Source organism: Colias croceus, chromosome 3 (assembly GCF_905220415.1).
Source record: "Colias croceus chromosome 3, ilColCroc2.1".
Lineage (NCBI taxonomy): Eukaryota > Metazoa > Arthropoda > Insecta > Lepidoptera > Pieridae > Colias > Colias croceus.
Genome location: NC_059539.1, coordinates 12464453 through 12536541, shown reverse-complemented (window position 1 = coordinate 12536541; position 72089 = coordinate 12464453). Strand labels below are relative to the sequence as shown.

Below are 72089 nucleotides of genomic sequence, written 5' to 3'. Positions count from 1 at the left end.
ATCTTTGTAGAGCTAGGAATGTGTAGATATACGCTTTAATTTAATCTTTTGTCATTTTTATGAAATATTAAATATTTTTTGGATTTAAAAGAAAATATTATAATAGTTTTATGGTATAAAGTCTTGTAAAGTTTACTATTCATGTGCGTACAAACATTAAAAAAAAGTTTACATTTCGACAATGGGAATCTGAAAAATTTAAAAAAACTAGGTACGGGAAATGTATATTATAATATTCGTACAGATTTTTTTTTTTGTTATTTGAAGAAACATTCTCATTTGTGTTTGCGTTGCTACTAAAAATGGCGGGTCTATACCTATTAACTCTTCACCATCTTCAGTCCATATCTTTACACGATCTCAGAATAGATTCCCTACACAGTGCGGTGCTCACGCTACACTTCAAGTGCAAGCTTCAGCCGCCATGCTTCATGTACGTGTGGATGCCGCTTTATTTTCATTTTCGTTTTTGCGCGGGAATTAGTTATCTGAGGTGAGATTTTTAGCGAGAATGCTTTTTTATTGTGAACAGTGAAATATGAACTGAACAAAATTACTTCAAAATATTATATGGTAATAAAATCGAAATTACTATCCTGAAAAACTTTATCTTTGAAACTGACCGAGCAACATATAATATCACATAATATATGTATAACACCTACACACATACAGACATTCTTAAAGAACGTCCTTCTGGTGGTATATCATAAAAATATTTGTAAATGAAACTTTTCAGATACGTACCTACTTAATATTTAACCGAGCTGAAACATAAATAAATAAATTGAAACCGGCATTTTGAATTTTTAAGCTATTGCATAGCTTCTATCGCGGGCCTTGAGCGCGGGGATCGAATCGAGAAATTCCGTAACGAAAAAACCTCACGCTCCCCACTCCGACGGGCGGAGGTGTGGCTTGAAGGCATAGCATGCAATAGCTTTACCGCGGCAGTCCTCGAGTGCCACACGTCGTTTTGTATTTTTTTTTTTTATTTATTTAAAACCTCTCAACCCATTTTTATGAAATTTGGCACAGACAATCCTGAGAAAGAACATAGGCTACCTTTTATTGCAAAATATGTACCACGGGCGAAGCCGGGGCGGACCGCTAGTAAAGAATATTACACATTATTTAATCCGTGTGATTGAAAGGTTTTATCACAGTCTTTTATTTTAAAAAGCTTTTCATATCCATACAAATTGCGGCCTTAAATTATAGAGATAGTAAAATAGGACAAAGAGAGAACTCAAGATATCGTGCGAGCAATATTTTATTTCTTACGTGATCCCGGGAAATTCTCTTACTATTTTATATCTCCGAGTTTAAAATTTAATTTTTATTGTACCATTTTAACCTTTATGTCGATAATTATATGGTCAGTAATTATTTGGGGATGAAAGAAACGTGTAAATACTTGTAATTATAACTATTTGTATTTTGTAGTTGTGCTGGTTTCACCAGCGGACATAACCACGGATACAAGCTAGTATTTCTCTATATTATTTCTATGCTATAACAAAAGTCAATACCAAATTTTATAAGTCAGTTTAGTTCTTCAGTAACATCAATGAACGAATGAACTTTCATATTACATAGGTACATATATTATCATTTTAGTTAATAAGTAAAAAGTTTGAACTTTTAATTGACTTATTAATTAACATGCAAAGAACAAGCAAAGAACTATTGAATACAGAAATAAATCTTAAAAGAATAGCGTTATACATAATTGGATATAAAATTCATATCTCATAACCTAGCATCAACAAAAAGCCAATATTTCTCTTTAAAAATTCATTAAATTATTCCAACCCCTCGGTAATGGAGAAATGAGTCTGATAATCGATGAAATTGTAAATTTAATTTAAATGTAATAAGAGCTTGTAATAATGAATCGGATTTGTTTCGAAATGAACGGGGTGTAATTTCATAATTGACATACAGGTGGTTTCTTTTATCACAAAGGTGTTTATTAAAGGTGAGAGTCAAAATGGCTGAATCAATTGTCTATAAAAATGGTAGTTAACTGTGTTTTGTAGAAATGAGATTTAATTTCTGAAAATTGATCAGATCTCCAAATGAATTGGTTTCTTTATAATTTTAGATTTTTTTGAATATTTTATCAAATTGTACTGTTTCTTACATGTTTTAGTATATCTTTAATTATATAAAATAACTAATACAATTAATAGGCTACTTTAAACCTAACATATCGTGCGTGCTATGGTAACTATCATGGGGCCAATACAGCCCACGAATAAAATTTTCTAATATTCATATCGTTTTTATGAATATTAGAAAATTTTATTCGTGGGCTGTAGTAGTTGTGTGTGTGTAGGATATTCAACAATTATCCAATCACACTATAATTTCATTGGCTAGACTATTCTGAGGTCAGTGTAACCTCATAGTACCAGTTACGAACTATTTTAGTTCTAAACATGTAAATATAGTTGTAGAGTCAAATTGACAACCACATCAATGTGTTAAAAGTTCAAAGGTCATATAAAAAAGAGTTTGGATAACAGTGTTTTTTTTAAACACGATTATATGAATATTATAATGTACTCCTAGCTTTTGATATAAATGCTACCACATTAAAACGAAATTAAATGCGAAATTTGGTCTATATTTTGTATATTTTGTCTTTAAAAGTAAAAGAAACTACATTAATTAATCACGGAGTAATCGTAAATATTTATTTTATTAAAATTCCAATTAACAACATATTTAACCCTATTCACTGCATCACTCTAAAATATTATTAATTGCAGTTCAAAATTCCATCTCGTTAGAAGATCTAGATAAAACGGAATGGATCGTGACGTCACGTATTACACACATAAATCATGGCGGACGCCTGCCGCGAATTATTTAAAATGATATTGTGACTCAGTAAGGGTGTGTAGGCTGAGAGACGACGGGGATTTATTTTAAATAATCTGTTTTTATTCGGCTGGTAAAGTAGAAATGTTAGCTTATAATTTTTGTATCGCACAGTGCATATTTGCTATTCCTATGTGTGATTGTCTTAATTTTTTGTAATTTTTATGATATTCTCTTAGACTCTTAGTAGTTATTTGTAAATGTTATGTAAGATTATGGTCAAGCGCTTCCCTATCGACAATAAAAAAAGTTATCCACGTCGGAAGAGATGTTAAAAAAATCTTTATTTTGTTGTATTTCACTCGTATTATTCTACTTTTAAGCCCATTACTAGTATCAGCCCTTTGCTTAACATAAATTGCAAACTTCCCAGCGTTCTTTAATATTTAGCTAGGGCCTTCAATAAAATACGAGTAAACACAAAAACGTCAGCCGCCTCTTATCCTACAAGGGCACGCAAGTATTTATCACGGCGGACAAACGGATTACGGGTCCGGGTTAATAAATGTCGCGCGGGGGGCAACCATTTTGTTTTTATCGGCGCGGGCGTTCCAAATTCGAATTATGACGGTTATCCGTCTTCGAGGTACGCTTTTTTAGATTGAGGGATTGTTTGACGTTTGGTTATGTGTGTGTGTGTTAATCGTTTCATTTTTTTTGTTTGTGTTTGTTTTTTAAGCAATACGTATGAGAAAAGACACTGCGTAATAATTTAATACATTTAACTATCATTTCGACAAACTGTAATAAAATCAGTAGTTATGAATATAGATTTTAATTCCGTTTATTGTGGTGTATTTGGAAAGGTTTTGTGGCAGTATTTAAACAGCTTGATACCAACCTTCCGTGGGAGGTCGGTACTTGGTTCCCTGGAGTGAGGAGTAAAAAATTTGATGTTTTTTAGATTATTATATTAAAGCAGAATTCTGGTACAATAAAAGTGTGATAGGTAGTTACTAGTTATATATACATACATTGTAGTTTGACTGTCATTTAGATTAATCAAGGTTAATTTTATTTCATGGTGGTTTAATTAAAATTTAAAATATGATTGTGATAATAATAATTATAAGGACTCTTGGTTGTTGTCTATAACCAAAAATTCAAGAGTGGTCTCGATATAGTTCTGTGAGAGTGGTAACAGATATACGGCTAACATACAGTCCACGCGGACGAAGTCGCGAGCATTAGCTAGTGACGAATATAAATAAAAAAAAATATACTGAGGAATAGTTTAAAAATAGGGAATAATAAAATATACTTTAGACGTGTTATTATTGAATCGTCGCAGATCCTTGATAAGTGTACAAATTATATTGAATTAAATCTGGATGAAAATCGAGCCCAAAGAACTAGGAAGTTATAGTTACATACAAACACAGGTGAAGCAAATAAAAGCGTGTTAATAATCGAACCCGTAACCCAACATACTAACTACTAAACCACGAGTCACACAAGTAATATCTTAATTACATCTACATACATAATGAAATTATCATAAATTGGAATGAAGTTACTTTAATAATATCCATATTTCACAATTATAATTACTTAATTAATGTATTCTTATTTGATCGTTAAATTGTATGATAATTGGACAATTACTGTTGATTAGAGAAAGTTGCTTTATAATATTACTAGCTTTCCGCCCGCGGCTTCGCCCGCGTTTTCAAAGAAAAACCCGTTCCCGTAAGATTTCCGGGATAAAACCAATCCTATGTCCTTTCTCGGGTATCAAAATATCTCTATACCAAATTTCATGCAAATTGGTTCAGTAGTTAAGGCGTGATTGAGTAACAGACAGACAGAAAGAGCTACTTTCGCATTTATAATATCAGTATGGATGAAATGTCTGCGTCTTCTTGGTGTTAATAATTTGTAAGCTGTGGTTTATGACGAACACGTACACTAATAAAAGTCAAATCAATTCGTAACACACATCATTTTTTTCTATCTGTGAAAAAGATGTAACCTTGAATGATAATTTATTAATTACTAGGTTTCCGCCCGCGGCTTCGCCCGCGCAGTCAAAGAAAGACCCGCATAGTTCCCGTTCCCGTGGGATTTCCGGGATTGCGTCATTTTCACGGGATAAAAAGTAGCCTATGTCATTTTTCGGGTGTCAAAATACATATCTCCATACCAAATTTCATGAAAATTGGTTCAGTAGTTAAGGCGTGATTGAGTAACAGACAGACAGACAGAATTACTTTCGCATTTATAATATTATATATTAAGTATGGATTTACTGATTAAAGAAAGGAGGTTTATGATTTTAAATGTATGAGGGACACCATCAGACTGCCATAAATTGGCAATATTTATATAGACATATTATAGTTACAGCGAAACCTTAAAAACAGAATATGTATAATTGTAGAGTCTAAATCAGTTGCCTTTACATTCGTAGATGTAACTGTTTTATATATCTACGAATGTAGAGGTAAGAGTTCTAACAGACGAACGGCAAGTTGTGAATGGCAGAGGCTACTTCAGCCGTCGCCATCTGTCGATGGCAGCCGTCGATATATTGACTGCTGCCGCCGACTCTTCGATGACTGCCGTCGACATATTGTGGCCACGGCTGAAGTAGCCTCTGCCGTTCGCAACTTGCCGTTCGTCTGTTAGAACTCTAAGTAGATAAATAATTTATATATCTCCATAGATATATCGGCTAAATATACCCGCATTGTAAATTGCTCCCTGGGCCCCGCCTGACCTTGGCTGGCACACGGATTCGCTCCCGTTTCAACTAAATGCGGTTTTGTGTTGTTGTGTCTGGTTGAATTTGACGTTTACTGTAACGTCTAGTTTACCGCCCATTTTACATTTTCAGCAGAACTACTTTAACGCTCAGTTTATGTAAATGCTACTGTAATAATATGTAATTTTATGTAAATAAAAAGTACCATTACAATTTGAAGTAAATACTTATGAATAGTCTGTTAAAAACGTTTTGAAAATAAGTAGTCTTTGGCGCGTTAAAGCTCGTATCTATGGCTTTCAATTGTTAACTCGATCTAGAATTTTTAAATACTGAAATGATTTTGTGAGCTATTAATATAAAATATTAAATGTTCAATGTGAACATTTACTAAGGCGAAAATTGGAAACCATTCATGGAATCATTCTTGAATGAGTAGGTAATAGTGAAAAAAGAACGAATAGGTGATATCAAGATATCCCAAATTCATAGTTCACTTGCAACATCGAATTATGTGTACATCTAGATTAACATTGTCTAGATAGTCTAAAACAAACGTAGGCTCTGTGGTTAGTAATATACATGTGGTACATAATAACAGTTATACCTTCATTACTACAATTTACAGAAGTTTGTAGAAGGTCACTTTAAAGTTATTGTTTACTTCTTAATTAAGAGAAGAATTAATGACTTTATAATTATACAGATCTAGGTAATATTGTGTTTGAAAATTGTGTATCGTTTGAGTTATTCAAATATACGACACGTTTAATAATTACTACGTACGTATTTTAACTTAATTTAAGTCCACTTAAGAATATTAAGAATATTAGGTATGGCTTGCGCTTATAAAAATTTAAGAGCTAAAATTTAAAAATTCAAATCATTATAAAATATAGGGAAACGTATAAAAATGCGAAAAGCGCTGGCAAAGCGCTTTTTGTGAACAACAGCTGTGAGACGAAATTAAAGCGATCGCATGTGGCGCGCTTTACGGGAATATTCTTATTATGTGTGAAGGAAATTAATTATGGAAAATGATATTTTTTATTTTTTCTTTTATTTATTGGGTTTTGGAGAATGGAAAAATGAATGTTTAATTGAGGTGTGTGTAGAGATAATGTGGAATATTAATATTTTTTTTATTAACTCCATAGAGTGTTTGTCATTGGCAGTTAGTTAACTTGTATCGATGATTAATTTAATAAATAAATTGTATTTGAGTATAGTGTGTGAAGTCCCATGTCCCCGTAGTGGGGTAAGGGGCAGATGCATTATGCATACATCTGTTTCACTGATCGATTTTTCTTTAGGGACAAGTGGGTGATCAGCCTTCTGTGTCCTACCAGACCGAGACATTTTTTTTTCTTCGTCTCCACCGGGAATCGAACCCAGGACCCCTCGGTTCTACGCTCACGCGTCAACCACTGTACCAAGGAGGCGGCGGTATTTGAGTACGATTTGAGTTAATTTCAATTTTTAATCAGTTTAGCCCAAGGTTTTAGTTTCTTGCTTTGAGTTAAAAAAAGATTTTATTTTTGCATTTTTATTACAGACTAGTCATATGGTAATAAACTAATTTGGATAAATACTATAATCATTCAACAATATGACGCTTACAAAAGTTTATTTTTAAACATTATCTATACATAAAATATAGTATACTTACATTATTATTATTATACATATTATATAATAATAAATATAATAAATCTGTAGAAGGGTCAATTTTGTACATTGAAAATATTGAAAAAATAAATAGCAGGGGGTGTAATACTGGATCGATACCAAACCCAAATATGTGATTAAAAAAAATTTTGTCTGTCTGTCTGTCTGTCTGTATGTGAAGGCATCACGTGAAAACTAATGGTTCGATTTCAATGAAACATGGTATAATTATACCTTATTATCCTGGGCATAAAATAGAATACTTTTTATCCCGGAAAAATGCGTAGAAAAAATTTTTTTCCTTAATTTTTCCGCGCGGACGGAGTCGCGGGCGGAAGCTAGTTAATAATACAAATCTGTTCTACCATTGATCTGTATGTCATATCAACCGTAAAATTACTCACTTGAATAGTTGGCAGGTGCGCAGGCGCAGATGTTTCATAACATGAATGCTTTAACCGCAAATTGGATAATTTCGATACCTTGTAATTGTTGTAGGGCAAGTGATGAATGCAGGAATTACGTAATATTTCTAGTTATTACAAGTGTAATAGTTTTTGGTTATGGCGAATGCAGGGATAACGTTATATTCCTAGTTGTTGCAAAAAAAAAATATAATTGTTGTTAGTTTTTTATGGAAAAAGGACATAAAGTGAAGTTGTTAATTTTTTACCCCATTATAATAATATTACTTAACCTTATACCATTTTAATTGACACTCTTATTTATTACTGGATATTGTAATTTCTTCATTATAATTTTGTCATACAATTTGAAGTAAACCAGTGCTCCGGAACAGCCTGAAAACAAAAACGCTCTCTGTTATTAAATAATTAATTAAAAATGTATATCACCGAGTTGATTATTTCGTTTTTTTAGCAATAAAAAAAACTTCATGTTTACCATCTTGAATGACATATTTACAAATTATATACGAATTTTTAGACATTACGAATTGTGTCCAATTAATCACTTTGAAAGTAGCTTGGTTCTGGGAGCTATATTTAGTGGTTAAATTATATAGCATTATAAAAATAACAATACCTACTTACAACTTATTATTTCTTAAATAGGTAAGTAAAAATTACATATGCTTTTCTTTAATATTTTTCAACTAGCTTACCGCCCGCGGCTTCGCCCGCTTTGTCTAAATCCTAATAAATTATATACTAAAACCTTCCTCTTGAATCATTCTATCTATTAAAAAAAAACCGCATCAAAATCCGTTGCGTAGTTTTAAAGACTTAAGTATACAAAGGGACATAGGGACAGAGAAAGCGACTTTGTTTTAAACTATGTAGTGATTATAAAGGCACAGAAGTTCCGGAGGTCTACAAAAACTCATAAATAAATTAATATAAAACTAATAATTTCATTTAAAATGTCAAATGTATGTGTACTTACTAATAAATAATAACATAGTTATAAGGTAATTGTTAGCAACAACAACACCTATATCGTTCTGAAATACAAGCTTTTTCTTCAAATAAATGTGCCTCTCCCTCTCTACAACTAACTTTTTAAACGATCAGGCGATCACCCTTCAAGACAGACCGAAAAATAGGAAAGCGGACGTAATTAAATAAATTAAAGTGAGCGATCCCGTAATTGCTGGCCGCTGTGACCCTCTGTGAGGTTACTTTACAAATGGTATTTAATGCCACTTTACATTTTACTTTGTCTTTGAGTAAACTAGAATTTTGTATGTGAATTTGTATCAAGTAAAATTTCTGAAACGTGTAAGAATTGAATGTAGAGTCAGCATTAAATAAGACTATTGGTTGATGCCGTGATTGGATTTAGAAATGCTTACAACAGGGATAAGTTTTGCTATTGAGTGTTTAACGATAAAACATATTTTTCACTATGCAATTAAATCGACAATACATATAAAACATACACAACTCTATGTGACTCTATGGTCTCTATATGGTCACAAAGAGCATAAGTTTATCAATAAGAATCATAATTTAAGATGGTATTACGGACACTGTTAAAAAAAATAGTACAGATAAGGTTATTGTACATATTCGTAGATTTAAGCTCATGATCACCATACACGAATGTAACCACGAAGTCCTAAACTGCAGGATAGAACATAGACTATGCAGGATATACTTAAAATATCTAATTGAGCAGATAAAGTAGCCCAAAGATATCTCAACGCATTGCACCCAAGAATTACTTTAACAAATATTTTCATTATTCGAAAACGCTGCAAACGCTGCACATTACTGGAAAAATATTTATCTTCGATAAAATAAACATTTTAAAGACCTTAAAGTACGTTTTAATCTCGCATCGTGTAAATATCTTATTCGGAACAAGAGTTTAATTGGGCCATGTCTCGCACAATAAACTTTTTGTGAAACCGATAGCGTACGTAATGAAATATCACCAAGATTAAATGTTTTACAGTCGGAATGATTAAAACTGTACAATAGTTGTGTTTTTTGCAATTTGCTACACGCTTTTGTTATTCTGTATACAAAATTAATTCCAGCTGCAACATGAATCTTCGTTTTATTTTTACATCGTGTTTGATAAGAATTGTTTTTCGTTGTGCTCTGGAGATATTGCGGAAAATATGTTTGAATATTTTTAATGACTCTAGTAACTAGATGGTAGTATATTATTAGATACATATACAGTCGTTAATTTACAATATTTATATTTGCAATATCTATTGCTTGAAAAAGCTTCTAAACAAAAAATATAATATACATGGGTAATAATAGGTTCCTAATAAATAATATTGACTGAAAAAAGATAGCGTAAACACAATAATATAAGGTATCATCTCACGTCGATACTAATACGAAACTAACCTAATCACATTTTTATATAAATTCCATAGAACAATTGTGAATAACTAATATATCCCCAATACAATAAACGTGGCAACGCAATAGATCATACATAAGTTAATTTAAACGACACCGATGTCTCTGTTGCTGAGAACAGATGTGATTTATCTGACAGACAAACGTACTATCTGGTAGTTATGGAGTATAGTGGAGACACGATGTTATACTAAAATTATGTTAAATGTGGTAAATGTTATAAATATGTAATGACGATTCAAAAGTGCTTTTAGAAGAAGTCTAATTGAATAAATAAATGTTTGGGTTTGAGTTTGAATGAATGCTGTTTTTGAGAACAGTAATTGTTAATATTATTTTGACTGTAGAGAAATTTTGCGATGTTTTTCTAATTAATATGTTCGAATTTTTTCTACGAAAACTTATTGTGATATAAGGAAAGCAAATCTTACCAGCCAGCAGTATTTACTAATTATATACAACTAGCTTTCCACCCGCGGCATCGCCCGCGCAGACAAATAAAAACCCGCATAGTTCCCGTTCCCTTGGGATTTCCGGGATAAAACCTATCCTATGTCCTTTCTCGGGTATCAAAATATCTCTATAACAAATTTCATGCAAATTGGTTCAGTAGTTAAGGCGTGATTGAGATTGACAGACAGAGTTACTTTCGCATTTATAATATTAAGTATGGATTAATAATAATTAATTATGCAGTTTATAAGTTTACCTAAAATTAAGCATAGGTACTTTCGATTTTTTTAAATGATGCACACAATTGAATTGTTATACTTGTATTTACTTTTAGCTAAGACTTTTAGATTTTAATTTGTTTTATTATAAAACCTACGATCGGTAAAATAACACCATCGTCAGAAAATTTATCTAGTTCCGTGACATCATTATCAATATTCGCATTTTTTCTTCATAATTGTATAGGTTATTTCCGCTAACTAAAATAATATGGGATAGAGCAATCAATCTGTTCGTGTGTATGTTTCACGTTAATTAGGCACCCGTTGACTTTTCTATTTGTCGATATCTAATTTGAGATGCCGACAACTGTCAACTTGTATATGACTACTGAAAGTAGAGACTTGAGTTAAAATATATAGGGGTATGCATAACAATATAAATATTGATGATTTTATGTTGTTTATGTATGACTGTATAGTTTAGATAAATATTGTTTAACTTTTCATATGAAAGTGTTAAGTGTCCGTAGACATTTGTATAATAAAGCATTTTCTGTGATTAGAGCATTATGATAAGAATTTCATTACATATTTTTAATGAAAACAACATTAACACAATAAATACAAATAAAAAAAGAAACTACTTAAAATTGTTACAAAAGAAATAAGGTACCTATTCATTTAAAATAAGCTACATTTTCAGGATTTTTTTCTACCCTTAAATAGTTGACAGGAAAAGCTCTTTAAATTAAAAGAATGTAGTTTTCGTAGTCACACTACCGGTTTTTAAGTTTAATTAACACCACGTGTGGACAGATTCACGGGGCGGCCATAACTCATAACATAACACAGGTTATTTTTATTTTATGTACAATTAAACATTTTCTATACGCGCCATGTCTGTTTTCATTATTTATGGATGAAAATCGTTATTTATTATTCAGCAGACACAATTTCAAATAATATAATATTAATTCTTTTTATATTAATTCTAGATTTTGCGTAGATGTATTCATTTTTATTATTGAATTGTTGTTTATTCTGCGACCAACCTGTAATGTTATTAAGTGTAATTTTTTTTTATTGAATTGTTGTTTTTGTATTTAGTGCATTTTTTGTTTCTTTGTTTGCAATGATTTGAATAAAAATTGCTGCATCAATTTTACCATTAGAATGCTACATCATTAACGTGTAACAAATGCTATTTTTTCCGTGTCAACCAGGTTTGAGCGACTAGTTCTTTCTTTTCTTAATAAATCAAATCAACTGATCTTAAAACGTTAAATAAGAGATGAATTAGTCCCAGGAGTAAAGTTTCAAAGAAAACGATAGAAGTACAGAGAAATACGATTTTAACTATCAAATAGTTGAAAGCAAATAAATATGATATAACAGGCAAGATAAGAAACGTGTAAAATAAAAACGCAATTAACACACCTCCACACAAATCTACATTTAAATTAACCTCATTACACACAAACACTCGTCATATCCATTGTATATATATGTCATTACTATAACCAAATTAAATTTCACAGCAGGGTGTGTGCAAGAACAGATCTTTTAATAATAATTGTATATAAAAACATAACCAGCTGAGATCTGAATTGGTTTCGTGTGGCTAATGGTGGCAAGGCGTGGTTCGATTCGATTGAATATTTGTATTTCTTGCTTGATATTTAAATGTACTAGTTCATAATTCAAAGGGCAAGAGGGCAAGCTACGCTTTGTTTTATATTTTGAATTAGTACCTATACATAACATAACATACAAGCGTGAAACTGAAAAGTGGTATTATTTTTTAGCTTAGCTATGTAAGCTGTTATAAAGACGATTTAATTGAATTACTTTTAAATAAATAAATAAATAATTTATTTTTTTGTTAGTCCGTCACCTACCATTAACCAACTACATATACCTGTGTACAGGGGTCACCATAATGTCACCTGACACTTCTAGAAAATTCTGAGCGATTATTTTAATCTCGAAAACGTTCACGTACTATTGTAACATGAACCGGCTGTCGCCAGATGAAGCCGGTGATAACTGGATACGGCCGGTTACGTGCAGTTTAGGGATGCCACTCGACAATTTAAAGTTTATATTTTATGTACATTAGAAACGAAATACTTTGACAGGCTGAAAATGTATTTAAGGCTAGTCGACACTGTTGCTGTAAAATGTTTGAAACATTGAGTTGAATAAAATAATCTAAACAACATGCTATATTTGAACAACTAGGTAGGTGTTAGTAGGTGCCTACAAGATAGAAAGAAAACGAAACTCATCTTTCATCTCACTATATTTTCTCAATCATATTTATATTAATCTGTTGGTATTGCTAAATGATACCTTTTTGTTTTGAATTAAAGAGCTATTGCATTATATATAACATGTTATGGGTTTGTCACTCGTGGCAGCCCTAACTACCGTCCGTATTTTATACGTGCTAAGGAAAGCACGTGATAGTTAAATATGAGCTTTTTGGCGACACCCCTGTTCTCTTGAATTATGTCATACTAGACTTAGTTCGTGACGTTACTTATCATGGAAACAGACACATCTACGATAATAATTAAGGACTATATATGAAAGTAAAACTTAGTAGCAGTGGCTAGTACCGATTATTTCTCCAGTTCGCAGTGCGTGTAGATTCGATCCCAAGAGAGGAAAATATTGTGTGACGAACACTTAAAAATGTCTAATTTTCACGAAATCAATTTCGCTTACTATAAGTTAAAGGCTGCAGGAATATCTAAGTATTTATGTTTTATGACTGTTTATGTTTTTAATAAAGTAAATGTGGATACGATTTTTAATTCAATGATTACAATAGAATTACATACAGAACGATGTTTTTTTTTTTCTTTATTTTGCAGCTCAATAATGGTAATAGATTCCAACTCAAACTTGAACTCAAATATTTATTCATTCAACAAGACTTCTTTAAGAAACACTTTTTAACCGAAAACATACAAGGACAACAAGGACACAGCCCTTCTATTTAGCAACTAAAAAACCGTTTTACTGCTAAGCGTCACCAACAATGGTCAAATTCCGTCTGGGCAGGTCACAGATTTGCGGTTACGGTTATTAAGGACTTAACTAATTAATTAACGACCGTGCCCGCGAACCGGATGACCGCAAGTCCGCAGAGGTATCCGTGGAAAGATTGTCGCGGTCAATATCCTTGTTAAGGCTGTTTCTAACGGTTAGAGAATACTCTGCTTAACAATGCTTTAAAGTACAGGCTGGGGAGTCTCACTTTCGATGCCGCTTTTTTTTAGTTTTTTCTGGTTTTCATATACGACAGAGAATAAATGCTTTCTTTCTTCAGTATCCATTTCTTTGACAATTCGGCATTTTCAGAATCGGAATTCGAATTGGAATATAATTTCGTAATATATAATGTTTGGTGCAAAATAGCTAATAAAATTAACCATATCCTGAATATTTTCTAGTACTTAATTCACCGAATTTTATTCCCTCTTGTACCTACTATTATTTAATTTATATCTGTTACGTAAAGGCTTAACAAAACCGTCTGTGTGTTTGCGTAGTGACCGCGTCCTGTGGCCACAGGCTTAAGTCGGATTTCTATCGTCAAAATCGGTGACTTCTCTTGTGGATTATTATAAAGTAAGATGGATGACCTGATATAACTTTTGAGGGTTAAAGTTTATATAGTATTAATTAAAATAGGTAGTAGAAAACTATTTAAAAACTATGTAAATAACAGGGATAACATGGCCAATGGTCACTTAAGTAAATGCGCACTATGTTTACTATGTAGGTATAATATGAAAACAATCTGTGCTATTCGAATAGGTATTTTATGAAAAAACTTCGGGAATTTTAAACCACAATATTCCTAAAAATGCCTTCATCAATGCCTATTTCTAACCCCAAGTTTTTCTGCTACACTCGATAAGTTTCCACCCTCAGGGCCAGGAAAGCCCTTCCACGAAGTTCTTACGAAATTATTTGAACAAGACACCTAACCCTCCACACGCCGACGGGGTCCGTCAAGCGAAAGAATCCCCTCGGGACCCAAAATACCCGCCTAAAAATATGACGACTTGCTTTACTGTCCATAAAGTCTATTTTTGCGTGCACAATAATGTGAAGGAAATAAAATACTAGGTTAAATTGCCAGTACTTACACAGTGACTGGCGAGACGAGAGACAAGTACGGAATATGAAGCGGTGGAAACTTTGAATTTTTTTATTTGTTTTGCAATAGTCGGTCTTATTGCGAATATAATACGTTTTATATTTTCTTTTTTGTTTACCATATTGACGTCGCTGTGTGTGAATTATTGCGAATCGAATATTGCAAATTTTGTTCTTCAAGACGTGACGTTAGCGATTTTCCGCTTAATTTGTTTTTGATATTTATAGTTTGCTGATGTTAAAGTTTTGCAGTTGAATAACTCAACGTTATTTGAGGAACTTTTTAATCTATATAAAGTTTGATCATAATTTAGAAGAAGTTATGTCTAGCTTTTTCATCTAGATAGAAAATTGAAAGTAAGTAAGTACCTATTACATGATCTTATCACATAATTTATACGCAATATTTTAAATCAAATAAGTCGTATACAAGTTTTTAACAGCTGAAAGATATACTTACTCTAGTTAAAAAAATCTGTAATAGAACTCTGTTTAAAATTATTCATTGACTAGCTGCGCTCCGCGGTTTCACCCGCGTGGTTCCGCTCCTGTTGGTCGTAGCGTGATGATATATTATAGCCTATAGCCTTCCTCGATATATGGGCTATCTAACAACGAAAGAATTTTTAAAATCAGACCATAGATCCTGAGATTAGCGCGTTCAAAGTTCAAACAATCAAACAAACTCTTCAGCTTTGTAATATTACTAAAGGTTAAATAATTAAAAAAAATACCTACATCACAGACCCAGGAAGTAGTGCTTTGTATTTAATTTAAAATCTGAATTATTTATAAATAATGGCGTCATACTTATCGCAGTTTTTTTGTTAAACGAATTAATCAAATATATTAACATTAAATAGAATCACGATGTGGGACACCACCACCATAAATAAACATCAGCAGATTGTCCGATATTATTGTTTACGGTTCGATGCAAATGAATCTTCCTACTCTCATATCCAACGCCAATTACACTACAATTCCTATCACGCAATTATAGCCCTTATACACCGAGCATACTTGACAGAATCGTGTAAAAGAATTGTACAATCGCAGATCATTTACGTACAGCTATGAGAATGAGATCATCGTCGTATTTCCCACGTATTTTGGTTTAACCTGGAGTTAACCCTTTCGCGCGAAAATGCTAACAACGGAACCTTCCGACCTGCGGGTCTTTCAGGCCGGATTTGGAAACGCCGGTTTTGGCAGGGTTAATACGGTTTTGGTTGCGGTTATCATAAGATCTGTTTGTTTTGTAATGCTACCTGCTCCATGATAATATTATAAATGCTAATGTATGTGTACAATGTAACTTCGCTTTTAGTGGCTTACGATAATAAGATCTTGTTTTTTAAAACAAATTTAACTTATTTTGTATGTCAAAATTATAAATTGAAATTTATTATTTTCTGTTTAGTATTACTTAATTGAAAACGATTGATTCCACTGGATTCCACGCAACGCTTTAAAAACCAGCCGCAACAATAATATAAACAATGTATTTCATTTATTTCTTCCTAAAAACCCCTACAGAATAAAATATTTCTTGATTTTCTTAAATACAATTAATAAACGTAACTAGCAACTGTAAGTACACTTGTAAAAGGTACTTAAAAGTGATTAAAATGAATTTATTTATTAATTACTAGCGGTCCGCCCTGGCTTCGCCCGTGGTACAAATTCACTCATCTACATAAGAACCATCCTCGTACCTACTTCAAGGAATATAATAAAAAAAGAATTAAAGAAATCGGTTCAGCTGTTCTAAAGTTATGCGCTTACCAACACATTTTGGGATTCATTTTTATATTATAGATTACAACACTTTTAAAATTTAAAACCATGTGTAATTTATACTTATCTATTATATGTTTATATTTTTTACTGATGATTTCTTGAATAAAAAATATAGTTTAAAACTACTTTCGCCCGCGGCATCACTCGCGTACATTTCTTGTTATCGCATGACAGCCGTTCCCCAAACACATTTCAACCTGTTTGAAATCACAGGTTTTCCTATAAAATAGTGTGCCCGTGTCTCTACGATACAAAACGTAGTAAGTATGTATATCTGTATCGAAAATCAAACCTATATCTTGGCTAAATTTTTCATAATCGGTTCAGTAGTTAAGGTGATCACACCAAGTATAAAATATCACACTATCATGCTATACTTAATGAATTAACAGACCAATAACGCTAAAATTAATCACAATTGGTGCAGCCTATCTATATACTAGAACATACACACTGACAAATTGCTGACAAACACATTAAAGATAACACCGTCAGTTTGGAAACAATCAACATTAAATGTCCACGTAATTTAGCCGCATAGTATACCTAGGTATGCTAGATACAGGGTTGTTTTCAGTTAAAGCCAGCCCGCTGGCGTACATGTCCGGACATGAAGCACCCTGCGAATATCACAGAGAGTACTATTCTGATACGGAATAAAGCATCGATGAGGTTAAAAGTTTATCATGCTGATAATTTATGTCATCTCAAGCTATAGTACACTATTAGTCTATACTAATATTATAAAGAGGAAAGGTTTGTATGTATGTATGTATGTATGGTTTTTACGCATAATACTACTGAACCGATTATAATGAAATTTAGCGCACATATAGAGGGTAACTTGGATTAACACATAGGATAGGTTTTATCCCGGAAATCCCACGAGAACGGGAACTATGCGGGTTTTCCTTTGAAAACGCGGGCAAAGACGCGGGCGAAAATATTATAAAGAGGAAGGAGATTTTTTTGTACTCAGTGAGTTCTAAAGCTACTGCAGCGAAATTGAGAATTCACGAGTAAAAAAGCTAATCCTACAGCCGTAAGTTAAAAATTTCTAATAGATACTTTCATATTAGTAGAAACACAAGTAGAATCAAGAATTGCTTTCTTTCATGTATGTTTATAATGTTGTACATGCTGTTATGGTAACTTAATGACAAAAATTCGATTACTTTACAGATAAACACAACCCTCCGAAATTAAACGAAAATATAAAACATATTGCCACCGTATTTAAATTATTATGTTATAATGTAATCTATTGGCTAAGTATTTATTTATTTAAATGCGTTTTTGAAAAATTTGCTGATAATAATTTAAATAAATTAAAAGCCATGAAGCCATCAGAATAAGGCCGCTACGATGGACGCATCACAACGGATTTCGTCGATCAACAACTATTCTGAGAATGGACGCCATTGTTTTAATCTTGAATAATGTGAACTTGAATGTGAATATATTTATTCATTCGAAGTTAAGATGCGAGCTAATTGAAATAGATATGAAATTAATTCAAGTTACTTTGTATCTTTTCTTGTTTAAGAATTTATATTTGCATTATAATAGGTATGTAGAGATAAATATAAAATTATAATATTAACTACCTACATAGTATGAATTTTTTTTTAATTGAATGTTTTACAGTTTTATGAAAAAAATTGCTGAACTCAATTTTTCAGATTTTTTTATTATGCACATGTATTATCAACGGTTCCAATTAAAGCCTATTTTAAGTAGACATTGTATCAGTATATCGCACACCAAAAAATATATTTTAAGTTAAACTAGAGTACTATTTATTTAATAAAAATAGAAATACAAACAACAAATCCAACGATTGCAAATTATCATCGTAATAGCTATTAAATTGGACGTTATCAAAAGCGGTTGAAAATTATATTTATCAAAACCTCACACCAAAAGATTTGTGACGCTCTTAAGCGGTTTCCCGCCGAATTTCGTCTTCAAAACACAATATTCTTTGAACGTGTGACTTAATCGCTTGAAGCCATTTAATGCCCTCTGAAAGGGGGTCTTAGGTTCTATATTATAATGAGAAATGGGAATAATACTTATTGTATTCAGGTTGACTTAGTTGGTTGTTGACGGAAATTTATGGGGAGAGATTTTATGAAAATTATATTGAGCAAAATAAATTACAGTATTGATCTTCTGCAAGTAAGAACGAATCTAGTTATAATATACAAAATAATTACTTAATAAAACAATTAATAGAGTATGAAAGAGAGCTACTCACAAGAGTTAAAATTATCAAGAGCAAAACTAAAATGTGCGCTTATGTAGAGATGACTAGTTTTCCGACGAAATTCTTAAAGGTATGCGATATTTTACCCTAGTGAAAGTACCCAAAAACGAAAGATAGACAAACAAACAAACAAACTTTCGAATTAATAACAATAGCAAGCAAGTATGACACAACAAATTAAGTAATTACGAAAATCGACGTAATCGTTGAGGTATGAATAGTTCGTTGTACATGCGGTTATGTCGGCAAAATTATTGAACTTTTGTTAGCGGGGATTATATTAATTGCACTGAAAATCGGCGGTTAAAGCCAACCGGAGAGAAATAATGGGATAATGATTTGTATGTGAACGTAATTTAATGAAACTCGATGGGATTCTAAATGTGTTTTAAACTTTCGAATATTTAAGTGTAATGTCGTGGTTTTGTTGTAATTGATTCAAATCATAATTATTTATATAATTGCAAAAAAGAAGTGCCGAGCGCACGTGTCAGAAGTGAAACTTCTTTTAAAAAATCATCGCCTTACTCCATCACGTGACGGTATTGCCATGATGCGACCTTGAACTTTTACTGTCAATGCGTCTAAAGAAGTTTCATTTCAAAAATAAAAATATAATGCCATAGATTTAATTACCTTTTTCGCTTTTTGCAGCAATACAAGAACAAACTTATGTTCTAAGTTCCCATTTAAACGTAATCTAACTAGCAGGAAAATAATTCAATATCGTGTATTGAAATGAAACCAATACTCTTGTTCTATTTCTAAAAACTGCACTATGCAACGTTTATCGATAAATACACTTCCGACACTATTAAAGACCCCACGCTTCTCACCATCGCAATAATCTCATAAATCATTGTATATTATTTCCCATTTAAACGTTAAGTCGGAGGATATAGGGATGTATCTTGGATTATCTAATATCGATTTCGCTTCGCCACGGTTTCGTAAATAGGTAAATAGTGACTTATGTTCTATTGTTGGAATTTGGAAAACGATTAATTTGTATTATGTGTGATAATTTTTTTTACCGTTGTTAGATAAAGTTAGCGATCTATGAATTGAACATTGACTGCAAAAAGCAAAGCAGCTGTATCTATCTACAAAGTTTTATAAAAAATATTATTTAAAAACAAGCCTGAATACTTTTCCGTGAAGAATGACGATGCACTTTTCACCGCATTGTAGCAATAGATACTTAGATTGAGATTTTCCGAAGAAAATAATTACCTAATATATTTAATACAATTTAGAACAAAACAACATTTCAAAATTTTCTATTTTATTATGCTTGATAACACTTTTTTTAATTTTTACACTATAGCGTGCTAAAAAATGTAGATACACTGAGATACACAATAAAAAAACAACTCGCGCATTTTTTAATCACCAAAAAGCAACTTACCAAATATCAAAACAGCATCAACATCGTTACATCAAATGCAGATGAATGGATCTGTCAGCAGACCCCATGCGGGCGGGACCACATGTTATCTCTGATTGTGTCCCATGGGACGTATCTATTTAATCCACTCGATGACTTTACAAATTCTTTAAAGGGGATACCGTTTTATAGGTAATATATTTTTGGTAGAAATAGCTTTGTGTGGATACGATTTTTACATATTTATTTTTTATTTCTTTAATCCATAAAAAATATTTAAAATAAAGTTAAACTTGTATAAATTTCATTTGAGTACTTTTTAATAAATAATTACTAATAAGAGTAACTAACGCTCCGAGATGAAGCTGGTTTAAAATGTTTATTTAAATATTCAGTTTAAAATATCATGATACCAAACTAAAATATTAAAAAAATATAATATATTTACTTAATTAGACAAGTCGTCGTCGTTGGGGGACAACGTTGCTCGCGTCCGTAGGACTTACCATCTTTTCCTCTAAAGACCCACCCTACACGTGTCCCCTGGGTGGTGCCAAATGAGCAACTAACGCCGAGTCGTAGGCGGCGGTCAACTAACCTACATGAGCCTAACAGCTTGCTATATTGGAGGTAGGAAATGACCTTCACACCCGTAAACTTGTGGTCATGTTTCGCAAGAACGGGGACCTTGGCTTGATTGCCTGGGTCACGAGGATGACAACCTCTTATAAAAAAATACCCCAATCCTAAGGTGTGACCGTGCTGAAAGGATGAATGGCTGTGGGTTAACAGTCGCTAGCGCAAACCTCGATGGACCTGGCTCACATCGTTGTAGAGTGCCTTCTCACAGGAATGGGCGTTACCCTGTGAGCGACCTATTTTATCGACCCTTCTCGTGGGAACAAAAACGAGTACCATTCCAGAAACCCAAACACAACCACAACAGAAAATACTTAAGCAACAAGCACTTCACCCTTGCTATTTTAGCAGACAACGCTCCTCATCCCTTACTGAAGTAAATAGGGGACTGACGAGAGAGAAAACCTCAACTATAACAGTTGAAACTCAACCACAACCAAGTATAACTGATGACATTACTTTACGTGAATCTGTCTCGGAATACCCTGCTCCGCCACCTTGGCAACGTGTACCATTGTCTCGTAGCAATAAGAAAAGAAAAATGAGTGAGTCACCTCCACAGAAAGCCACAACTGCGACCGAGAACCGGTATGGTAACCTACCACTCGATCCTAAAGAAGACATTATTGCTACAAAAACTCTTAAGCCTAGCAAACCACCTCCAATAGTTTTAAGTGGTATAGAAGACGTTAATGAATTAACTAAACTTATAGAGACAGTTAGCCATAAAGAAGAATATAAACTGAAACTTATAAGCAAAAATATTCTTCATGTTCTTATTAAAACTTCAGAAGATTACAAGAAAATTATTAAACTTCTTAGAGATAATGGCCTCATAGGACACACTTTTACCCCTAAAGAGGCAAAATGCTATCGATTTGTCATTAAGAACTTGCATCACCTTACTCCCCTCGAAGCTATTGTTGAGGCTGTTGAGGGAACTAATAACAAGGTAAGAGGTGAAATAATTAATGCGCGATATGGCCCTGACAAGAAACCGACAACAACCTTTTTCGTCAATATTGAACCAGGGGCTAACAACCCTCTGGTAAAAAACATTAAATATATTGCCCAACAAAAAGTCAAAATCGAAGATCACCGAAAATCAAAGTTTATTGTTCAATGTCAACGCTGCCAACAATACGGTCATTCAAAAAATAACTGCATGAGACCGTTTAGATGTGTGAAATGTGGTGAAGGCCATAAAACTTCAGAATGCAAAAAGAAAGATAGGACTACTCCAGCTAAGTGCGCCTTATGCTCCTGTGATCACCCCGCAAACTACAAAGGCTGCCAAATATATAAAGAAATAGTAGCCCGCAGGAACAAAATCCCTACCCTTAAGTCAAAATTTCCCTCCCAAGAAAAACCAAAAGAAAAGATAAACCTAGCTGGTATACCCACTGTCCAAAACCTGGAATCTGAGAAATCTAGTACTAACCCAAATAACACATACGCTGATGTCGTTAAAGGAAGATCACACCCCCTACAAAATTCTTCAACAAACCAACAATCTAATTCTATATTAGAAGATATATTTATCAAGCAAAATGAGAAAATGGATCTCTTAATTCAACAAATAGGCTCGCTCGTAGGGCTTATAACCACCCTAATATCCAAACTTTCAAAATGACTTGTCTACGCATTGCCACGTGGAATATCAATGGACTTGCTCCTAATACTAAAGAACTTGAGATCATCATGAAAACCAACAAGCTCGATGTCTGTCTTATATCAGAATCGCACACTACGGCCAGATCGCGCATTTGCATTCGGGGATACTGTGTGTATTTTACTTCGCACCCCGATGGCGGAGCACATGCTGGAACTGCAATAGTAATTAGGGATAATATAAAGCATTGCCTACTCAGACCGTATGAAACCAACTATGTGCAAGCTACAACCATACAGATAAATGACCAAATTGGACCACTAAATCTCTCAGCCATATACTGTCCTCCCCGTCATATTGTTAAAGAGAATTTGTTTACTCAATTCTTCAAAGGATTGGGAAAACGCTTCATAGCTGGCGGTGACTGGAACGCGAAGCACTCGTACTGGGGATCGAGACTGATAACTCCCCGAGGCAGGGAATTGAAAAATAGTGTCGAAGCCAACCATTTGCTCACTATGTCGACTGGAGAACCTACATACTGGCCCACTGATATCAATAAAACACCCGATCTTCTGGACTTCTTTATAACAAAAGGTATATGTCAACAGAATACTCATATCGAGACAAGCCTAGATGGATCTTCTGATCACACACCAGTACTGTTGACTGTGGGTTCGACTGCCTTATTCCGAGATACCCAGAGCTCGTATTTAACCAATGTAAAAACAGACTGGAACTGCTTCCGAAAACATCTAGAGGACAATATTATTCTCAAGCTTCCACTTAAAACTGCTGAAGACGTAGAAAATGCATCTCTATACATAACAAATTTGATTCAAGTGGCAGCGTGGCTAAGCACTCCTATATTGAAAGAGTCACATGTCAATACTTTGATTCCACTTGAATTACGCGAAAGAATAAGTGAAAAGCGTCGCCTTCGTAGAGTTTGGCAGCTTTCCCGTAATAGCGAAGATAAGAAACTCCTAAACAAAGCTATTAAGGATCTTAAAAACCTCCTTCATGTAACTGCAAATGATTCTGTCAAACAAAGACTAGAGAAAATGTCACCTAACGCTCATGGAATACACTCCCTCTGGAAGGCCACCAAGAACTTACCTCAGCCCCAACAGTGTTCTCCTCCAATTAGGAACGGAAACACTTGGGCTCGAACAGACGCAGAAAAAGCTGAGACCTTCGCTAATTATCTCACTGAAGTGTTTAAGCCTAATGAAGCAGTAAACCCTGAAGACCCTGAAATAGATCGTGTTCTAAATCAAGATCTACAATTATCTTTACCAATAAAACCGACTTCTCCACGGGAACTACTGAAAGAAATCGCCGACTTGGACTCAAAGAAGGCTCCTGGCTTTGACATGATTACCCCGAAGGTAATCAAAGAGCTTCCTAGAAAGTGCATCGTCTTTTTGACATCTCTTTTTAATGCAATATTCAGAACATCTCATGTACCTACAATCTGGAAAATATCAGAAGTAGTTATGATACACAAACCCGGAAAGCCAGTCAACGATGCCTCATCTCATCGTCCGATTAGCCTAACTCCGATCTTAAGTAAATTATGGGAAAAGATTACTCTTACTCGGTTACGCCCATTTATAGACTCTGACCAAGTCATACCTGACCACCAGTTCGGTTTTCGAAGGAAACACTCGACCATAGAACAAGTACATAGAGTCTACCACACTGTGCGACACTGTCTAGAGAAAAAAGAATATAGCTCGGCTGTTTTCCTAGACATCCAACAAGCTTTCGATCGAGTCTGGCATAAAGGGTTACTATACAAAATAAAAAAAAGTATTCCGCATACTTTCTATCCTTTACTAGCCTCATACCTCAGTGAAAGAATGTTTAGAGTAAAATATGGAGATGCCAGATCTGCTCTACATAGCTGCTATGCCGGAGTACCCCAAGGATCGGTTCTTGGTCCTACAATATATAACATATTTACTAGCGATCTTCCCCAGCTGCCTAATGTAACGGTGGCAACATATGCTGATGATGCAGCATTCCTCGCCTGTAACACCAACCCAGAGGAGGCGACTAATTTACTACAAGTTCAACTCGATTACACAAATGAGTGGCTTAATAAGTGGCGTATTAAAGCTAGCGTCCCAAAATCTCATCACATAACGTTCACCTTGCGACGCAAGAACTGCTCAGCGCCCAAATTAGGTAACAACACCTTACCACAATCAACCTGTGTCAAATACCTGGGGTTCTATCTGGACAGAAGGATGACATGGAGGGAACACATAAAAAATAAGCGAAATGAAGTAAATTTTCGATTCAGAAACTTACTTTGGCTTCTCGGGAGGCAATCGACCCTATCCCTGAGCAATAAACTGAGAGTTTACTGCTCGGTGATTAAACCGATTTGGACTTACGGTATTCAGTTGTGGTCATCGGCCAGCAAATCCAATATAAACTGCCTTCAAAGAACACAGAACAATATTCTAAGAACGATATCAGCTGCTCCATGGTACGCCCGCAATTCAGAAATCCACGAATATCTGGAAATGCCCACAGTCACTGATGAAGCAAAACGCTATACAGCTAAATACAAAGATCGTTTGACATCACACCCAAACCCATTATCACACATACTTTTACAGCCTAAAAGTATACACAGATTGAAGAGAGCTGATGTGCTTCCTAATTAAGACGAACTAAGGCACTGGCCTTACCTTCGTCCAATCGTCCAAATAAACTCAACCGATCTGATTATAGTTGTTTGACTGATTGCAGATTTGTGACATCAAAAAAAAAAAAAAAAAAAAAAAAATTAGACAAGTAAAATACCTGAACCTTTGTACAGACAGCACTTAGAAAAGGTCAATGAAAACTAGAAAAGTAATAAAGATATTTATTAGTTATCTAGTTCTTTAGAAGTCAATTCTTGTTATCTAAATAATATAAAACTAATTCATTAATTATCTTGTTTTGAGTATAATTAATTATTTTCTATTCATATTAATAAATACATCTATGTATGGTTGAAAAGTGCAGACATATCTTCTTATGCTGTGCCCCGCGGTTTTGCCCGCGTTGCTCCGCTCCTGTTCGTCTTAGCGTGATGAATGATGATAATATAATGCCTTCCTCGATAAATGGGCAATCTGGCTGGTTGCAGAGCTTGACCGACCATCAGTGCATACGTCAGTCGCGCTTGTCATATGTATGGAAATACATAAAACCGTTCATAGCTAGACCGACCATACGCACGCGTATTGTCATGCGCATTAGTGTCATAGTCATACAATTGCATTGTTGATGCGTATCGTCAGGACCGACGGTACGCACTGACAGTGGGTCAAGCTCTGCAACCAGCCTAACAACAAAATAATTTTTCAAATCAGACGTTCAAACAAACAACCAAACTCTTCAACTTTATAATATTAATACCTATAGATTTTCTCGAGTAGCCAGCGATCCTCTAAAAACTGATCCAAAACACAAGTCCTTCCGTCAACAGACAATATTAATATATATTAATTATTATACATTGAATAATACAAGAAAATGTCACGTTTGATAAATTACAGTACAAATGAAAAGGGAATTCCATAAACAGTAGGTATATGTACAACCACAAAGAAAATCCCCCACTCGGGGTTGCAATGACTTTCAAGTATTCAAATAGATTTAATCAAATTAATGCGACGCTACACTGTAAAACGTTGGCAATCGGAAAAGGGAATTTCAAAGAAAAAATTGAGACAAAAAAAAATCTTTAATATACCTAAAATATATGAACAATGTGACCTTAGAGTATATAATATACAGTAGTATAAATACTCTAATGTGACCGTATTTTTTTTGAGGTTGATTAAAAGTAGTTGCGGATTGCGGACAAAATAACATTTTGATATAAGATTTGTTTATAAAATAACGAAGTAATGTATCAGACGTAAAAAATTTATTTGTGACATTTTACTGTAACGAATTATGAAACTTTTAATATTTCAGGAAACCTGCGATAAACATACCATTTATTTGGAAAATATGTAATAAATTAGCTCTAAATCTAGATAACACATGATTGAATGTATTTATTACTAATTATATCCCTTGCTTTAAAGTACCTATAAGGTGTTTATCTTGTTGATGAAAAATTGTCATATTTCAATACGCAATGACGCGTGCAGTTTTTCCCGCCAACATTAATCAAAATGTGTTAGAAATTCCCGTATTAATACATCATCCGTCAGACAAAATAGGGGAAACTCAATGAAAATAGCGATTTTATACGATTAGTAACATTTTTATTTTTTAGCGAGAATTCAATGAATGAAATGTATTGTATTGGCAATTTTAGATACCTACTAACAATAATTGAGTAACGTTGTACGCAATAATATATGATTGTAAAGGAAAAGGGTCAGCAAAACTAATACTAGTTCGATCCGAAAATTAAATTAATATTTTTTTCCTATGTTGGCAATCATGGCCCCTGTTTTATTTTGATTAACATATTATGATGACGTCATACAATCAAAAAATCGGATACTCATCCCGAAGATAAATTAACTGCAGTTTATTTGGTCTATTTTTTATTGAAAGAGTGTACCTATACATACTTAGAGGGGATAATTATAACAATATTTGGCTGTGAAGAAATATTATTCACATTATATTATTATCTTCTTAATAATAATACTTACATAATATTTTGTAAGTAAATGCATGACTATTCTGGAAAATAAGCAACCAAACTGCCAAGTATCATTACAAAACATTCTGTAGTTTTCAGTTTTCACGTCAAAGAGTAACAAACATACATCCATACATTATTACAAATGTTTGCGCTTATATTATTAGTTTATAGGTTGTATTTATTAGGAAGTAGGATAGTTGCGCAACAATTTAAGAGCGTAGCCGCGGGCCACATCCACGATCTCCGTTTAAACTCACGTTGTGGCCTAAACCTTCATTAAGTTTGACAGGTCAGAAAGTTGCAAGTCACCGCCGATCACTTGAGGTCTTCGATCCGCCTTTATTGGGCTTAATCATCCATTGTTGATCTTGAGATTATTTCCGTCGGTTGCTTTTGGCCTTTATAATACAAGGTAAAAGAGGTAATTAACGCCCGCCTAACAAAAATCTAATTTTTTATTTATTAAAACTACTTTAAAGCACATAAACAGACGACGAGTAGGTTTGATATTTCTTTCTAAACCGAAAAATACCAATTAAAACGTGAAACTATTTATGTTTCATGACATAAAGACATCTTTTTAAAAACCTTTTCTTGGGCGTTTATAGAAATACTGTGTTAAATAGCGCCCGTTTATGAAAGAAAATTGTGTGTGCCTAAAATACGTTCTTATAGAATTTCTGCTAAGTAAAATATAAAAAGCACGTTATAAAATTTCTTTATTAAAAATAAAAGAAGCTCACGAAAGAAAATTTAGTATTAAAACTATAAAATTCGTAACTCACATAAAGTGACTTGTTTCTTCAAGTTGTAACGATTTTATACTTTTTTATTTTAGTTTAACTAATCAACGTTAATATTAGTAATCTTCTACCATACTTTAAACAAAAAAAAACTAATTTAACGCCCCAAGGTCCGTTTACTGGGCGTTATTACGCGACTGGGCGTTATTGACATTTTTTTTAAATTTTGAAGTAATTAAGTAAATCATTTTGAAAATATTTACAGAATATGAAGTGTGGTAAGGCAAAGTATAAAATAATCCACGAAATAACTCAAAAACAACTGAAAACTTATAGTTTCGTTAGAAGAAATTTTTATAACAGCCAGTGCACGTCTAACGCTCTTGAAACGAAAGCTGCTACTGGCAAAGATGGCGACTCCAGACTTACGCAACCACGCTAGGCGCGTTCCTATTGGTGCAATTCATTTGTGCGTGAGGTACGGTGCGGGTCTATTGAATATAAGTGGGTTTTTTGAAGTTCGGGCGTTATTTAACAGAGGGCGTTAATTGACACACCTACCTCAGTCATTTAATGACGTCAATATTTATGTTACGTTTGAAGATTAAAAAAAATATATCTTGAGTTATAAAAGTTGTGCTTTGCACCTGTTAATAAGTACCTATATGGTTATGTTGAAAACTCTATTTATGATTGATTTAATACTAGATTGTTAAAAACTACTTACTAAAAATATGAAAGTAAATCACTTTATTCACTCATAAATTGTTTAAACGTTTCAATTAGTGTAATTGGTTTTAAACGAAAGTATATCTATCTAGTTTTCTATTCTAACAGAATTCAAATATAATCAGCAAATTTCCCATCATTATAGAGAACCATTAAGTAAATCCGAATGACACCGCAATTTGTTTATCTCAAAGGAAATAGCCCTTAGATATGATTTATTGATGTTAGGCGTCAAATGGATCTGATTTATTCGTTCTTGTGAATGAAATTTAATAACATAACTAGGTACTATCTTCTCATACGGGTTAATCCGGTTTAAACTGGAAAAAATAAAGACGATTTTATTATGTAGATTGTAGAGTATAGTACAATTTACTTTATCTGTGGTATTATAATTTTCAAATTTGTGTAGTGAGTTTTTTCTTGCAATTTTATAGTACTTCTATAATATAGTAAGTACACCTACTGAGTACTGACATATTACTTTCAAAGGTAAATCTCGTAGGCCAGGTTGGCTACCATCTTAAAAAAAAATCTAGGGATCAAAGATCGATCGATGCACACACAAAAATAAAAAGATTTTTTTTTACCTCAACATTAATTGAATGGCATACTATCCGGCGTTAAAAAAATGAGCAACGAAAGTAAAGGGCATTAAAACTTTCTGGCATATCAAACCCGCCGCCATTTTGATTTTTTTTCAAAATCGCGGCGCACGATTAAAGTGGTATGTATGGATAGAGGATACATAGACAAACAAAAAATGTCTAATAACATAGTACCCTAAAGCGTCACATTACCGAGATATTTGGAGGTAAATAACAGTTTATTGGAAGAAAGTAGGTAGATTCATTACATAAAAACATACATACATTACATAAAAATGTAAATAACGTAATGAATATCTACTTTCTTCCTGTAATAATAATAATCTACCTGGGAGTGATTAGTTGGAGATAATATTATGCATATAGACACGTAATAAGTCTATTTTTAGTGTTTGTCGTACTCATAAGTGAATATTTACCTCCAAATATCTCGGTAATGTGACGCTTTAGGGTACTATGTTATATGACATTTTTTGTTCGTCTATGTGTCCTCTATCCATACATACCACTTTAATCGAGCGCCGCGATTTTGAAAAAAAATCAAAATGGCGGCGGGTCGATATGCCAGCGTCCATACAAAAAGTTTCAAACCCCTGTAGCAAAAATATCTCACTTTTGTACCAATCGTTATAATATTATACTTTAAATATTAAATTAATGAATAATTTATTATCTAAGTAATTATCCCATAATCATAAAATTAAAATAAACAAAATATTCTGATAAAAATTCGATAAATCTATCAATGTATAAGCAGAAGATGAGTCATTATAAACGTTTCATTAATTTCAATAAAGTCATCATCGCCTCCGTGGCGCAATTGGCTAGCGCGTTCGGCTGTTAACCGAAAGGTTGGTGGTTCGAGCCCACCCGGGGGCGGGGAATCCTTTTGTATTATTTTTTTAAGATTAAGGAATAAAAAATCTTTATTAATTTATAAAAAAAATGATTATTATAATTATGTGTAACGATTTGTACTTTTATTACTTCATAATATACGTTTTACTATAATGACAAATATTTTAGGCGTTTATTCATGTTATATCATCGGCCGTTTCTCAGAAATGCGTGAATCCAATCCATGTGTATAGTAGGTATGGTATATCTGTGGTATTATATTAATTAACTCTAATTGCACTTGTTTAACTATGTGCCTGTTAAATGCCAGACGATATTCAATGAAAGAAATTCATATAGAAAGCATTAAAATATTACCTTTTCTTATGATTTAATCTAAATTATGATAACATGGTTCAGTAGATTAGATTCATTAGAACCTACAATAGAGGAATCGTTCAAAATATATCAATTCTAAAACAATCTTTGACCTATTATGGCTTTTAAAAAGTAACTAAATACCTTTTAATTATTACATCCTACAATTAGTCAAACCCCATTAGAATTTAAACAGAGTGAAAATCTTCGTAATATTCCTTCAACCATTTGTCATGTCCATCGTAAAATAAAATATTTCATACCTATGTACACACTTGATGATTCCAAAATTGTGCACACAATTTTTTATATTACCATCTTAACAATAGGTATCAAAACAGCGTAGCATATTTTCAATTTCAGATCACAATTTTCCAGTACACTGTACGATGTATTTGATAAATGAAACAGCTAAAAGCTTTACTTTGTTAAAAATATACACAAGTGAAAACGTTGTTAATGACCTTTTGTGAAAGGGTAATATTGTTGGGAATTATTTCAATTTATTTTGTGCAAAAAGTAAATAAATGTTTCGGATACACAACGCGATCATTTTAACATGAACTTAAACGAAGCTTTAAAAATAAGTAACGGACAAATATGTATTTGTAATTCATATATACTTTTTTTTCTATAAAAGAAATTTGTTTTAATTAAATGCAATGTTAAACTGATGAGACGAACTTCAATATTTCATTTCCTAATATTTTCAAATAGGTACTTAGGTATAACCTCTAAATGTAAATGTGATGAAACTCAACCTAACTTTTAAACTTAAAAATGGTAAGGAATAAAAAAATCCTGGCCTAAAAATGAATGAATTCAGTGCATACGTTAAAAACCACGGAGTTGTCCACACCGGTGTAAGTATTTTTAAAGTTGGTCAATAATTTTTTAACAAACAAACACAAATCATTCTTTTTCATAACTTTAGCTTATGAATTTACATTAACATCCGTAAACCAAGCGGTGCCTGATCGAATAGCTAGTTAAAATCATTTATTACAATAATTAATTAAAATATATTTTGATGTGTTTGATTGTCAATTAAAAATCACCGGTGCAACAAAAATGGCGGTAATTAGTTTTATATCGAAATCAAAGGATTAAATATTATTCGATAATTATTAATTATTTATGCTTTTAATCCAATTCCCGTATTCGATCACGGATTGTGTTATTATGAAATTGTGTTTTTGTAATTTATTAAATTACTAGCTGTGCTACGCGGTTTTACCCGCAGACGAACCGAACTTAGTAAATGATTTTATTGATTTGTCTTCCTGTAACCATACCAATTGAATAAACACCAAAATACAACAATTTCAGTGACATTATAATATGTAGGTAAGTATACATGTTAATCAAAACCTAGTAATTATAAACTAAACATAAGCGATGCAGCGAGTCACAACTGGTATATTTCTCAAGACCACCAAAAATTTTCTTAAAATTTAAACCGATCATAAAACACGCGTATAAAATAAATACATTTCAATTAATTAACCAAAAACGCTTCCGAGGGTCTGTGGGAAGTTTCTCTCTGTCTAACCTCATATGTGTGAAAGGGATAGAACAATAATTAGACCACCCATAGATAGAAATCTTCATTAATTGTATGATATCGGTTAGTGACCATTACGTAACTAATTATGTTTTTTGTGTTGGTCAGGTCCGGATTTGGGGCCCGGGGCCTCGTATATTATGGGGCCTATAAAATAGGTATAATGTATAATACCTACTAAAATTATATACGTATAAATACAAACATTTATGTATTGAAAAATACTAGAAAGTCTTAAAGTGCTATTTATTGTCCACTCTGCAGGATTCCGATGAAATACATACCCATCATAAGACTGGCCGTGATTCGCGTTACTTCACCTTCACTAATTCATTATGAATTATTTTTAAATTAATTGTTTGTAATTAATAACGTAAGTCACTTTTTCAATAACTTATTGAGTTATATTTAATAGCTTTTTTTCAAGCAATTGCATTCAACTACATTTTAATTTATAAGAATTATTGTTTGGTACAAGTAATAAGCATCGAAATTTATTTGTTATATTATAAATTTGCACTTTCATTTGTTGTTGTAAAAATTAACGGATACCTACTTTGAAATTCACATTTAAATAAACACTGTGTCAATATTAAGTTGTTAGCAAAGTATAATGTGCCAAACAGGATTTTATAATATCAGAAAGCCTTTTTTTTAAACTCTGATGTCTATTTTTTCATCATCAAGATCTTAAGGTGCAAATAATGTACGAGGATCGCTTCATTAAATTTGAAGTTTAAAGCGTTTAGCGTTTGAAGCGATACTATTTGTTATTTACAAACATCACTACGCATCCTTGAATATAATTGGTGGAAAAGCACCCTTATTATTGCATCGAAAATCTTTTAATTCAACTTGTACCACGATATCCACTCAAGACGCGCTGCTCGTAAGTATACGATAAATCACGTTATGTCAGCGACAGATGGCTCTTGTCCAGGTTTTGTGCCATAACTTGGTACGAGGGCGTTTTTGCGCACCTGACGTGGCTATTATGTTTAATGTCACTTGTGTGCGGCTTTCGAGTTAATTTGTCTGTATGTTCATGTATTTTGAGGGCAAAAACCAGAAGAGAAACCACAGTGAAAATGCGGATAAAATAAAGACAGTAACTACATATTTTTGTGTTATATAATTATACTAGCTTTCCGCCCGCGGCTTCGCCCGCTTTGTGCTTTAAACTATCCTATCTCTCAAGTTGGATCGAACTGCACATGGTGTGCGAATTTTATTATAATCGGTTAAGTGGTTTAGGAGTCCATTGAGGACAAACATTGTGACACGAGATTTATATATATTAAGATTATGAGACAAATGTCATAATTTATTTGTAGACGAACGACAAAAAGTTGATTTCAAAAAATAGTTTTAAAATGTGCATCGAGATTGTGAATGAAGGAATACTTAAGTTTTGGAAATGTTACATTTACTAACAACAGAAAGTATTTCATATTGTTAAGAAAGAAAATCAATCTACTACTCTTCAATCGAGAAAAATTCACGTAGTATTTTACAATTCTCAAACTTTAAAGAGCAATGTAAGTGAGTATCATAAGTAGCGCCACGGGCTCAAACTAGTTTATAAATTAAAATAAAGGATGCAGCCAGCGGGAGGTTTATTTATGTGTGTTTTAAAACAATTTATGTTCGACATATGCTAGCAATACTATAGGGATAGCACGGATCGTGTCATTTTTATTTTTAAAATTTACTGATATTTATACTGTGTGGATTGTTATTTATATACACGAGATTTGATCTTTGGTTACCTACGTGATAAGATAAAGATTTTAATTGATACATGTATGCATAATCTATACTAATATTATAAAGCTGAAGAGTTTGTTTGTTTGTTTGAACGCGCTAATCTCAGGAACTAGAGGTCCGATTTGAAAAATTATTTCGGTGTTAGATACATAGCCCATTTATCGATGAAGGCTATAAGCTATATATCATCACGAAGACCAACAGGAGCGGAGCCACGCGGGTGAAACCGCGGGGCGCAGCTAGTATATTATAATACAATAATATAATTAGCTTATAATATCCTTATAATAAACAAAAATAAAATAATATATAAATATGCTAAATTTCATCAAGGCCGGTCAACGGTTCTGACATGATTGATAAGCAAATACTTACGTCCAAATTTTCGCATATTACGAACTATAGTATTAGAGGGATTATTGCTTGTGTTTTTACATAATAAAGTATGTCGACTATTTGTTGTTTAAGTGTACTTGTGTAATAAAATGTTACCGTCTGTCTTAACGCTATAGTAAAAAGAAAGTTATTGCTTAAAAATAAACACAATACCTACCTATTCCTTTATTGTCCGTCAATCAATTTATTTGTAGTCGCGAATAAAAAATATATTTTCCAAACGTCCATTCAATTCCATCCAAATTGAATTAGCCGTGAGTGTTGTTTGCATAAACAATTAACAATTTGCAGTACAATCAACTTTATATGCCTTTCGTTCATATGTGACATTTGATATATCTAGAAAAAGTTATGAAAGTATTGTATGGTTTAGTTTCAAGAATCATCAGAATGAGTTGTGAATTCCTTTTTATAATTTTTGTTTCAGTCATTTTATTTAGCTTATTTAGGTACATAGAAAATTGAAACAATAACCCAGAAAATGTAGACTGTAGAGTTAAGTTACCTACTTAATTATTTAGATTTTACGCAAGTCATTAAAACAAAAATAAAAAGTTACGAGTAGATAATATGCGTGTTTGCAATCACGTATTATTTACACGCTCTTAAATTTAAATCAGCCCAAAGAAAATGAAAACTATGAGGCTTACTGTAAATTGAGTCAGAACGTCTATACAAGTCATCTATACTAATAATATTATACAGCTAAAGAGTTTGTTTGTTTGTTCGTTTGAACGCGCTAATCTCAAGAACTAGTGGTCCGATTTGAAAAATTCTTACGGTGTTGGATAGCCCATTTATCGAGGAAGCCTATAGGCTATATTATATCATTACGCTAAGACCAACAGAAGCAGAACCACGCGGGTGAAAGCGCGGAGCGCAGCTATTACCTAATAAACGCCCATATTCCAAACAAACTCCCATAAGACCATAAAATGAACAATTCTAAATAAAATACAATACAATTTTACACACTCAAACTTGCGGCGTTCCAGTTAATGCATAATCATAAAAATAACATACAAATGTTTTCACAGTTGCGAAATTTGGGCTATTTCCAACGCGTAGTTAAAGTTAACCGTGGTTTAAACTTAATAACGATGCGATTAACGCTCGTGGAGCACCTTTGAGGTTCCAGTTATACGTTTTATTACAAGCTTTCATAATATTTGGACGCTTTTAACAATATATCAATATACGATTATTCATCTCATAGTAGGTACTTGTTTACCACCAGATAGAAGCTTTCAGGTTATTTTAAAAGCAAAAATGCAAACAAAAAACGTATCTTTTTGTTTTTATAATGAAACACGTGAATGTTAGTAATAGACTAACGTTTATTTTCATTAATTTTTTTTAATCAAATACTAGTCATAATGATAAGTGATAACATAGAAATGATCAAGTAAAACTGTAAACATTATTAAACTATAAATTAACTAACGCAATCATTCATGAAAAAGTAACCAGTAACCACATCTGTACACACCTATGACGTCACGCGTCACGTAAACACGGCGACTGTAATGCACCCACGATCTACATACAGCGTGTTTTTACTTTTTATTAATATCACCTTTTACCTGGTTACCGCGAGTTTGTGCCATTTCACCTGACAGCTGACAGAACTGTGACGTACCTATATCTGATGTTTTGATGTACGTACATTGTTTGAGAACTTGTATGAATGTTATTAATTTTAAATGTATTTTTTGATCTGTTGCGGATGCTGTAGGTAAGCGTACTAACTTACGCCAGCGGTGGTTTGGTAAAATAAATAATTTATGTGGTAATCCGGACTTATACGATTTAAGTGTAACTATTTGACAAAGTTTATTCAAATTCTATAAATCTGTTAAAATAATTTTGATTAAATGATAGACAAATAGTTTATAGTTTATACCAGCTAGTTAATAGTTTTTCTTTTTAATTTTCATTTCCTCGCATAAATCCCATACTGGTAAATGGTAATATTTCGTACTTACCTAGATAATGAAATATCAAATAATCAATCACATGAAGAAAATAAAAGTGATTCAAGAGCGAAATATACTTCTACTTAATTCCCTTATCCCTATTTGGATACAAATATTAATTTTACATTAATCTTTTCCTAACCTTACTTAACTCGAACGTATTGATTTTTCAACAGTTTAAAAGTCAAGTTCCATGACGTCATCAAATCCCTGAGCGAACAGATCCGCGGGGCGAGGCAAGTGTAACGCTCAGTAAGTTTACGGTCCACAAAGGGCTGCCCGACGCCCTCAAAGCTCGTTACACCGTATATAAAACGTAGGGTTGTCACTTGTCACTTAAGACTTTTTTTTTACTAAAACGAAGTATTACGAAAACTACTTTTTTATTGTAGAGCTGTTTTCCCAATTTTATAAAAACCTTGACTTATTGTACCTAAAGTTTCAATTTATATTTCTAGCAAACCACTAGCAAACTATATTTTGTGTAAGTTCTGATTTCAATTCCCTGTGGAGACGAAAATTTGTCAGTCAATCTTACTTACTTTACCCTACAGAAAAATACCGCTTAAGTAAACAGTTCAAGTACACTGTACAACTGCACCATTCTCACAGTATAATTATTTTATAAATGCACAGATATAATCATAAACAAAAAAAAATTAAACGTAGCAACCCTATCAAAAGGTAGGGTTGGTTTTTACACGTTCACGGAAAAGTATTTTCTTTTTCACCGTAAATATCGCTTATTTGTTGCCTCGTAGTTATGTTCAAACATTTTTACGACGAACCTCACTAAATATAGGAATACTATTCACTCTTTGCTATTTTCTTACGCAGACATAAATACAAGCGTTACAAACAAGTATATATTTAATCTATAGGTACATACATATAATAAGGGTCAATTCCGTACATTGAAAATATTGAAAAAATAAATAGCAGGGGGTATTACTGGATCGATACCAAACCCAATTATGTGATTAAAAATATTTTTGTATGTTCAGGCATCACGTAAAAAGTATCGGTTTGATTTCGGTGAAACTTGGTATAATTAAACCTTATTATCCTGGGTATAAAATGGGATACTTTTTATCCTAAAAAAAAACGTAGAAAAAAAATAAATCTTAATTTTTCTTAATTTTTCCACGCGGACGGAGTCGCGGGTGGAAGCTAGTATAATAATAAAATTGGCTGAGGAAAAAAGTTGATTGATATTACACGAATTATAATAGAAATTTTATTTCTATAACGTCTTTTATACTATTTCCACCAAATATATAAAATCAAAAAATCCCAAGCAAAAAACAGATAAGCCTTTCATGAGGAAAAATCTCATTGAAATCGGTTCGACAGTTCCGCTTCCGTGCATATTAAAAATTTAACTAACTTGATAGTAAAAGCTCACGATCACACGATAACTACTATTTGAATAATTTTATTTTATTATAATATAAGTTATTACCTACTACTTTTATTTGATTACAATCTACATTTTATAATATTTAAATGCAATATTTTAAATGTCTTCAGTATGTAGCTTAAAATAATATAAACAGAGTAGATATCCCGTGTGAAAAACAGATTAATCTAAATAAACAATTGAATGGACAATAATTACAAAGCTATTTAACTAAATCAAAACCAATAGCTATCGTTTTAAAAGCATTATGTTATTGCTTCGTAATTTCAATTTACTTCGTGTAAAAGTGGAGCCCCTCTATCAGCGATTTAAATTTACACATTAAACATTTTTTTAAGGTCCTCTCCAAGACAAGAAAGAAAATGAAGATTGATAATGTTTATGTTGATTTTCATCTTCTTTCTTGAATCTATACTAATATTATGAAGCTGAAGAGTTTGTTTGTTTGAACTCGCTAATCTCAGGAACTACTTGGTCCGATTTGAAAAATTATTTCGGTGTTAGATAGCCCATTTACCGAGGAAGGCTATAGGCTATATCATCACGCGAGCGGAGCCACGCAAGTGAAACTAGTGATGTTATAAAGCCATCTCATCTCAAATTTTAAGAGAAGCCAAAAACTTATTACAAAATTTATGTATTCCATTTATTCTCTCCTCATACAAATAACTTAACAGGAATATAAATCAGTAAATGTATAGAATTAAAAGTTAATTTTTAAGTATTTTTATTTCGAAAACCCGTCTACACTTTTATAGTTTTGAATTTAAAAACAATAGTTCCATAATGTTCTGTACCTACAAATTCAATATCTTACAATCAATAAAATTACTTGTAATTACTTAGATACTAAATGTTCAGTGAGTTGTAACTTGTAATAATATCAAAATCCATATTTATCGTTTAATTAATAATAATCGCTATCAGTCAGACCAAAACATAATTGAAAAAGGTCAACTCGATAATACTCGAATGATTTTTAATATTCGTACAATTGAGAGCGGTTGAAATGGAATCATATAAAATTGTAAATTTTGCTGCAATTTGTTTTCAATCAACAATCTTTAAAAACAAATAGCATTTTTATTAAATACTTACTGGCTTTCCGCCCGCGCCTTCGCCCGCTATATCTTAAGATAAGATAAGATAAGATAGCTTTTTATTTCAGATCAAACTTAAGTCTAAAGCGCGTCACACACGGTGAAGATACCATAATATTCCATGTTAAGGCTCTCCACTATAAAATATTACAGTATCTCAAGGTATCCGGCATCAGCGCTCCGACCATCACCTTTCCTCCTGCCACCGCGCACCACCCGCCCGCTCTGTCTAAAACCTAATAAATTATATACAAAAACCTTCCTCTTGAATCACTCTATCTATTAAAAAAACTACATTAAAATCCATTGGGTAGTTTTAAAGATTTAAGCATACAAAGGGATATAGGGACAGAGAAAGCGACTTTGTTTTATACTATGTAGTGAAAACAGCCCATTTAAGTTATGATGATTTTCTTGAGAGAATTATTATGACATAATAATATAACATGTTATTATTTTGGATACTTTTACCTACTGATAAAAATTTGAAAAACTGACTACATAAATAATTAATCTAATTACCTCAATCATTTTGAAATAATCTGTATAAAGTTAAGAACTTTTTGTATTTTTACTTTGGTAGTTTCAAGAAATGTTATATTTTAACGGTTTAAAATGCGTTTTAATTCGCTGAGAGCATCTCAAAGGGTAGCAATCTTGTTACAGTTAATGAATAAACTAACTGTTCCTCATAAATTGGACACTCGCCGGGAGCCATCTCTTATAATTTCGTTTGCTTAGCGTTTTATTTGATTAAAATTAATAGTACCTACTCTGTTTAAAATTTCTTATTTTAGTTTTTAAAAGGGAATATCTGTACAATTCTGGTTAATGTAGAGTTTGGAAAGACGAGTCAAGTAGAGAGCTATGTATAGTAAAAATCTTGAAAAATATGAATGAATGAATGAACAACACCTGACCAATTCAGCCACCCGTGATCCCTAAAAATTTATTTAAAAATCTATTTTGTTAGCCTTTGATGAGGGATCCCTAAAAATAACTAAAACCATTCCATTTCCATAAACAAGATCTGTGTCTGACAGTTTGTACGATACTTTAACAATATTTTTATTGTTATTTTACTAAGAAGATCACTTTAACCTTGAGGACGGATAGGTCTTGATAGACATGTATATTATACCTAAAAAAATGGAATATTTTTCATAGATGCTGAACTGTTATTGGTCGTAGCGTGATGTAAAGTTTCTTACTAGATAAATGGTTACCGAATACTTCGATTTCTTTCGATGTTATTACATCTATTTCCTGGTATTAGGGTGCCAACTGAACAAACATAAATAAACGAACTCTTCTCAAACCCATTTTAGGACTTTACTTTAAATCAAGAATTCAAACTAATTTTAATTTAATAAAATGCAAATTTTCAAATAAATACTGATGAAATATTAGGGCACGAGGCCAGTAACGGCGAGAGATATAAACCCTGCGGGGGATGTTCAAAAAGCTTATTAACTTAGATAAGCTGGTTTACCACTACAGTAGCTGAGATATTTGCGTAATATCATGGCATTTTACTTTGATTCAGTTTGTTTGTTATTCCTTCACATAAAAACTGCTGAACCGATTTTCATGAAATTTAGCACACGCAGAGATGATAACTTGGATTGACACATACGATAGAATAACATGAAAATATGAGTTTTCTTTGGACTACACGGGCGAAGCTGTGGGTGATAAGCTAGTATCACATAATTATGATGCTGTTTAATTTCTTAACATTTTAAAAATTAATGCTTTTTACTGATTACCTATCGGATAGACAGCAACGCGTGAAGCTCAATCATGACGTGGTTAGTGGGGAATTGTCGGTTAATTATGGCGTTCCTCAGGGCAGTGTCATCGGCCCCACCCTTTTCTTGCCTTACATAAATGATTTATGTAACCTATCTCTTTTTAATGGGAAGATCGTATCATTTGCCGACGATACCGCGCTATTTTTTGTTGGTGACACTTGGGACGATGTGTTCAAATACGCTCAGGATGGATTTAATAAAGTCGGGCATTGGTTACGCCAAAATATCCTAACCCTAAACATTTCCAAAACTAAATATATGGTCTTCGCTCATAAGGTCAATCTACTACCACCTCCTACACTCGTAATATCAGCTCATACTTGTCCCCCAAATCACGTGAACTGTAACTGTCCTGTACTAGAGAGGACTGAAACTATAAAATACCTCGGTACCACTATCGACCAATTTTTATCTTTTAAACCCCACGTAGACACTCTAGTGTCCAGACTACGAAAATTGATTTATATTTTCAGAAGTCTTAGACATGTTGCTGACAGAGAGGTGATAAAAATTGTATATTTTGCACTTTGTAATTCACTGATAGATTATTGTGTTACATCTTGGGGCGGTTGTGCAAAGTCACACCTTATTGAAGTTGAAAGAGCTCAACGTGCCATACTTAAAGTGAGTGCTGGACTTCCATATCGTTACCCCACGTTAGAGCTCTATAGGATGTGGGGTGTGCTTTCGGTTAGACAAACATTCATACTTCACACCATTATGAAGCAACATTCAAAGCTGGTATTTGACCCCACTTTACTCAAGAATAAGCGCCATAATAACACAATTTGTTCATCTACCGCTTTTTCATCAACTCATTCACATAATTTCTTTTGCTTTATGGGACCCTTTCTTTATAATAAAATAAATAAGAAATTAAACATTTATCCCTTGAACAATTACAACTGCAAAAAGACAGTTTCTACTTTTTTGAAATCACTGGATTACCAACAAACCGAAGACCTTCTTAAAGACCTCATTTAAAATTACTCTAGAATCTTTCTGCTGCAATTTAAGAACACTTTATATAAACTGATATAAACATATAATCACACCTACACATATGATTAATCACACAAACATATACACTTGCGCACACACTCACTCACACACACTCACACACACACACACCCACTCATGCGCGCACACACACACTAGCATACTCACATTCATACCTTTAGGATTTGGTAGGATTTAAATTAAAATTAAAATATATTTTTCTTTTCTCTTTATTTTTTTGTATTAGTGTTTTTTAAGTAAAATTGTCTTCTGATAAGATTTGTATAACTTTATGCATTATTTAGGTACGTACACTTGTGTATTCTCGTATGATATCCGCGAGAGGGGCTGGTCTATGTAGTCTATTTCAGGCACCAGTTTCTCACAACGTTATCTTCTACTATACATTGTGTAGTATTACTAAGTTTTTGTAACCTTTTAATGTTGTGAGAACCAAATAAAGACGATTTTATTATTATTATGTCTCTCTCCATAATACACGGGTATCGCCGTAAGGATGATACCCGGTCCTTTGGAAGGCTTACGTGGGGACACAGGTCCAACACGCAGAGGCCCTTTAGAGAATTTAATGTGTTGTGGGACACCAGCCGCAGCCTGCCCATGGCTGCACTATAGAGATACAGCCCTGGGCAGTCCGCGGCCAATGTAGGACTATTGCAGAAAAATGGAAATGAATAAAACTGGGTTATGGAAGAGGGTGTTAGATGGACTGGTATATTGGGTCTATGGGGGCTATGGACGTCTGCCTTTTCAATATTAAAAATTGAAAATTATGGCAGACGGTGACTCGCCAGTTCGGTCGATGGGCTCCCAAAAAGGTTACCGATAATGGCAACAAGGGGGCAACATCAGCTGAACGGCTGGGGGTGTAGAGAGGTGCGGCACCGGTTTCACCATCGCGAGCCCGCGGGCCCGGAGCGGGTTTCCCCGCTATTACGCCATTAGACACTTCCACCCCCGAGCATATAGCTCTAGCGGCTCCACTCTGGACGGCCAACAAAGGCAAGCCAGAGGTGGGGGATCCTGAACCTCGTCATTGTTCACTCCGAACTGCCACCGGGACAGCCCAGAGGTGAGGACAGGGACCTCCCCCGGGAGCGCTCGGTCCCGAGGGGTCGCTACTCCCCAACACCTCGCCACAAGGTGCCCTGCGGGGTGACTGACTGCACGGTTGGGATATCTATTGTAGAAATGCCAACCGGGGGCGATGGGGTCGTCACATCCCTACGCCTTTATTATTATTATGTATCTCAATTCCATAATACACGGGTACCATCATAAGGAAGGTACCCGGTCCTTTGGAAGGCTTACGTGGGGACACGGATCCAACACGCAGAGGCCCTTTCGAGAACTTTACTGTGTTGTGGGACACCAGCCGCAGCCTGCCCATGACTGCACTATAGAGATACAGCCCTGGGCAGTCCGCGGCCGATGTAGGACTATTGCAAGATAAGGAAACAAAATAAACTGGGCTATGGAAAGGGATGTTAATGGACCGGAATTTAGGACTATGGAAGACTATGGCACCTGCCTTTCTACTAAAATATAGCAAAAAATTGTTGGCAGGTGGTGACTCGCCCTCTCACTGTGTGGGCCCCCGAAACAAGTCGCTGCAATAGTGCGACAAGGGGGCAACATATTGTGAGCAGCTAAGGGTGGAGAGGCGTCCCTGGACTTTAAACTCCGATCACGCGCTCCCTGAGGATCCAGCATCACGTGCCCACTCGCCACTTACGCTTCGCATCCACCCTTCGAGCTAAAAGCTCTCGCGACTCCACTCTGGCCGGCCGGTTAAGGCAAGCCAGAGGTGGGGGTCCTGTCCTCGTCAGGCTTCACTCCGACCGGCCGGTGAAGGCAAGCCGGAGATGAAGACAGGGGCCTCCCCCGGGAGCACTCGGTTCCCGCGGGGTCGCTACTCCCCGACACCCCGCCACAAGGTGTCCTGCGGGTTGACTGATTGCACGGGTGGAATATCTATTGTCACGTAGACAATAGATATTCCAACCGTGGGCGATGGGGTCGTCACATCCCTACGCCCTTATTATTATTATTATTTAACAATTATCATAAGGAGAATTCTTTGCCATGGCAGGCTCATTTTATCCTATATAAGACTCCGTTAATATTGAATTTGCGTCTTAGAAAACAAAGGAATTTATTAAAAGCTTATTTTATATCTGTATGTGGTCGACTATCCTTTTTTCTATGACTTGTAAAACTAATGTTTTATATAACGTCAAATAAATTAATAAGTTGTATTGTGATTCAGTAATCAGTTCATCTTTGCTTTATTCGAAACAGATTTTGAAAAAGAGGTTTTTTTTCTCCTTTTAAGATATATTTTTTAATGTCAGGACAATTAGAGAATTTTATGCTTTATAAAATATTAGTAGAAGTATAGAACATTTTACATATATACTTAGTTACCTACATAGTCTCACCATAAACTATAAAATAAAAAATTATCATTATCAACTTTACATAACACCATGATAAATTGCAATCCCTACACATCCCTGAAGATTTGAAAACAAAAAGTCCAAAGTCCAAACCTTTTAGACAGTCCCTGATGGGCGAACTACACATTATATAATATATTATCCGTGCAAGTGACATAAGCGACTCCATTTGCTGAGCCAACCTGCTTTTATGTGTAAACTTGCGGCATATATCATATTCAAAACTTTTTCCACGCAAAAACAGGCTTGATAAACGGATTTGTGTTTATTTTTTACGGACGGCGGCCATTTTGAAATCTAAAATTTAATAGCTCGTGTAAGAAAAAAAGATAAGGAACTTTAGAAATTCATAAACTTTTAATTATAAATGGATTGTGTAAAAAAATATATTTTTTTATTGTTATGGTTGTCAGAATATATATTTTTTTTATAACATTTAATAATTGTATAAGTACTTATTTAAATAATTTTTCATCCATTGTTCGATACTAAAACAGGCTCTTCAAATTTTTCATTGGATTGGGAAATGGTGTGATTTATTGGCCTTTCAGGTAATTGTAAGCTCTTTTTTAAAAACCTCCATATTGGAGTTGTTCAGAAATACGCACATACTTTCAATTTATTAATTACTAGCTTACCGCCCGCGGTTTCGCCCGCTTTGTCTAAGACCGAATAAATTATATACTAAAACCTTCCTCTTGAATCACTCTATCTATTAAAAAAAAACGCATCAAATTCCGATGCGTAGTTTTAAAGATTTAAGCATACAAAGGTACATAGGGACAGAGAAAGCGACTTTGTTTTATACTTTGTAGTGATTAAACCAATGCAAACTATTTGAACATAGCTTTAAATTCAACCATTACCATTAGCACCTAATTCGCATCAACGCAAAGATCCACCACATTTCCGATTCAAACTCGCAACAGTAATTTAATTACGCTAATTGAAAATTAAAAATTGTCAAAGAGCAAATCCGAAAAGATTTAATTAATCCCCGGCGGAACATTTAACGAACGGCCGTAGTACAAAGTTTGAGGTGATTAAAAGCCTTTACATGTCAAATGTTTGTATCTCGAAGTAAGTTTAAGAGGAATGTAAAGGACTAACTTTCTGAATAGGCTTGTCGCCTCGCCTGCGTCCTTATTGCGTGTGAGTGTGGGGAGACTCTATTGCTATCAGCGGATAGAATAACCAACATGCATACGCATAGGCTATAACCTATTGCTAGCAACCGGCAAGATAACCATGTATTATAAGCCGTAAGGACTAGTTGACCGGACAGACTATCTTGTCACAGTATACCTTGTTATTGTTAGGTTTCTGAAATTTAACAATAATAAACTTTGGTCGATCCAAAGTAAGGTGTAAACGTCTACAAAAAATTCCTGCAAGTAGCGCAAGTGTTTACGTAAGATAACATAATAATTTCCGTTTCAACAAATTGGTACTTTTATTTTTCCTCTTTAAATAAAATTAGCAGCTATTGTTCCACATTTTGAACAAAGGTCATCGTCGGCGATTCTAAATATAAAAATAGTCCATTTCTTTTAGAAAGTAAATACTTTTTAATGTATTTTCTTAGATATTTTAAACTCTATTTATTAACCCTACGTTCGTCTTGTTTATGTTAATTTCATTATTTTTCCAATAAACAACATACCTAATTAATGTCCAATAGCACACGTAATAGCATCCAGGCAGCGAGTGATTCGTTAGCAAGATACAAGAGAGTCGAAGCCTTTAATTCAGTTTCACAAACTTGTCTGAGCGCCCCGGAACTGTTTGTTTTGTTTAAATTCAACGGATTTGAGCTTTCATTTTTTCGCTAATTAGAATCAAGCAAAATAATTGTGTGATTATAAAAACATTTATGTCATTAAAAGTGACAATAGTTTTTCATTATCTTCATTGAATGCTATTGATGAGTTATTGATAATAATTAAAAAAAACATCTAGTAGTATTTTATATTTTCAGAGAATTTACTTATTTTAGTTAGGCCACTGAAGATCAAACCAACATCTTATAAGGGCAACTTCATTAATAAATTTAAATGCTTAAGAGCACCTACACGGGCCAATGCTAGTTTTAGTTACAAAAAAGCACTTTCAAAATTATTCAAATTAAAAAAAATAAACTAAGTACGAAAACGACGTCCATGTCAGTCACTTAAAATTTAAAATAGCTATGACTACTTTTGAATAATTCGGACACAGAATATAACATTAACCGCTATTGTTGAAAAACGTTCAAAATCAACAATAGTTATGATAGTGAAGTAAAATGAAATGACTTCAGAACTACTTCAAGTTAAAACAAAGTTGAAAACGGCTGCGAGCTTAATTGAAATAGTTCATTGCAAGAGGAAATCTTTTTAAAAGCTTTTACCTACTTATTAATAAATTAACTTCGAAATTTACGGTAAACATAATGTAGTTTATTGTTTGATTTGATGAGGAATAATTATTATTGTGTTTATTAGATGAATTAAACTGATGTTTAAAACACTTTGAAGAGAGTATTATAAAAAGTATTGATATATGTTGAAACTGATGAGTTGATGACTTATTTTGAGCGAGTGTGAAGAAGACAAAACGAAGATAATTTTTTAAATTGTTAAATTGTTTAATGAGATTCATGTTTGACTTTCGCAGAATTCAAATTTGTTTATTTGACAAATTCGATTCAAGTGAATTTTTTTGTTGTTCCTATCCATTAAAATTTCTACATCTAAGTTTATTGAAAAACAAACAAATACGAATAAAGGCATTTCCATCCTTTTATTTCGGTTATGAATTATCAATTAATGTTAATCATACATTTTGATTACACAGTTCGTAATATACATTAGGGTGGAGCGTAATATTTTTTTTTGGAATTTCGAAATGGAACTATTGCCAAAAGTTGTCAGATATGATTACATTTAAAACTGTATATTTAAATTTCTTGATATATTTATGGAAATACTGCCCCAAGCCCTCTGATATTTTGAGAAAATACACTTTTTAGACAATATTTAGATGTTTGATGGAGATTAATAAAACAGTAAATTTTCAATAAAAATTACTTATATTAGCTTAGAAACTACCCGTATTATCATAATTATAAAAACATGGAACTAAATTATGGAAAATTATAACGATTATTTCGACAAAAAAAATTGGAAAAAATAAAAAAATCAATGTGTTTTGTAATCTTTTTTTGTTTCAAAAACAGGCATAATTTTACTTGATAGAAGGCGGGTTCGTATGAATCCATCCCTTCTTATTGGACCACACACTGCAGCAGAGGCTTCTGTTACTATTTTAACACACCTCTCTGTAGCTTGGGTGTGACAAGGGTACTTTTTTAGAAGAGGTATTATAAAATGATCAATTTTTTCAGGCGTCTCAATGCACTCGAGTATAATGCTTGTGCTTATGTTTTTTTCAAATTGGAGGCTCCGTGACGACCAAATCATTCCAAATGACGATGTCAATGTAGTCAACAGCATTGAAATTTAATTGAGGAACCTTAAATTCGCCCCGCCACGCCCCTAACTGCTGAATCACGTGCCTTAAGGATTTTACGTAGTGCCAAAACTCTTATATTTTTTCTTACGACAGCCAACATAGCCAACAAAATATTCTCTGTATGACCAAAGAAACCATTTCGTTGTATGACTGGATCTACTATCATTTTCAGGTGTTCGGGGAGGTACCTCGAAAGAATAATGGTTTTATGCAAATGTTTTGCACCATAAATACATGTTGGTTTTGTTTCAATGAAAAACCACATAGGCGCGTAAACATTCAAAATAAATGTTACCAAGTGTATTTAGGTTTTCCGTAGGAGACGTTGTCGAAACGTATAATCTAAGTAGTCTGTTTGCCATCGTGAGCCACCTGGAATGAACAATTTTGCCAGGATTCTTTTTGGATAAACTTATACTACAATGACCGCAATTAATAGGCATACAAATATCATACAGGTATCTACTGTTGATCGGAGCTCAAATCTTGTACGTTAGAAATATCTGGCACAATGGTCGACGCGCACTGAAGTTTAAAAAATTTCCGTTTTTTGCTAGTAACTAGCGGGACCGCGGGGGTCGCGGGGGTGGTACTAGTGATGTCCTAGGCGATAATATTGAAAGATTGACTTTTATCTAACCTAAATTGTATTACAAAGTTTTAGAAATCTTATTAAATTATAAAAAACAAAGGGAGAAAAAATCTCGAAATTTTTGAAATTTCTCAAACTTGAAGTTACTTGGGGCAGTATTTCTAATTGACCAATTTCAAAAATATTTTGGCTATAGAAGATCTATACATTAACACAACTTTTGGTAATAGTTCCATTACGAGTTAACAAAAAAATTTTTTTTTCATACAACGACACTCCACCCTAATATACATATTCGTTTCATGAGACTTGAAAAAGAAATATAAAAAAATACCTTAAATATTATCTTTTATTAGGTACTTCAAAAACGTCTTGTAATTCACGTCCATTGATTCCACTACTCGCCTTCATACATCTTTATTGTGAAGTTATTTATATTTTAGAGCCGGGAAAAGCTTTATTTTCTGAAACGCTTCAGAAAAGAAAAATGAGTGAAGTTTTCGCATAAATAAAAGTTTTACCTTCCGAGCGATGACGCGTAAACACTGGCGAGGCTCTTTCGTTCGCCATTTTGTTTTATTGTGTTTAATTTTTAAATTTTACGTTAATGTAAGAAGGTTCTACTCGAAGTGTATGCTTGTAAAGCTTTCACGCTGTTCGAGCTCGGCAGATTGTGATGATTTTTCATATTAAAATAGATTGAATTTTGAACACCGCAGGATTTTTTGTTGATAAAAGCGGGATATGGGGATGATAATTGTATGATAAATTACTGTAATTACGTGAAGTGCATGCGAGCGAAGTCAGGGGCTTATCTAGTTATACCTACTTTTAAAGCCACACAATCTAAATAGTTACTAAGAAGGTATTTAAATTATATAAATTTTAATTATTTCAGTTAATATTATTCTCTTTCAAAAATATTATGATTTAGAGCTTAATATTAACAAAAAAATGATAACGAATTAGTGAAGAATTCATAAATTACACGAAATGAAAAACATTTTTTCTTAAAGCTGAATGTTGAGTTAACAACTACGGGTGGAACCATAAAATTAGCGAATGCAACAAAATATTTTTACCTTTGACCTTTTAGAAATTGTTCGGTGTATTTTGTTGCAGATGCATTTTACATCTAATGTTAAGTAATTCTAATACTTTGTTTATTATAACGAAATATTCATTTACCACTTATTTTGTAGCTTTTAACTAAGAGAAGAAAACAACTGAACTAGTGTATAGTTTACAGTTCGTATTTTTAAACGATTAGATAGAGCAATGAAATTTTCTTATAGAGAACAAAGCAAGTGCCGCCATTTTCCGAGCCACGGCCACACTAATCGAGTTGATTCTCGCTATCTTTGTGGTTCTCAAACTTGGTTCAGCTCTTAATGCGCTTGCCAAAGAAGCCAGGAGATATTTAAAATGGATTACTTATAAATACATAACCATAATATGTAAGTGATATGGTGGTAACGGTGTAGGTCAATGAAGAATCCGCCGGTTTAATAGCCACGCCAGCAGCGTCCTACTAATAAAAGTTTGTTCATTTGTGTATCAGCTAAGAAGCCAGCCGACTTTTAATTTCGTTTCTTTCTTAATTTCAACCGTCCGAAGAGAAACTTGTTACGAGTAGAGTAGAGCCGGCGATTGACATCTTTTGTTTTGTAATTATAAAAGTTTTGTTAATCAATTTTTAAATGCGCAATTTTTTTCAAATTGATTTATTTTTATATGGCCCGCTTTTCAGCCATGTTTTCGTTGTTTCTCATTTAAATTACACATCTTGTAAGAATTTCTATAGAACACAGTTTTTCTATACCAATATTATAAAGAGGAAAGGTTTGTAATTAAGTATGGTTTTAACGCATAAACTACTGGACCGATTTTGATGTAATTTGGCACAGACAATCTTTAGACCCTGAGAAAGAACATAGGCTACCTTTTATTGCGAAACATGTACCACGGGCGAAGCCAGGGCGAACCGCTAGTAACTAATAAACAACGGATAGGTACAATGGGCTGATGATAATAAAATTTACTATACCAACTTTCGTCGTCTTATATATTTTTTATACGTAATATTGAAGTGTGTATTCTTATCACATACTAGGGGTCCGCCCCGGCTTCGCCCGCGGTATCTACATATTTACGTTTTCTCTACATAAGAACCATCCTCGTACTTCAAGGAATATAATAAAAAAACGGGTTTCATTTGAATATAATTTATAAATTAGCTGTGAATAATTAAAATAATACAAGAAAGTTAGGTAGGTAAGTTAATGGAAAGCATTTAATTTGCAGGGATCACAAGTGGCCGAGGGGCTAGAGCTAGACGTTGCTCCAGCATGGCGAAATTCCCGGATTTGAATCCCGCCTCGTGATTCGATTATTTTCTATTCTTTTAAGAATATATCATTTATAAAAAGCATTTGAATGAATATTAAAAGCTGTTAATATCATAATCCTATAAATAAACGATTACAGTTAAATCGTTCCAAATAATAGCAAAACATTGGTCGAAAATAATTGAAACGTCATTTCATTGATTACACATTACTGTGATGGCTGACAACACAACGCTTGGTTTAACGTTAAAATTCCATTGAAGCCAAAACATGTTTGCGATTTTCGGGTACATACATTTCGTTCTGATTTATCTGTTTAAAGTTGTTAAGCTATTGCATAGCTTCGAATCGAGAAATTCCGTAACGAAAAAACCTCACGCTCCCCACTCCGACGGGCGAAGGTGTGGCTTGAAGGCATAGCATGCAATAGCTTTACCGCGGCAGTCCCCGAGTGACACACGTCTTTTTTTTCTGTGAACAATATAGGTCATCTATAGATTTTGATTTTTTTCTGTACTTGTAAACGCGTTTAAAATCAAGTTCAAGGTTCAAAGTAAGGAGCTCTAGATATCATTTTGTTCCCACTGCAGAGACCTAATTATTATTAAGTATAATATATTTAATAGTTATTGTACTCTATGTAAGTCGTTATCGGTTATCTTGTAAGAAAATAAATGTTTAAATCTTTATATACCACGCATTTTTTGTTTGTACGTAAGTACTGGAATAACTTCGTCAAAGCTTTGTCATATTGTTGAAATAAAATGTTAATAACTTAATTATTATGTAATTTCAGTCTTATCTACAATTCGCGTGAAACCGCACAATTGCATTAAATTTATGACTAATAAATAATATATTAAATTAAGCTAATAATATTTTATTGTGTGCAAGAATAAAGCCAAACCACAATGTTTTATAATTATTTAACAATAGTATTCGTGTTATAATTATATTATTACTTGCATTTTATTATCTTTATGAAAGTAATCTATACTAATATTGTAAAGCTGAAGAGTTTGTTTGCTTGTTTGTTTGAACGCGCTAATCTCAGGAACTACTAGTCCGATTTGAAAATTTCTTTCGGTGTTAGATAGCCCATTTATCGGGGATGGCTATACTAAACAGGAGCGGAGCAATGCGGGTGAAACCGCGGAGCACAGCTAGTATTTCATAGGTATGCTTATGTAAGTTTCTCTAGTTATCGTTTCGAACGAATGTAACAAAATGTAAGCTTGACATTGTGCATCTTTTCAAGATTCACAATATAAAAATCAAATTAAAAAGTATACTTAAATAATAAAAGTTTATAAAATAATAAGATTGATTTAAGAAAGTACAAACAAATTTTTCACCAGCAACATTCCAGTGTGTCGTCAGCTTTATGTTTTTTCGATTATAGTCGCATCGTTCGATTTTGTGTGCATCTAATAAAACCTAGTTAAAAATAAATTAAATTACAATACACATAGTCACATACAAAATTACATATAAGCCGTCCCGAACACAGAGGTATTAAACAAATCGGATGCGCAGCTAGCAAAAACAATGTTTATACAGTAAAAGCCGACGCCGATCCGATCATCCGATTAGCGCATCCAATAAACAACGAACAAGCTCCGTTATTAATTTTCGATTGATTCAGATACCGTCAACCATTTTGTTTTGCTTTATTTGTTGAACGGTTTTATGTGTTTTACGATATTTCTGTATGAAGGATTGGGGATTATTTGATAATTTGTACATTGTTTCTTTAATTTCATTGATTAGCATTTGAATTTATAGTTTTGTCGTGAATATTATTAAGCATGTAACTGCAGTTTGTACTTAAATAAGGTTCATTCTTTCTTAAAAAATATTTAAAGTATTATTTAAGTAATGCGAAATTTTTAATATTAAAAATGAAAAATTTACTTAGCATATTCTCTTCATTGAAGCAAAATATATGATACGATTTGTTAAGCAATTAAAAAAGCTTTTTAGCTTCTTTTCAAATCTACAAGCAAATTTATCAAATACCTTATCAATAATATTATATTATAATATGATTAATTATTATCTACGTATGTTTCTTGAATTCCTTACTTACTTTTAAAGGTCACGGTCACGCAGTGGACGGGAATAGGCTGATGTGATGATGATGATGTTCACTTAAAACTAAGATTGTATACACGTAAAATTTAATCTTCATTGGTAAAAAGGTTTGCAACACTTGCCTCAGCGAGACGCATCCTGCCGGACCCAAGCGGTAATTTCCTTTCATGCCTTCATCAGGCAGATAGAGGGTTTTCCTTTTTAACTCTGTCCACAGAAGTAACGGTATTTCGTTCTTAGTTTGTGTTATATTGTTCTGTTTTTAGAACGTAGTATTGTTGTATATGTCTTTGTTTATAGAAGAAATTAAAAAATTAAAAAAATATACAAAAAAATTGGATCGTCTTCAACTAGACTACATTGAAATGAGATCAAGCGGAAGATACTAACAAATAGGACAAGAACAATTATTATCTAAATTGGTTCACCCAGACGAAAGGTATCTCCTCCTTTTTTCAATTCAATTGTAATTAAGTATTATCAATGTCAATTATTTTGAAAGAGTGACGTGCTTGCTAAGTCTTGTTCGTTTTGTACTAAACAATAATGTTTCGAAGAATCTGCAAAACTTAATTTCATATAACTGTGCCACGCGGTTTCACCCGCGTTGCTCCGGTCCTGATGGTCTTAGGGTGATGATATTATATAGCTTATAACCCTCCTCGATAAATGGCTATCTCACACCGAAATAATTTTTCAAATCAGATCAGTAGTTCCTGAGATTAGCGCGTTCAAACAAACAAATTCTTCAGCTTTATAATATACATAGTATAGATTATTCATAAAACGCGTGGGAAGTTTCATTGCATGTACCTACGTATTGTATAGTTCAATGCCTGAATGAATAAAAATGTTAAGTTTTGTGAATTGACTTCAAGAAAGAGCAGGAGATTCTAAAGTATGGAGAACTTTCATTTGGGTGAATCGATTTTGTTGATTCTTTTTTTATTTGAATGATGCTTAGGTATAGGTCCCGTTTAAATTGTGTCATGTTTTGAAAGCGGTTTTTTTTTTGTTTAAAATTATTATTATATTGCTTGGACAATGAACACAGACGTTAAACAAAATAATAAAGTACACTAGTACAACAATTAAATAAAACAAGAAATGAACTTATCATTTCGCTTTGTCAGATCGCAATTCGCAAAACAATGCTTGCGAAACTTTCAAATTGTAACTCGAGTAAAACTTTCCAAGAATAAATAGGAAATGTCTCCTCTCTAAATAGTGGTCTGGATACACAGTTCTGTGTTGTTTTGCTTTTAACCGATTTAAAAAAAGACTAGTTTTGTACCCGCTTTAGCTCAACATCGCTTCAATTGGTATTGGAAAATATTGCGTCAGTTATAATGAGCGCATAATACTCGGGTACCATCAGAAGGAAGGTCCTTTGGAAGGCTTACGTGGAGACACAGATCCAACACGCAGAGGCCCTTTTGAGAACTTTAATGTGTACCTAATTATTATTATGCAGAAATTACTGTATCTTTATTGATGTTTCATAATATTTACTCCCTTATTTTAGCATTAATTCATAATTTAAATATTTAAATACACCTATATAATTAAAATCAATACTTTTCAACAATTTTTCCTTTATAATAATGTTGACGATTCTTAAGAGCTTATGTAGGTATATTATAACAGGAAATCGTATTTTTTTCATTCCTATTTCCTATATTATAAGTATATTATTCTCTCATACTAATGAGGTCTATTTTCTAAAAATTAATTTATTTTTGTAATTTTCCCTAAGGAAATATTATTAGATTTTAATTTGGCCCAGATTGGGAAACTGAGATTCTAAGAATTTTCTTGTTAGTATTGAAATCTATTTCAGAAATCTATTTCAAGGTAAAATAATAATGAATAATTATTTAAGGTTAAGTAACAAGTATTTACAGATTATTCATTTGTATTTTGTATTCTAACTTCTAAGTTAAAATAGAAAATACATTGATAAAGTGTACCTATTTTAGTAAAATGAATCTTATTTAATATAAGTAAGTTCATTTGATTTGATTTTGTAATACGAAAAAATCAATCCTTCTTAGGTATAGGTATTATAATAGCGAAAGTTTGTGAGGATTCTGGCGAAAATAATGCTGGATATATTTATTATTATATTTGACCTATAGTTACTTACCTACGTATTGAAAAAACAGTGGTGAAGACCTTCAAATCGGTAAGTCGGAGGTTCAGCACCAGGCGGGCTTGCAGGAAATAAATTATTTTTTCAATTTATCTGCGGCTGTTGATTACACCACCACTGCTCGAAAAACATCGTGAGGAACCCGTCATGTCGGATAATAAAAAAAAAGTGGACAAGTGTCATCCGCCAACCCGCACTTGGCCAGCGTGGTGGATTATGGCCTGTACCCTCATAGGAGGCCCATGTCCCAGCAGTAGGAACATTTATATAGGTTATCTGATGATGATACGCATGATGCAAATATTATTTTCTTTTGGCCAGTCTAACGTTTGGTCACCATTGCATATTTAGGCAAGATACATACAAATTCTTGTAATACAAGTCAATATAACATATAGTTACATAATTAGAACACGGCCAAATTCAATCAGCCCCGGGGTCGATCATTAATTCTCACACCACATTTGACTTCGGTTAATCTTTCGGAAGACTGACTTATAATAGCTAACTCGGCCATTGGACACAAGGTGAAAGATGTCGCGATTCACTTCATTAAAGAGTAAAGTATCCTACTAATATTATAAATGCGAAAGTTTGTGAGGATGTGTGTCTGTGTGTTTGTTGCTCTTTCACGCAAATACTACAGAAACGATTACAATGAAATTTAGCACACATATAGAGGGTAACTTGGATTAACTCATAGGATAAGTTTTATCCCGGAAATCCCACGGAAACGGGAATTATGCGGGTTTTCTTTTAAAAACCTGGGCGAAGCCGCGGGCGGATATCTAGTATTCTCATATTTCTAGACTCTAGTTAACTAATTGTTATTAGATTAACGGATTATTAATTCTCAACAGTTGCACTGATCGAATTTCATTTACGATCAAGTTTTAAATATGCCTTCTATACGTTGCTAGACCTTGTTTGTTTATCTCCAACGAGATTCTCACGTATTACTTACGGTTAAATAATATTTAGGTACATGTAACGTTTAACTAGGTACCCATATTACAATATAAACGTCTAATAATTACCTATTATTTACAAAATGGACTAATATACAAAATAAAACTATTTTTAGATCACAATCGCTTCAGCTTATAACTTAAACAGCGGCCATATTAATCAATGAAGCGGCGAAAATTTTATTAAATATCTCATCCATATCTTACGCACTACTAACATATAAGTTTATATAATTGTTACATAGCATTAATCCAAATATTAACGGATTGAAATCTTGTTTGTTCGCGTAAGAGTCGATTTTTCAATCCTTGGTTAAAATTTATCCGTCCAATAAAGTATTACACGAACATATTAAAAGGTCACCTGTAAACTGTCAAATACGGACAATTACAATTGCCGGCAACATACTCACAATGTCTCTGGCACTGTGGGTACTTATGGGCGACGTGGAGCACTTACCTACCACCAGGTGACGCGTCTGCTCTGTTGCCTCCTATTGCATAAAAAAAAATTACAACACATTTTTGAAATAGTAGTTTAATAAGTTATTTGATGAATAAGCTTAACCAAGGATTGAAAAGTCAGCCCTAAGTAATATAAAAATTACCAACTAATCTGGACTTATTTAAAAAGAGAGCCTACACACACCTTTGAAAGTCGGTAACAGCCTCACTAAGGTAACTTTGTGAGGCTCAGGCTCAGGCTTTGTGTGTGCTCATGGGCGGTGGTGATCACCTCACTAGGTGACCCACCTGCTCCGTTACCCGCTCTATTTAAAAAAAAAATACCAACTAATCGTAATGAATTTGAGCAGAATTGAGCATAAACTCATGGTTTAATCGATAAAATAGAATCGTTCCAAACGACAAAAATCACATGAAAAGGCAAGCAAACAATAAATACCAAATTGCCAACCAAAAGGTTTTAGGATAGGATTAAATAGAATTCTAAAGCTGAAAAATGTAAGCTCCGAAGCTCATTAAGCCTACACAAAATATGTATAAAAGTTTTCATGCAAACAACTTACATATTCCACTCTTGGCTCTGACGTGATGTTTGAAAGGCTTTATGCTGTGGGGATTTGAAAGCCTTAGGTTTTTAATAAATATCTTAAAAATGTGTTTGTTTCTTGAATACCTGGGTATTCTTAAGACCTAGAACTTTTGTAAAGTCTTGTGAATGTATGTTTTGACTTTGAACATGTTATAAAGGGGCTTTCATATGAAAAGTGGATTTGTAATTAAAAATGATAATTAGGATCTAACAATGGAAAATAAAATATTTTAAAATAGTTACATAACATTTCCGTCTGTTTTAATTAACTACTAAAGTCTAAAACTGATAACGACATTGTTGCATTGCACTGTATTGTAAACTTTGCGATAAAATTGTTTATATTTTAAAGTACGTTTATAAACATTTTATATATTTGTTTAAATTGGCCCATCACAAAGCGTGATAACTTTCAATAAAGGTTAAATTTAATCTTCTATAATATAAAAATGAATCCCAAAATGTGTTGGTAAGCGCATAACTTTAGAACAGCTGAACCGATTTCTTTAATTCTTTTGCACGCCTCATAAGCGAAGCGTTGAGGTGGGTACTACTGTCACTTCGCGCAAAACATCTGATTTTTCAAACATAAAATGTCTTTATGTATCATACATTGCACTTGTAAGATAATACATACACACACATATTAAGAAAAAACACTATTTTTAACATTCATGATATTTTTGATGTCATTTTTGTTATTTAAACTAGTTAAAAAACAGTTTAAAAAAGTTCTGTCTTGGACGTCCGTGTGTCTGTATGTGCGGAGGATTTTCTTGTTAACACGATAGCGACCGAAATACTTTACTAATCGAGTCTTTTTTTTTCTCTTACGCTTGAGTATGCTCAGGAATAGAACCCTTTCATTTTTCAGGGTCTGATTCGATGTGGTTTAATTGTTATTAAATAAACAAAAAAAAATTCGACTGTTCTCCATAATTTTAGTATATATCTATATATTATATTCTTTATTTTATTTTATTTTTTTTTTTATATTTATAGTGTACTCAAAATTCACCATTATAAACTCGATTCTTTATACTATAAGCCAAGGTTTAAAAAAATAAGTTGGTAGTCAGTCCCTTAAACCTGCGCAGTTTCACATCTAGGTGGGGCCACAAGAAAAATAGCTCAATTATTACGGTACCGCTTTCTTTACTTTTCCAACTGTTTTATTTTATTTCTTTTTTATATTTATAGTGTAATCTTTATAAATAATCAATTTTATTGTAAAGGATGAGATTATGAGGCGTGCACTTTTGGATTTTCCAAACTATTTTTATTATATTCCTTGAAGTACGAGGATGGTTCTTATGTAGAGAAAACGTGAATATGTACCACGGGCGAAGCTGGGGCGGACCGCTAGTTTATGATATAATTTTGGTATTGTTTATAAATTATAAAAGTTGTTTTTCGTTTCATATTTTATAATTATATAGCCATTTCAATGTAAATACATCTTATTCCGTAACATAGTTCACTCGATATTTTAAAACTCTTAAAAAAAACAATAAGTAGATATTTTAAATCAAAGTATTCATAATACTGCATAATATTAAATCAGAGACGACAGAAACTATTCGAATTACGGTAATACCGAAGAAACTTGAAGAAAGGTATGAAAATGAATAAAACGCCTGTTACGTCATCTCGACTTGCATAAATCTTGGAAATTCATTGATGCAAATCTCGAGTCGTCTTCATACAATATTTGAAGCGTTTTTCAGAATTTAGGAATCAAAACGAACAAAGAAAATCTGCGACTTGTGCTGCTTTTAGCACCGCGAAAACACTGGAATTTACACTAAGTAATAAATCTCGTTAAATCAGTTATGGCTGATGTATGCAGGTAGAGTAAACGGTAGAGTACTAACTATCCTACTTACTATACTAACACACCATTGGTAGAGTAGACTAGACTACCTAGTAAAATTGGTAGAGTGCTAGTTCACTCTATCTTTTACTCTACCCGTATACCGTAGCCGTACCGTAGTAACATCTTTAATTTCTAAATGTATAATACTCGCGTAAAATCAAGCGCAAGAAAATACTGTTACCATTAAAAAGATTTTAAATACGAAAGTAACTTGTTTGCATATCGAGACATGAAACCTGTACAGCATCAGATAAATTTGGTAATATTTGGTGATGGACGTTCGAGAACAGTTGGGGGACAAAACACAAAAATAACAAACTTGTTGTAGAAATGTCAAAATATGTGCGTGGGTAAAACTTGCATAAAGCAATACATACTCGTATTTTTTTAAACTGCAAGCACCAACAACATTTTCGATTCAAACTGGCGCGGCGTCCAGTTTAAGCGCGCAAACCTACTTAAAAATTGAAAACAGAAATTAAAGTTATTACAAAATTTAATTTACTACTAATAACGTAATGTTATGTCAAATACATATAATCAACGTTTTATCGCGCACTGGACTGGCATAAGGACCTTACAATCTAGTAGCTAAACCACGTAAATGCTCCTCTAACCCTATTAGACTGCCTAGGTAGAAACAGGGAAGGAAGGAAATAAAGTACAACGCCTGGGAAAGATTCATTTGGCGTAAGATTGTGCAGAGCTAATAGACTTAACTAGGTCCAATGAAGCGATGTGATTTTAAATCCATTTATGTAGCGACTGAATAATTTTATATTTAATTTCTTTTGCATATTTTAATACGCGATAATTAATTCCGTTTGAATTAAATTTGATTGAAAATTTATTTATTTTACGGGATTTTGGTCGACATTTTTGAATGTGTAAATATTAACGTTATTGATGTTTTACTAACGATGTTACAAGTTATGTTTGAGCGGTATAATTTTCATTTAAAAATATTTTAGGTTCTAAGCTCGATTGTTTTGAATTTATTTGTCAAAGCATTATTTTAAATTAATTGAATTAATAATATTGTTTTATTTTACTTAAGTGTAAATTAAATCCACGTAATTATAAATAATAGTGATGGAAAAACACTGGTTGTTTTTTTTTTCATAAATAAATTAATCCCCTTTATGATAATTCAAGTTGTTTTCTTGAAAAAACAACATCAAATTCTGGTCCGGATATCCCCTCTAGCTAAACATCAAAATTCATCAAAAAACGTTCACTCAAAGATGAGATCACAGATAGATTCTGATTCATAGAATGGTCCACACAGATAACATTTAATACATTAGATCACATTCATTACGAAAAAGTTCACCATCGAGTTAAACTCAATTATACGGATCATTTATATCGAAATTCACCTCAAAACATTCGTGTGACAAATGCTGCCATCTATGGATGACAATACAACATTAAATTCAGCAGTAGCGTTTAACCCAAAACGGCGCGCGGGTCATTTAGGCAGATAACGCGTAGATTTATGCGAAGTGATTTTTAACCCTTATAACCCGATAGCTAACGGGCTGCTTGATAAATGACACGTTTTGTAACCTAAATTTGTATGTTGTGTCAGTTTTTATCATTTTATCATTGATTGTGTAAGCTAGTTCGGGATTTATGTGCTTGCGGTTTAGAGGATTTGAAATGTTTTGTTGTCGAGTTTGTATGGGAATTTTGTGACTAACTATATTATTAACACGTTCGTTTCTTTGGCTTATCAACATTTATAACGCGTACCTCTAGTTTGGAGTGGTGTGTTGATTAATAAGAACTTAGAGAACGTAAGTTCGATTCCTAGTAGCTATTGCCTTATAACCACTTATTTAAAACCATCTCAAAGAAAATATAGAAATAATTTTTTAAATAGGAATGTTGTAAGACTAGCTATTAAATGGCATTCCCAAACCCATCTCCAAACATAATACAAAGCTACCGAATTAATTAAACATTCGACCCCTTTAATAGAAATAGCAATAAACTATTTCCAAACTGAAACTCGAAACGTAAATATGCACGAAAATATCCGAACCCGTACCCTTCGAACTCGAAATCATTCAAGTAATTATAATCAGATTTTGCAAAGTCTTTAAATTCAGCTCAATTTCCGGAACAGTGTTAAGTGTCAAACAAATAAGTTGTGAGGGGTCCAAAGTAACCCGACCGATACAAGTGTCGTTAATCATTGTGATAGTAAGGAACGGGTTGACTGCTTCTGCGGCACAACTTTGTTATGAAGACTATTTATTTAGAAGGCTACTTCAACTATAACTTGGTTAATTTCGCTCGTTAACAATTCGTGGTCTAATTATGAAAATTCGAATATAGTACAAATAAAATTGAAGTGAGTTATGTCAAAACGTCAGTTTTATTTTAATGCATATTTTGAAGGGATATAAGTACGATTTCAAAACAAAACCATTAGTAAACTAGCCATTTATTTGTTGGATTCGGAATCCGTTGGAATAATTTTGAGTGAACTTTCACTGGCAAGTATAACTCAAACAACATAATGTCTTTATTTCTGTACTATCAAATTGAATAAATTATTATAAATAAGTACATCAGCATTATTATAATTATAGTATCATTACGCTGAAATGCATTACCAACAATCAAAGTATTTATATAAAACTTTTGTTTGTGTTAAATAGTTATAAATCACCAAAATATTATTTCTTGGAAGGAAATCTATAAATTTGAATAATATCGTAAGGCACTTAAAAGGTCAAATCTATTTTCAATACTGTAAATTATAGCAATTACTGAACATGTATAAGATCATTACTAAATTATATACATATTTGCAAATCAATATTAAAGTTACAATTAAGTTATATCCAAATTTTCTGCGAACAATCTTTATTTTGAAGTTTGATGAAATATTCGAAACTATTCATACTAAGGTAAATAATAACTCAGCTGGGTCCATAAAAGGGTATGAATATGTAATGTTTAAATTAAAAAACGTACTTTGTCCGACACTTGTTAAGTTTATGACCAAATATAAAGTCTCAAACTCATAAATGAGTCACGGAACGGGTCCCTCTTTACAACCAATCAAATTGCCGTGCGAAGCGTACTGTGCGTGACGCGGGGGTAAAAAGTACCCCGAGGGATAAATAAAACTACTTTATTTTATGTACGCATTTTAGTGTTACCGTCTGTTATGAGTTTTATGTGACGGAGTACATTTTAAACAAATAATTTGCTTGATATATAACTATGTACGTACACATAGTAATACTTTATGGTTCGTCTACGTAATTTAGAGTGCATTCTCGAATTGCAACGGTACTTAATAGATTTTTATCATTGCTTTTGATGTTAGTAAATAAAAATATTAATGTATCGGATCATCTCGCAACGTTCAGTGAATCAAATATGAGATTGGTTATATTGAGCAAATCAATTTTTTTCCAAACGAGTAAATATAATTTTATTAAGATTATTTATTTAATTACAATACATTTTTTTAAATATTTTAATTGGAACAGAATAGGTACAGAATATACCACTAAACCCGCCGACTTCTCAGAAGGAGAGTCTCAAAATTGTCGTAATTTTTTAAGAGTACGTATGTACCTATGTACATATATTTATTTATTTTGTTCTGAAGCAACAATGTTTACTGTTATAACCTTTCACATTTTCATGTTTTTCCAACAATTAGCCACTTGTTCCAAATTAAATTGTTACTTACATCCTTTGTATTTGTAATAGCCTTGTTATTGCAAAAAGGTAACCTAATACTAATAAAGGACATTAAACACACTCGAAGGACTTCAAAAAAGTACCATTTCAATCAGCCATCAATTAAATTAGTAGCTTTGTGCTTTACAAAACAGTAACCATACGCAATTAAACGAATTTAATCCCTAACTCGATATTGACAAGGTCCATTCTTAAATGAAGAGATAGGGGAGGTCGAGGCAAATTGGTATATCCCCGAAATTTCTTAAAAGGGAAACTGTTTGCCTCCCAAGGGAGTCTTAGTCGAGATGCAAGTGTTTGTGGGGTGAGTTTGGTCACTATATTGTTGGGAATTAGAAATGAGATGTGAATGCAAAATTAACTTGTTCTTTATAAATACGTCATTTAATGAAGAAACTCAAAGGCCATACTTATTGAATTTTTCATCTGTAAACAGCAGTTTATAATTATTGTTAATTCCAATTTAAGAAAAAAAACTTCTTTAATATCAGCTATTTGTAAGTAGATATATTTATCATGCGACCTCTCTGTTGAAATGTACTATGTACCTACTTTATAACATCTTTATTTATTACCATCGAATTAGACCACTTTACAGTGCACAGACACTAGCAATTAATAAAAATAACAATTTATAACTCGAACCGTAGCTACAATAATCAGAAAATTACATCAATTATCAAACAGAAGTATGCCATAAACTCGAAATTGTTTAGACGATCATTTGACCCCAGTGCCCCCGGGGAAGACGCGATAAATTTCGTGAAATTATTGTGATCTCGAAAATTACATAGAGCTGAACAAAATGATAAATGGCGGTGGTGTGATAGCGTCGGGCTATTAACTTGTTAAACCTCGCATTCCTGGTGTATTTTACGGTTAATTAAGCGGTTTTCATTTTTAAATTAATTGTAAATTGATGCACGGAGCTGTTTGTTTCAACCTGATTTACGTGGCTATGTAAATTTTAACAAAGATACAAGTTTTTTTGTTTTGTTTGGCAAAAGCGAATAGATTATCGAACTCAAAAACTATTGTTGGTTACGTATCTTTAACTTTTTAAATAAATTAATAACATAATGTCTAGCTAGCTAGAAAAATTTACTTCAAATTATGAAAAAGAAATATTTTTATGTAAATTGTTATTATAGTTTCAATTACTTGACTGTAAAATTGTGACGTCATCCCTCTCTCCTTCATCCCTCCCTCGTATTAGAAAATAATAACATCAAACAAGCAACAAGCAGCATTACCCAATTACATATTATTATTTCAATCACAATAAAGCTGCACAGTGCACACTACATTGCTATTACATAATATGTAGATATTACTTGACACAACTTTCTCACAAAAGTATCGCACATAAATCTTTAAGTCTATCGTTCGACATTACTCAAACATCTCGCTATGCCCTCGGGGTGGCTATTAAGAAATACAAGCGAACACGTCCCGAATAGTTCCCCTCACAGTATGCACAAAACTTCACCATCGTATTCTGCATTCAAATTACCTTAGGGAATATCCTGGGTACAAAGATTTAGAGCGTCTGTCCAAGATGTATTGGAAAATATATGTTTTTTCGGAAATTTATGACCTTACAACGGATTTAAGGTGGGATTTCTTGATTTTAAAACTTTAAAAGTTTAAAACATTGTGTGTTTTTGAAATAATTTAAAAACAAGTACGCAAAATAGATTTCTTCTCGTTCATTGGTATATTTTTTCAACGTGTATCGACTGATATGTTTTCAAAACTAGCTGAAATAAAATAACTTACTAGCGAGTTAAAATAAACACGTCTCAGTTATTATTAAAATAAATGTGCGCATTGCTTTAACATTTTTTATTAATTGTTTTTTATTTAAACTGAAAATAAACGACTGAACAATATTTCCATTTTAAAATTTCCCTTTTAAATAAAATGGGCTAAAAAACACATTTTAGTGTATCTTACATTAATTTTACAAATAACCAGTTTAATTTTCTGTTCACGAATAAGATAATATTTAAAAAATTCAGTCGTTCCTTAAAAATGACTTAAAAGTTAAAGGCCAAGGACGCAGCATATTCAGTGACTTTAATTCTTTGTCCAGATACGCCATGTAAACCTTGTATTAAGCAATTTAGTTTTGTTTCAAGACGTGCTCTTAGCGCTTCAATTGTTATGAACAAAGGAATATGATTATTTTATGTACATGCAAGAATTAATTAAGTTCATACACAAAATTCTACGCGCTACGAATATGTTTCAATGGTCTTCATGCAGATCGGAGACTTTGCTTCTACAGAATCGATAGGCGTAATTTTTTGAAACTAATAAATTAGTTGGAAATCTACGAATTATTCGTACTTGGAAATCTACAATTAAAACTACATTTATTTAGAAGTTTAAAAGGTTTTAAATACAAATACTAAATAGTAATGACCTTGATCGTAGACTAAACAAAGTCTAGCTTTTGAAGGCTAATTAGAACATTGTATTCGAGGCGAAATTGTAGTCATTAATTCCGTTGATCCCGGGGTCCTTTTAACCATTTCTAGAGTCATTTAACTAAACGTATTAGCCGGGAAGGGTTGTAAACTGATCAAGTGTAAATATGTAATGTTTTTATTTGCGCCGTTCGGGGCTGATGTCCTACGCTATTAATTCGGACTCGACTTTTTTGGGAACTTAAAGCCCATTGAGCGTTAATGCTGTCATTTGTTTACATATTGTAGTGGAGGGTTGATTTTTATGGGCCTGCTTTGTATTATAATTGGGGACGGTGGATTATGTGGATAAAATATAATATTATAATGAAGTAATTTTTATACCAATGGAAATGTAAATTTACAAAGAATAGAAAAAATTCGATCACGAGGCGGGACTCGAACCCGCATCCTTTCGCGCCATTCCGGGGCGGATGCCTCACCAACTCAGCCACTCGAGTCCCGCCTCGTGATCGATTTTTTTCTATTCTTTATAAATTTATATTTATAAAGCATTTGAATGCCATAAAACCAAAAATATAAATCCAATGGAAATGGTCAATATCTAAGTTTAGTTTAAAAAGATGCTGTGGTAGATGTTTGTAAAAATCCTGTTAAGTTTTATTGAACAAAACTGTATGGTGGAAAGCAATGGCCAATGCTTAGTGCACAATGATATTATGATCGAGACTATATTCCGGATATAGAAAAAATAATATTCACAATAAAACATTGGTCTGGTTTTTTAAGAGTTTTTTACGTATACGTGGGTAAATAATTCAAAATTATGGCTGTATTTTATGTCCATGTCCGATCCGCAAGCTGCGTATAGAAGACAAGCAAGCTTTTAACTTATTCTCAGTATTCACCCAACTTTAGTTTACAAAATAAACTTATCTAAAAAAACGTTACAATAACGCCTTTTCACCTTACTCATTACAAATACCTACCCTTATAAATCCAGTTTCTAAAGCGCTAGGGCGGATTTTACGACTGTGTACATTTAATTTTTTACCGAAATGCAAGCAATTACTTAAAAACGCAACTCGGGCAAGTTGAACGCAAATATAAAGAGTTGGGTACTTCAGTCCCCTGGCGCTGGTGAGGGTTGAAATAAATTATGGCGAGTGACGAGGATTTTGATCCAGATATTATATGGATACTTAATTTAAAGGATATTTTTAAAGTTTTGTAAAAATGAAAAAGGGAGTTGTTGACTATTTTTAACCGACTTCAAATAAAAGGAGGAGGTTATTAATTCGGCCGGTATATTTTTTTTTAGGTGCAGACGTTTAAAAACGTGAGCACTGAACAGGTTGAATATATCGAGTTTTAAATCAATTGACAAGGAACAATTCTGAAATACTATGAAAATAAATTACTTAAGGCACAGTTTCACCAAGCTCTGTTAGTTAGTTTAACACGTTGTTAACTCTTTTAACGGGACATCAATGTAAGAGAGTGTCCCACCATGACCTAATCGAGGTTTAGTTTCCTTAACACGGCATCATATTTAATTACTGGCATAGAGGCTCTTTAAATTTTTAACAAGCGATTAGAAAAAATGATTTGATGTTTTCTTGCTGTCAAGATGGACTCTGCATACTATTTTATTTTTGAAAATGAAGATGTGTTGGATGATTTGTATAATTTGGATTATATAGTGCGAACGCGACGGCCCAGAATTTATAAAGAGGTCGTCATTGTTTCGTAGAATATGATGATGTTGATTTTAGTACAAGATTTCGTTTATCAAAACAATCGGTTTTGGAAGTATTGCAATTAATTGAAGATAAACTCGAATAACCGTTGGATCTGTAAGTAAAACTATCTCGTGAGGTAATATTTATATTTTTGTGCATAAAAAGTTCCTTCCTGCATACTGTATTATTTTCAATTAAACCATAATAATCCTGTGAGTCATGTCAAATCTAGTATTGAATACCAATATAGGTACTTCAAATGTAAACTTCACCACTACTCAGGTAAGGCTCAGGCCTCCTCATGATTATGAAATTTACCTACTTATCTTAATTTTAAATTCTGTTTTAGGAATCAATCAGTTTCACCTACAGACCAACTGCTTATTGTAGTGCAGTGCAGTGATGGCTCAGTGGTGAAAAACATTGTGAGGAAACCGACATATCATAAGATAGCGTGGTGGATAATGACCTGATCCCTTACCGTGTTTAAGTTTAAGTTAGCACTACCAATCCCATGTCCCAGCAGTGAGAACGTATATGGGCTGACGATGATAATGATCCTAATTTAATTTAAATGTGACATTGTTATAGAAATATGTAATTTTTCATGTTAGTTACCTAAATAAATAAAACTTGTGTTTTTATAAAACATTTTTATTGTACCCTTAGATTGTACCTATCAACATCATTCAATAAATTGGTTATAACAACTAGATACTAGGTTATTACGAACAAGAATTTACTATTAATTTACTGCTTTCTTTTATCTTTGTCTTTATTTTTCTTGTTAATTGCTCTTCTAGTATGAGTAATTTCAACCAGATCCAGTTTACCTTCTACCAAGTGAAATTGAACCGCGATTTTTCTTCAACATTATTGTATTTATTCAACTCAAAATAAAATTAAAATAACACAAGAAAAATCACAACAAAACAATCTCCAAATAACATCAAACCACATCAAACATTTGTAACCATGGTAACGACCAAATCGTTTGACATATAAACCAGTAAACGTAAAAGTTACTACATGATTCTTAAATTTTATACTGTATCAGAACATCTCGATTTAGTCGAATTACCAAACATGACAGTTATTATACAACTAGAACAAATAGCCCTAATGTGCGAAACTATGGCATTGTCAACTATGACATTTTGTTTCGGGCGGTTTAAAATACGAATGAATGATTCGTGAGTCGCTCAGTTAAAGGTCGATTTGATAAACGGCTGTTAGATTTCCTTCTTGGGACCTGAAGAGTTGACAACGATGTTAAAATACATGTTTATTTTGAAGCTCGATTAATAAATCTCTGATTTAGAAAATATTGGTGAAATCGGGTCTAAGTATTTTAAATTTTAATCAACACATTTTCACCTCAATGTCTATCAACAGAGGTTCATAACTACTGAAATTAGAAAAAGTGTACCCCAGGATCGTAGGATCTATTTAAGGACTCAATTTAATATGTTCCTCTCACTCATCCATATCACTGAATTATTCCATCATACTGATATCCAATTTCCATTCAGAGTTAATATATTATATTTTCGTTGACATGTCTAACGTCCGTGAATGATTAAATCTGGTTTTAATTTTACTAAAAACAACCAAACTAGAAAATTACACTTAGGTAAATAAAAAAAAAACACATACACACACACTACACACTTACACTTGTACATTGACATATTTTGTGCCCATGTGTAAGTAACTTTTTATGATAAAATTTTGTATTCGAATCGTAGTAAATAATAAAATTATCATATACCTACTAGCTGTGTCCCGCGGTTTCACCCGCATTGCTCCGGTCCTGATGGTCTTAACGTGATGATATATAGCTTATAGCCTTCCTCGACAAATAGGCTATCTAACGCCGAAATAAATTTTTCAAATTCGGAAGTTCCTGAGATAAGCATGTTCAAACAAACAAACTAAGAAGTAGTATAGATTTAATAAATAATAAAATTTTTAGAGCACCTTATATAAACCACATAATATCGATCCATCAAATAGAACATAATCACAAAAAGGCGTTATGATAATTTCGTTTTATCGCGGTTTTTCGTGAATTTTTATTCAACCCTCGCGTGCGTCATGGGACTGATGTACCCTTTGTTTTATATTCGCAAACTGAAGCCAGCAGGGTTAAGAATGTTTAAAATTCGGCGCAGAAAGTGTTAGTCATTAAACTGTGCGTAAGGCACTGAATAAATTCAAAATTGTAATGTGCTGTAAGACTGTAACTTATGTAAAAATACCTACTTTTTTACAATAATATGTAAGTTTTTCTCGTGCTTTGTTTTAACCGAGTTACCTATATTAGAAATTTTAGGTCTATCCTACAGGTACCTAGTGGAGTTATAATTAGTCGGTATGGATAAGGTACGAAACTATAAATTATAATATTATGAACTTATTAAGAACTATGTCGTTTAATTCAAGATACGAAAAACGGCAAAATAAAATAATAAAAGTCATATAAACGAACCTTTAAAATTATATTTATCATAAGTTATTGCATTGAAGTTTAAGCACAAAAGTGTGAGATTTGATAAAGAAAACATTTACGTAATAATATATAAAGAAACACACACTCCTAAAACGTAAAATACACGAGAATTTCGGCACACCGAACCTCAACGAAAGAGGTCAGCAAAACTAAAACTATTTAAAACACAAACGTAGTTTTCTGTAGGAGTGTAGGAGACGATAAATTTTTGCATTAGCCGTCTCACTCAGGGCGTAATGGTCCGTGGGAGGAACTTTAAATTAGCAGCAACGGTTTATTGCGCGGAAAATTGACGAAGCGCCCTCTACAGGTGTTTATTAACAGTACTTTTCTAACTGTAGTGTACTTGTGCCTTTTTATTGTAAGGATTTGGATGTCCACGTACCTACTGATATAGTTATCGTGCGCAATTTAGAATCTCCAAAAAATTAATTATGTGTATTGATGTGTAATCCATACTAATATTATAAATGCGAAAGTAACTCTGTCTGTCTGTCTGTCTGTTACTCAATCACGCCTTAACTACTGAACCAATTTGCATGAAATTTGGTATAGCGATATTTTGATACCCAAGAAAGGACATAGGATAGGATTTATCCCGGAAGTCCCACGGGAACGGGAACTATGCGGGTTTTTCTTTGAATGCGCGGGCGATGCCGCGGGTGGAAAGCTAGTCATACCATAATTCAGTTTGTGCACCACCTACCTGCTTTATTTGCTTTGCAAGCTGCTCCTTTGTTGTGAAGATGTCTGATAGAAATCGATTTCAAGCGATAAGACCACCTTGTGAACTGGCTTTTTAGGTGTAGTATTTTTCGCTTTATGTATAAGAAGTTTTATTTATTTTAATGAACAAGCGTATACTGGAACACCACTCTTAACTTTTTCCACGGTCGGTATTATAATGCAAGTTAAAAGTAAAAAAAAGTGATTAAACATAAACATTCCTCTTAATTTTGATTGTGAGGGTAACTAAACTTGGTAGTCTGTCTGCACACTTATAAGACAAGTCGGAAAGTTACATCATTAAAAACTCAGTCTCTAGATCGATTTTAATGACCTCTGTTATGTCTACGTCTTGAATTGTAAAATATTACAATAACAAATGCGAAGAAATTTCTCAAAGCATTAAAGTTCGCAATGTCACCTTGTAAATAATAAAGAGCTTATAGCTACTATCGAATTGAATCTTTCTTAATTCACATATTCTAAAGGTTCAATTAAAACGCCCAAATTACAAAACATAAGAAATTTATTAATATAAACTACACAGCGTGTATAAAACCTAGTTTCTTATAAAAAATCAGCTCCCATCTTTTTAACTTAGCAATCGGTGCATCCCTGTCAACCCGCTTGCTTTTTTTGTACTTCCTTAGAAAGTGACCATCGACTTTCACTCGCTGATCAATGTTGTCGCGTGGTCCTGGCACTTCGTCCGTGATCGTGACTTTACCGTGACCGTCACGGGCGCTTGACCGTGGGTAGAACAACCACCGCTTGGAGCCGAGGCCGTCACTTTTCAATATTTCTTGAACTTTATCTTGCCGCTTTTTGGTTGCTAAATATTTGGTTGTGCTCTTTTTATGCTTACTAGCTGGAATAGCATGGAAAAGGTTAGTCAATTGCTCAATATTTGAATTAAATAACCTATACAGAAATTAAACATTACTCTAAAAATATTTGGATCTTGAGAAACCAGCCAAGAATTCAATAGCCACAAAATTATGGACTTAAGAGAGACTGCGACATAATTATAAATTGGAACTAATCGGTGGTAAATGTTAAAAATATGTAATGACGACTCGAAGGTGCTTCTAAAAGGAGTCTACTTGAATAAATAAATGTTTGAGTTTGAGTTAGAACATTAATTATTGTAAATACTGTGCACACTTACGTCTTAAATACATAACTCGAAAATCATCCAAAAAGCTTGGCGTTTTCATATTCAACTCGCGGTGACTTCGCGGTCTACTGTGACTACGTGATCGTGACCGTGACCGTGATATTGTTCGCGACCGTGACTTCGACCGTGACTGGGAACGGTCAGATAGTGAGGTCTTACTGCGAGATCTTGACCGCCGTGCATCACGTTTTGACTTATGTTTTGAACGACTCTGCCTGGAAGAGATAATTTAATTATTAGAGTGTAACATATATGTGTGACATATATATTAATAAATTATATATTATTTATATGTTATTATTGTCTCAGCCTCCTCTGGAAATATAGTCCAGAGGCTTTATTTTCTATTTTTATAATTTTTGGCAATAATCTAATTATAATACCGTTTGCTACTTTTAGATGGCTCTGGTCCCATTTCATAATAGTCCCCAAAACCGTCGCCATGATCAGGGTAAGTTCCATCGGATATGGGGGGAAAAGGAGAGGCGTACGGGTAACTATAACCTTCCATTATACAACATTACACTAAAAATAAAATGTTTTTATAAATTATTGTATTTTATTTCGATATATATGAGGCACGTGTCACTGTCAAATTTTGTTTTTATTAATTGTAGAGAGCTTTAGAAGGAGGTTTGTTGTTTTTAATGACGTTTGGTGAAAATTAGTTTGTAGTGTGCGGCTGCCTGATTTCTTACCACTTTCTTACGCTCTTTTTGAAGTGAAACTTCTTTATATTTAAAATTTAGTGTAACATTTTTTCGTTACGCGTGACATTTTTCCGTTACGCGCCATCTTTTTCTCATCCCCACCACGCGTCATTCGACGTATTTCTGTAAAGTTGCATAAAGTAAATTATTTTTTTGAAAAGTCATAAAGAAGTTTCACTTCTTACGTGTGTACACTAGTACACGCACACATCTTTTATTTTGTGTATCTACAGTACAAAATTTATGAATTTCATTGAATCAAATAGCTAATTAAAATGTGCTTTTTTAAAGATGTAAACCAAAAAATATTTTGCTAT

General features: G+C 33.0%; 1 protein-coding gene and 1 non-coding gene across 2 annotated transcripts; one reads left to right on the top strand and one right to left on the bottom strand.

Moving 5' to 3' along the window:
• The first annotated feature begins 30221 nt into the window (after positions 1–30221).
• Positions 30222–30295, top strand: Trnan-guu. The gene has a single exon. It is a non-coding gene; the product is annotated as a tRNA-Asn (tRNA).
• A 40129-nt stretch (positions 30296–70424) lies between these two features.
• Positions 70425–71600, bottom strand: LOC123706307 (serine/arginine-rich splicing factor 4-like). Its single transcript, XM_045655504.1, has 3 exons — positions 71446–71600; positions 71054–71277; positions 70425–70753 (listed from the first exon to the last, which is right to left on the bottom strand). The coding sequence occupies exons 1-3, from the start codon at positions 71571–71573 to the stop codon at positions 70425–70427; spliced, it is 681 nt and encodes a 226-aa protein (XP_045511460.1). The 5' UTR covers positions 71574–71600.
• Between the last annotated feature and the right edge of the window lie 489 nt (positions 71601–72089).

Bases quoted from the DNA above. Each gene is read 5' to 3' on its own strand.
- LOC123706307 (XM_045655504.1), bottom strand. From the start codon at position 71,573: ATGGAAGGTTATAGTTACCCGTACGCCTCTCCTTTTCCCCCCATATCC. The intron at 71,278-71,445 runs GTATTATAATTA...TATCTCTTCCAG, and splicing joins CCATCTAAAAGTAGCAAACG to GCAGAGTCGTTCAAAACATA. The intron at 70,754-71,053 runs GTAAGTGTGCAC...ATGCTATTCCAG, and splicing joins TCGAGTTATGTATTTAAGAC to CTAGTAAGCATAAAAAGAGC.